This window comes from Acipenser ruthenus, chromosome 1, assembly GCF_902713425.1.
Source record: "Acipenser ruthenus chromosome 1, fAciRut3.2 maternal haplotype, whole genome shotgun sequence".
Taxonomy (NCBI): domain Eukaryota; kingdom Metazoa; phylum Chordata; class Actinopteri; order Acipenseriformes; family Acipenseridae; genus Acipenser; species Acipenser ruthenus.
In genome coordinates, this window is record NC_081189.1 from 71,753,112 (window position 1) to 71,819,352 (window position 66,241).

General features: G+C 41.4%; 2 protein-coding genes across 10 annotated transcripts; both read right to left on the reverse strand.

Annotated features, from left to right (window-relative positions):
* Positions 1–10,147: 10,147 nt before the first annotated feature.
* LOC117420487 (uncharacterized) lies at positions 10,148–23,937 on the reverse strand. The gene is made up of 8 exons (XM_059019220.1): positions 23,814–23,937; positions 23,438–23,687; positions 19,651–19,653; positions 19,007–19,103; positions 15,715–15,890; positions 15,041–15,187; positions 14,130–14,930; positions 10,148–10,403 (listed from the first exon to the last, which is right to left on the reverse strand). The coding sequence occupies exons 1-8, from the start codon at positions 23,935–23,937 to the stop codon at positions 10,148–10,150; spliced, it is 1,854 nt and encodes a 617-aa protein (XP_058875203.1).
* A 3,492-nt stretch (positions 23,938–27,429) lies between these two features.
* Positions 27,430–55,726, reverse strand: LOC131696682 (TBC1 domain family member 2A-like). 9 transcript variants are annotated; one of them, XM_059029048.1, is made up of 15 exons: positions 55,388–55,724; positions 53,503–53,998; positions 49,102–49,246; positions 47,449–47,584; positions 46,837–46,973; positions 45,946–46,211; positions 43,024–43,413; positions 40,519–40,629; positions 38,026–38,198; positions 35,052–35,552; positions 33,778–33,898; positions 33,068–33,253; positions 32,575–32,696; positions 31,958–32,153; positions 27,430–31,086 (listed from the first exon to the last, which is right to left on the reverse strand). In XM_059029048.1, the coding sequence occupies exons 2-15, from the start codon at positions 53,947–53,949 to the stop codon at positions 30,688–30,690; spliced, it is 3,330 nt and encodes a 1,109-aa protein (XP_058885031.1). In that variant the 5' UTR covers positions 53,950–53,998; positions 55,388–55,724; the 3' UTR covers positions 27,430–30,687. The 9 variants fall into 9 exon arrangements, with proteins under 9 accessions (XP_058885031.1, XP_058885026.1, XP_058885038.1 ...); XM_059029043.1 differs by having other exon boundaries at positions 55,375–55,724; XM_059029055.1 differs by having other exon boundaries at positions 27,430–30,462; positions 55,375–55,722.
* Between the last annotated feature and the right edge of the window lie 10,515 nt (positions 55,727–66,241).

The following is a 66,241-nucleotide window of genomic DNA, read 5'->3' on the forward strand; positions in this document are numbered from 1 at the left end:
AATGGTTTTTCCAGCAGGAGTCTCTACACTGGCATGCAACATTTTACTTGACTAAATGAAACCTGACGACATGGACATGTCGCAGCGGTATTAATAGTATGATGGGTAATATGCACCAGAAAAAGTGTATTTTTAATTTAGAATTCAAATAGAAATACAGAAAAAAACAGAACATACCACATAGCATATTGTGTACCATGTATAGGGCAGTAGTGTGGAGGAGTGGTTAGGGCTCTGGACTGTTGACCGGTGGGGGACACATGCTGCTGTACCCTTGAGCAAGGTACTTTACATAGATTGCTCCAGTAGAAACCCACCTGTATAAATGGGTAATTGTATGTAAAAATAATGTGATATCTTGTAACAATTGTAAGTCGCCCTGGATAAGGGCGTCTGCTAAGAAATAAATAAATAATAATAGTGTATATTATGTCACAATATCACTTCCTCTTCAATATTTTATTTTAATTTTGTTTTGATGGATTTTCAACAAAATTATATTTCACAAATATTAAAAGGTACCAATTTCAATTTAAAAAGCATGCTTTATGAACAATGCCAATTATTGCAAAGCAAGATTTTTCACTCAAGGTCATTTTGTTAGCTTACAAAACGTAGGTGCAATGAAGCACCTTACAAAGCACGTGATAGACACACAGTAGATGCCATTGTATACTCGGCAATAGTCCTAATACACATACAGCCATATGCGTTATAATGTGAATCAATGTCCAGGCAGAGCAGAGTTTACAACACCTGTCCTGAAGTTAACATATTGGTCCTGTGCAGGATGATGGCTGCTTAGTTCACATAGTGATAAAGTGACCAGAAAAAATGTAATGAGGGAGGAACCTTGAATGCCTCCTAAGATAATGTTAAAAAATGGTAATCCAACAGTGTTTGATGAACTAGAGTGCACAGCAGGATAAACAATTGAATGATGTAGTAGGAATCATATTTTTGTGCAACACTGAACATGATTGTGGGACACATTTTATTGCACATCATGCACACACTTTGCAATGTTTCAGATGCTTATCAGCTAATACGAAACTGAAACTTACACAATGTATGCTGTAGTTATTTCAGAATACTATCAGGTTACAAGGCCATGCAGGCAAATTCAGTATCATGTTCTGAACAGGTGAATGTCACAAAGACGGCCGGAGTGGGTGGTGTCAGACCAGAAGCAGGAAATCAACAGACAGAGGTGTGGATTGGTGAAGCTGAGCGAATGGTTTCGCTCAGCATTTAATAAACAGTACAGAAAATAAAAGGTTTGAACACAAAACACGGGACACGGCACTATACGCCAAAATAAGAAGACAAACAAAGCATACTACATAGTAAACAGACAGACACACAAACAAACATGGTGAGTTTTAAATAAACAAGTATCGTGCTGGTCCTACCAGCACGTAATAGCAATTGATATTTAAACTAACTTTTAGATTTCTTTCTCCTTCTCTCTCACCCGTTCTCCACTCTCGAACACCCAACCCCGAGTGAAAGAAATGTGCATCTATATATACTATTGTGCTGGGATTCAATTACTAATTAATTATTCACTTGAATCCCAACACGTGAATTAATTCTGTGCAACCCCTTGCTCACATATTACATTTAACCAGCACGTGAAGTAATTTGTGCCCTCCTCGTGCCTAAATATAAATCTACATTTTTAAATACACGTGAAACACAGACCCGTTTATATCCTGTGTACCAATGACTATACACCAACATTAACACACACAACATACAACACATAGCACACAAAATACACACAGGGGCGGGCACTTCGTCACATATACCCCCCCCCCCCTGTGCAAAGCACACATGGCCTCAATGGCCACCTCCCCCCTTAAAAATCCAGAACAAAGTCTCGGGCTGGGAAGGGAGGCTTCAGTGGGCCCATGGCTGGCCATGCTGTCAGCACCCCTGCCGGTAGTGGCACGGATGACAGCCTGCTGGTCCACGCCTGCAGCGAAATTGCTGCGGGGGATGCTGGTCTCCTGACCTCTCCCCCTTTCTTCATAGCCGGTAGCTCCCCTTGGTGGGGCTCCGACCACAGTACTTCCGGCAGCGCAAGTCCTGCAGTGGGAGCAGGTCTCCGGACCTCCCCCACGAGCTCCGGCAGCGAAACTGCTGCAGTGGGAGCAGGTCTCCGGACCTCCCCCACGATCTCCGGCAGCGAAACTGCTGCAGTGGGAGCAGGTCTCCGGACCTCCCCCACGATCTCCGGCAGCGAAACTGCTGCAGTGGGAGCAGGTCTCCGGACCTCCCCCACGATCTCCGGCAGCGAAACTGCTGCAGTGGGAGCAGGTCTCCGGACCTCCCCCACAATCTCCGTGGCCGGCAGCTCCCCTTGGTGGGGTTCCGGCCACAGTATTTCCTGCTGTGATGTGGAGAAACTGGCAGCCCCAGGCGATGCGGAGCGGCTGGCAACCCCAGGTGATGCGGAGCGGCTGGCAACCCCAGGCGATGCAGAGCGACAGGCATCCTTGGGCGAAGCGAGCCCGGCATCCTTGGGCGAAGCGAGGCAGGGAGTCAGGACAAGCTGGGGTGCGGGTGTTGGCCCTCTTCTCGGCCTCTGCGGCCGGGCGGTTCTTCCCCATGCTTCCCTCAGCAGCCTATGCAAGGGCTGCTGAGGGCCGCCAGCTTCACGTCCTGGTCCTTCTGGTGAAGGGAGAGGCAGCTCCTGCTCCTCTCCCCCTGATGGTGGCGGAGGCAGCTCCTGTTGCTCTGCTCCTGCCGGTGGAGGTGGCGGAGGCAGAGGCAGCTCCTGCTGCTCTGCTCCTGCCCGTGGAGTTGACGGAGGTAGAGGCAGCTCCGGCTGCTCTGCTCCTGCCGGTGAAGGTGGGAGCAGCGTGTAGTCTCCTGCCGATGGAAGTGGGAGCAGCGTGTAGTCTCCCCCTTTTTCAGGGGACTGGTGCTGCTCTGCCTCTCTTGCAGGGAACTGGTGCGGCTCCGCCTTTGATGGGGAAACCAGCAGGCATTCTTCCTCTGCTGGTTGTGATGGGGAAACCAGCAGGCATTCTCCCTCTGCTGGTTGTGATGGGGAAACCAGCAGGCATTCTCCCTCTGCTGGTGGAGGTGGAACCAGCAGGCATTCTCCCTTTGCTGGCAGCTTGGGTTCTAGGGCTGTGGAAGCCCCGACTTCCCTCTCTTCGGGCTGTGGACGCACCGACTCCTCCCTTTTGGGCTGTGGACGCACCGACTCCCCCCTCTTGGGCTGTGGACATTCGGGCTCCCCCCACTCGGGCTGTGGATGTTCGGGCTCCCCCCACTCAGGCGTAGGACGTTCGGGCTCCTCCCACTCAGGCGTAGGACGTTCGGGCTCCTCCCACTCAGGCGTAGGACGTTCGGGCTCCTCCCACTCAGGCGTAGGACGTTCGGGCTTCTCCCACTTGGGCTGTGGAGGCAAAACCAGCAGGCCTTCTTCCTCTGCTGGTGGAGACGGGGACAGCAGGTACTCCACTGCTGGTGGACCTGCTACCTGGGCTGTTGTCGTGGTTATGACCGCCTCCAGGTAGCTGAGGACCAACTCCACACCTTCCTCCCAGGTGCTTAGGGTCTGTTCCCTCTCGTAAGCCTCCCATCGCTCCCTGTCCATCAACCGCAGGAACCGGATGGCTACTGGCATAGACTGGGCCTCCAGCCCAGCATTTTCCAGGATCCAGTCCCGCAGTTTGATGGCGTCTTCTGCCATTTTTTCTTTTCTTTTTTTTTTTTTTTAATCCAAAAATGCAGTTCCTGCTCTGGCCTGAGTCCTGGAGGCGCTGTAGATCCCACGCAGGACACCACGGGGCACAGGGGAGAAGTTTGCCCTGAACTTCGACTGGCAGGCAGGTCTGCCTATTAGGCAGATAATAAAACACCTCTCTGCGAAAACCCGCCTCCTCAGTTACATCACAAAGGAAACACGCCTTCTAAGGGCAAAAGCTGCCTGTTTCCACGCCCTCACATTCAAACTGAAAACTGCGCGCCAAGGTTTTGCAGCAGAACAGATTTGGAATGAAAAAGGTAGGATGTTTTATTCAGCTTCTCAAAATACACCGTTTTTAGCAGAACGTATGCACACAAAGGCATTAAAAAATGTTGAGTTACGCCTTAAGTATGAATATGAATATCTTCTTCTGTTAAGTTGTATTATATAACGTTTTTTTTAAGTGTAGCTATCATTTCAAATTTTAGTGATGCTTAATCTCTACCTTTGTCTTGTTTTGTTGTTCAAACGTATATTTTAATTATTCACGTTATGTGCAGCATAGTATTTATGCTGAACTGTGTGTGCAAGTTGTTCACAGTGATCCACAACATTCAGTTACACATCATTTATAATTGATTTGCTGTTAAAAATAATAATACAAAATATAATAAACTTACCAGACATGTCAGCTGAAGTTATGCTAATGTCCTATGTCTTAAGCAAATATTGGTAACAGAATAACAAGGATGGTTACTCTAAACTAAATTATTAATTTACCAGCTGGTAAGACTACTGTAGTTATTATTATTTCTTAGCAGACGCCCTTATCCAGGGAGACTTACAATGATGTCACAAGATATCACATTATTTTTACATACAATTACCCATTTATATAGTTGTTTTTTTTTTTTTTTTTACTGGAGCGATCTAGGTAAAGTACCTTGCTCAACGGTACAACAGCAGTGTCCCCCACTGGGGATTGAACCCACAACCCTCCGGTCAAGAGTCCAGAGCCCTAACCACTACTCCACACTGCTGCCCCTAGTTAAAACACAGAGGCCTGGAAGGCAGGTTTACATTGGGTATTTATAATGGGCACATGCCTGGCAGGCTGGTTTATAATAGGCACATGCCTGGCAGGCTTGTTTATAATGGGCACATGCCTGGCAGGCTGGTTTATATTGGGCACATGCCTGGCAGGCTGGTTTATAATAGGCACATGCCTGGCAGGCTGGTTTATAATGGGCACATGCCTGGCAGGCTGGTTTATATTGGGCACATGCCTGGCAGGCTGGTTTATAATGGGCACATTCCTGGCAGGCTGGTTTATAATGGGCACATGCCTGGCAGGCTGGTTTATAATGGGCACATGCCTGGCAGGCTGGTTTATAATGGGCACATGCCTGGCAGGCTGGTTTATAATGGGCACATGCCTGGCAGGCTGGTTTATATTGGGCACATGCCGGGAAGGATGGTTTATAATGGGCACATGCCTGGAAGGCTGGTTTATATTGGGCACATGCCTGGAAGGCTGGTTTATAATGGGTACGTGCCTGGCAGGCTGGTTTATAATGTGCACGTGCCTGGCAGGCTGGTTTATAATGTGCACGTGCCTGGCAGGCTGGTTTATAATGTGCACGTGCCTGGCAGGCTGGTTTATAATGTGGACATGGCTGGCAGGCTGATTAAAAAAAATTGTGATTGAAAAAAAAAAAAAATGCTGTAGCTTGCCATTATCATAATTTCATTCTGATATTTTTTTCTCAGAGAAATGCCTCCCAGAAAGCGTAGGAAGTGTACTTTGGTCACTGGTAAGTATGAATTATTGTTTGTGTATAAATAATTATATTTTATCAAATTACTCAATAGTTTATGTATAGAGCCACTATCGTAGTTTGTAGAAAATGTTATATGGCCTAATGTGTATGACTATCAGTAAAGTATCTGATTTTTTTTTTTTTTCTAACAACTTATAACACTTTAAAATGTACACTCCACAATAATGTCTTCAGGATTGCTGCTCATGGACAGCACTTTGGCGCATACATTTTAAAGTGTTATAAGTTGTTAGAAAGGATGTTAACAATGAAAGTGAAAATATCAGATACTTTATTGAGAGTCATACCAACACATTAGGATCTGTGTCAGGATGTTAACAATGAAAGAGAAAAAATCAGATACTTTACTGATGCAGTAGGACTAACACATTAGGCCATATACCAACACATTAGACCATATAACAACACATTAGACCATATACCAAAATTTTCTACAACCTACGATAGTTGCTCTTAAAACAAGAAACGTAGTGTTATTTACAAGTAAGGTGTTGTATTTTTTTCCTTCAGTGAAAAATCATGCAGAAAAAGCTCATGCTACATCAGCAACCCCTGCTGCTTGTTCAGAAAGCGACACTGCTTCCCCACTGCCACAGGCATGCCCGCCTTCCTCCAGCACAGTCGCTGTGTCACTTCAGCATCCACCTGTATCACTGGCTGTGCCTCGCCCAGCTGTAATACCCGACAGCATGGCTACACCACAAGTATTTGCTGAAGTCGAGAGCCTTCTCCCTCTTTCTTTCAACAAGAGAAAGAAAAGGTAATATAACATAAATAAACAGATTAATGTGATATTGGAACATTGCATAATTTAAGTATTCTCAAGTTCATTCCAAAGGCTTAATGCTGAATTAAATTAATTCTGAATTAAGTAAATACCTTTTTATGGTTTCATTAAATTTACATTTGTGTATCAATTTTGCAATGTTGGCCATATTTTGTATCTTATTATTCTTATACCTTTCCCCCAAAGATACAGTGTGACAGCAGAGGAGATCAGGATAGGTCCACCTGAGAATGTGTCAGCCAATTCCCTGGTTGCATATCTAAGGGTAGATAAAAATAAAAAGAGTGAGCTTAAAAAGAAGATTGAAGAGACAGTTGGCATTAGTCCTGGCCCAACAACCACTGTAACTTCCGTGTTCCAAACTGACTGAGGGTACATTAGTAAATGTCCAGTGCAATGTCAACACACTAAAACATATCAATTAGTAGTATAACACATGGTACAATATACAGACCACTGCATTCAACAGCTTCAAAATACCTTATCTTAATAGTGTAGTGTGGATAGCCTTGTTTTTAAAACCTAACAATCTAATTATGTTTCCATTCTAAGTTGTCTTGCATTCAGGCATCAGCTTAAGTCAAATGTAACATGCAAACAGTAAACATTATATTTATCATTAAATAAATCCATTATTTGTGAATATAGAAAATGTAATGTCAGTCTTATTGTAAGTTAAAAGTTGATTGTTACAATAATAGTAACACTTTTCTGTCTTCAGGAGAAGCCTGCGATTTAGGTGTGGGCATCGGCAAGTTGGCAGTAAGGATGATTCCTTTTGACAGGATCGCAGTTTTGGAGGGCTCGATCACAACCAAAGATGTTGCCATTGGAAAGCTTCATGAATGTAAGTATGTTTCTTTACTGTTTTACACTAGTGATGAAAAACGCAGGTGTACTGTAACCAAAATGTTAAATTACATCAAATCTGTAACAAAAAATACACTATGAATATGAAATATAGAAAAAGTAAAATCAGACCAAAATATCTCCTATGTACAAAACAATAAAGTAGAAAGAGGGGTCAACCAGAGAAAGATATGATTGCAATCACATGTGCGAAATTGTAAAAATAAAGTCAACAGAAGACTTAATTAAACTATATATTTTACCTCTCCAGTTTTTTATGCATGGCACTCATTTTGTGGAAGCACAATTATATCATATTAAATATAGAAGGCAGGATTTGCACTCTGCCTTTACCCGCTATGCCACTTGTGAGCCACAAATTATTATTTTTAAAGTGTAAAGGTACACATTAAAACTTCTAAATAGACTTGCAGATTTTCTCAGGGTGATTTTTTCCGCTGGGCATCTCAATATTTTTTTGTTTTTATTTACATACCATTACAAGATAAAATGTTAGGAGCTAAAAACAATCCTCATTAAATATTGGGTAAAATCAGTGTCTGAAGCTAAAAGCAGCTTACATAAAACCACATGCCTGGTTTATTGAGTATTGCAGTACTAATTGTATTATTCATTATTTTATTTATTTCTCGATGACATCAAGAATACAACAGACCAAATTAAAGAAAGTGCTACGGACTTTGACATGGCTACTCATGGACTGGGCTTTCAAATGCTTGATGTTTACAGTTCTGTACTTCAAAAATGTGCCGATTCCCAGATAGAAAAACTGCAGAATGTGTAGTTTTAGATGACACTGCAAATAAGGCATCCTTTGCATATATGTTCATTATTTTAAAAAAAGGGCTTGTTCAAAACATTAAGAACATTTCTAAGCAAAGAAAACCTAAAATAGCATTTTATGTAAGGCATTTTCTTTTCTATACAACCTCTTAAATATATATTTAAAAATGTACCATAAACATACATAAATAAAGGTACTGTACAACATCTCATATTTATAGTTTCTTGTTTTATTTGTTTATGATTTAAATATTAGCAGTATTAAAATGTAAAACTGCACATACATGCTTCAACAGACTGATACAGAGCAATACAAAGTACTGGACCCAATTGTGGAAAAAAGTGCTGCACAGAAGAACCCTCCTCCCCACTTCTCAGCTCTAATGACCCCCTGACATGTTCCCCCTTTGAAAGAAATTCAGTTCAGGCTTAGATTTTTATGTTAACAATTTGCTTTTACACTACTCGCTACTTAAAGATTGCACTTTCTATTTACTACAAATCATATTTTTACAACTTCTTTACAAAGTGTTACAATAATGCACATTTAAGTGTTATTTAAGTAATCTGATTAAGAGAGAAAAGGGAGACATACCATATCAAATATCGACCAACTTGGCCAGAATACAATCATCAGCAATTAGAACTATGCAACATATATTTTATTTTTGATAACATGCTGCCACTATACATATAAATAGCTATTTCACTCTTACTTGAAGAGACCTTTGAGGTCCTTAACAGTTGTAATTAACCTCTATACTTTGTCCAGTTTTGTGTGCATTCTGTAATTCAAAAATAAAGGCGTGGGCTCATAACAGCACACGTTCAGCTCGATTTTAGTATCTGATTCTTTGCTCTGCTACCAATTATTCTTTTTCTAAAGGAACAGACTTTGAATTTGGAATCAGGTCTATGGGTATATGTAACAGGGAGAGACCTGGACTGGCCGTCTGACGCATGCGCGATGCTGCAGGAAGGGGGCGGCAGTCCCGTTGGGTCTGCCTGCCAGTCATGGCGGTGACACGGAGAGGTGGGGAAGAGGGGGTGTGTGCTTTTCCCCTCTCTGAGTGGCTGGGAGGCGGACTTTAATGGGATTGCTAACCTATAAAGTAACACTCTGTTGTTTCCTCAGATCTGCCCCTTTAAACTGGAACAGCGAGCAAGGCGGTCTCGCTTTGCCTACCAACAGACGGGAGGATAACAAACGCCCGGAAAGAAAATCAAAGAAAATAATTTTAAAGAAAGAAAGGGGAAAGTGCGGGATCATTGGGCAGCCCCAGTATTTGTTATAGTGAGACAGCAGAGTGTAGGACGGAGTCCCGGGTCGTACGGGTAGCGGCGACTGGGGAGATTCACGCTGCGAAGTGCAGCACATTTATTTTGTAGTTTTTCCTTACTGTGCTTTATTTTCCCTGTTTCTTTTTGCCTTTTTCGTTTGTTATAATTTGTGAGCACCTGCGAGTGCGGGACTGCAGCTGAGTACCCTGCCGTGGTATTCCCCGTTGGTTCTGGATACCATAGCTGGTAGCCAGACCACGGACCACAAGCGCCCTCTACGGGCTCAACGAAATCGGTACACCTCACCAGAGTACCAAAAGAAAATAATAAAACTGAGCACCTGTGTGGTGTTGTCAACTACCATTTCTGTCTCCCGTGTCAGTGAATACCCGCACCCTCCCACACGTGGTGTCAGAAGTGGGATTCACTGGCACTGCCCAAACAAAGCAGTGCACCCACCAAAGGAGAAGGAATGGATGCCGTCCAATTTGCGGCCATGATGGACCTCCTGCGCCAGACCCTAACTGCTGCGGTGCAGGGGGCTGCTCGACCGGCAGGTCCTGACCCCAGGTTACAGAGACCCACAAAGATGACAGCCGAGGATAAACCCGAAGCCTACCTGGAGGTGTTTGAGGCCATGGCGACCTCGGCCGGGTGGGCTCAGGCACAATGGGCCAGCTACCTCTTGCCCCAGCTGACGGGAGAGGCACAGGCAGCAGCGAGAACGCTATCCCCTGAGAGGATGATGGACTACCCCGCGCTGAAAGCGGCCATCCTTAACCGCGTGGGGGCTACCCCAGAGGGGTACCGGCGAAAGTTCCGGGAGGAACGGTTCTCCGCAGAGGAGCATCCCAGAACGATCGCGCATCGTTTAAAGGATTACGCCATGGGCTGGCTGAACCCCGACGCGAGTACCAAAGCCAGGATAGTGGAGGTGATCGTGGTGGAGCGCTTCCTGGAGTGCTTGGCACCGGCACCTCGGCTGTGGGTGCAACGGCAGGCACCTGCCACTCTAGATCGGGCGGTCGAGTTGGCGGAACAGTACCAGGCAGCAGAGCCAACGCCAGCAAGACTGCCTGGAAGGAGTACAATTGCTGTATCACCCCCTCCACTGGCCCCGGAGAAGGCGAAGGGACTGGGGGGAAGGGGTAGACAGGTATTTGGACGGGGGGTGTCGGCGGGAGCTCCCGGCCCGGGAACTGGGGCAGGGTGGGGTTACCCACGGGCTGCCGCGGTGTCGGACCGGGGTCTCACGCGGCCACCTTACCGTCGAGCCCCTTTGATGGCTCCAGTGTTTCCACCCCTTGTTGAAGCTCCGGGACGAGAAACCAGCCCACCAAGGTGTTGGACGTGCAGGGAGGTGGGCCACATCGCGCGGGACTGCCCCGTGATGGAATGTGACCTCAGCCGACCAGGTAAGCATGTTCAATTACCTCAGTCACTCCAGCAGACGGGTTTTGTTATTCCTGTACCGTGTTGACAAATTGCCCCAGACCGGGGAAGTGCGTCACCAGTTGCTGATTCCTCATCCCTTTAAGGAGGATTTACTGCGGCTGGCTCACGCTATTCCTTTGTCTGGTCATCTGGGTAGGGATAAGACTAAAGCAAGGCTTGTGTCACGGTTCTACTGGATGGGGCTGGATGGTGACGTCAGACGTTTTTGCGAACGTTGTGGGGAGTGTCAGAAGGCTAGTCCTAGAGCCGTCCCACGAGCCCCACTGGTGCCGTTGCCCCTAGTGGAAGCTCCGTTTGAGCGTATTGGAATGGATTTGGTTGGGCCGCTGGAGAAGAGTGCGGCGGGATACACACACCTATTGGTCATTCTGGATTACGCCACGCGTTATCCCGAGGCCATTCCCCTTCGCTCTGCCTCAGCCAAATCTGTTGCCAACGAGCTTGTGAAGGTCTTTTCCCGAGTAGGGATTCCCAAAGAAATACTAACCGACCAAGGCACCAACTTTATGTCCCGACTAATCCGCGGAACATGTAAACTTTTGGGGATTAAGACCATTAGGACCTCGGTGTTTCATCCTCAGACCGATGGTCTTGTGGAGCGTTTTAATAAAACCCTTAAGAACATGTTGCGCAGATTTATTAATAGTGATGTGCGTTACTGGGACCAGCTGATTCCTCCCCTTCTCTTTGCGATCAGAGAGGTACCCCAGGCTTCCACGGGTTTTTCGCCATTCGAGCTGCTGTATGGGCGAAGACCCCGGGGTGTGCTCGATCTGGTCCGAGAGATGTGGGAGGAACAGCAGGACAATTCGACTAATACAGTCCGGTATGTGTTGGACCTGCGCAAACGTCTTGAGTCTGTGGGAAAATGGGCGCATGACAATTTGCAGCAGGCTCAGCACAGACAGGAGACGCAATACAACCGAGGAGCCCGGTTGCGCACATTTCAGCCGGGGGATAAAGTACTTCTATTATTACCCAGTTCTGAGTCGAAACTTCTGGCTAAGTGGCAAGGACCCTTTGAGGTTACACGCCGGGTTGGGAAGGTGGACTATGAGATCTGCCAGCCGGAGCGACGGAGAGAGAAACACATTTATCATATAAACCTCTTGAAGCCCTGGCTGCAACCGGAGGCATTGGTAGTGGCGCAGGCAGATGACGTCACAGACCTGGGACCTGATCTTTCTGTGGTGGCGAAAACAGGGTCGGTACAGATTGCAGAAAATCTGACACCAACACAGAAATGTCAGGCTCGGGCCCTTGTGACGGAATTTCCTGATGTGTTTTCTCCCGTCCCGGGCCGGACTCGAGTAGCCCACCATCACATTGAGACTGAGCCGGGGGCGCTAGTTCGCCAGAGGCCGTACCGCATACCTGAGCGCAAGAGACAGGTAATAAAAACGGAAATTGACGAAATGCTCAGACTGGGGGTAATAGAGGAGTCCCAAAGTGACTGGAACAGTCCGATTGTTTTAGTGGATAAGCCAGACGGGTCCACACGATTTTGTATTGACTTTAGGCGAGTTAATGAAAAATCGAGGTTTGACGCTTATCCTATGCCCCGGGTAGATGAATTGCTGGAGCGTCTAGGCACGGCTCATTTTATGACGACACTGGATTTAACGAAGGGGTACTGGCAGATACCCCTGACCCCGGAATCCAGAGAGAGGACGGCGTTTTCGACTCCCTTCGGGTTATACCAATTTAGGACCATGCCCTTTGGGTTGCACGGAGCACCAGCCACTTTTCAGCGGATGATGGATCGCATTTTGCGGCCCCATCAGCAGTACGCCGCTGCTTACATAGATGACGTGGTTATCCACAGTGAGGATTGGCCGAGTCATCTGTGTAAGGTAGCGGCGGTATTGCAATCCTTGCGGGAGGCTGGGCTCACTGCTAACCCAAAGAAATGTGCCATTGGGAAGAGTGAGTCGGAGTATTTGGGGTATCGAGTAGGGGGCGGCCAGATCAGACCGCTGATTGCTAAGGTGAAAGCCTTGGCTGACTGGCCGGTCCCTACGACCAAAACCCAGGTGCGCTCTTTCTTGGGACTAGCGGGCTATTACAGGAAGTTCATTCCGAACTTTGCCACGCTCGCTGCTCCCTTGACAGACCTCACCCGGAAGGCTGCCCCAAATACGGTTCAGTGGACGGAGCCGTGCCAGAGGGCCTTTCTCGCTCTGAAGCGAAGGCTGTGTAGCAAGCCAGTGCTATGCAGTCCTGATTTCAGCAAGAGGTTCACCCTGCAGACGGATGCGTCAGAGACAGGTCTCGGGGCAGTGTTGTCTCAGGAGGTGCGGGGAAGCGAGCACCCGGTCCTGTATATCAGCAGGAAGCTCCTTCCCCGTGAAAAGAACTATAGTACCATCGAGAAGGAGTGTCTCGCGGTAAAATGGGCAGTCGAGTCACTCCGGTACTACCTCCTGGGGCGACACTTCACCCTGGTGACAGATCATGCCCCCTTGGCATGGCTTCACCGGATGAAAAATAACAATGCCAGAATCACGCGGTGGTACTTGGCCCTGCAGCCCTATGCCTTCAGGGTTGTCCACCGAGCAGGTAAGCTCCATCTAAATGCTGATTTTTTCTCTCGGGAAGGCATGGGGGTGTAGGATTTCGAATGGACCGGTGGTGCCATTCTGGGGGGGAGGATATGTAACAGGGAGAGACCTGGACTGGCCGTCTGACGCATGCGCGATGCTGCAGGAAGGGGGCGGCAGTCCCGTTGGGTCTGCCTGCCAGTCATGGCGGTGACACGGAGAGGTGGGGAAGAGGGGGTGTGTGCTTTTCCCCTCTCTGAGTGGCTGGGAGGCGGACTTTAATGGGATTGCTAACCTATAAAGTAACACTCTGTTGTTTCCTCAGATCTGCCCCTTTAAACTGGAACAGCGAGCAAGGCGGTCTCGCTTTGCCTACCAACAGACGGGAGGATAACAAACGCCCGGAAAGAAAATCAAAGAAAATAATTTTAAAGAAAGAAAGGGGAAAGTGCGGGATCATTGGGCAGCCCCAGTATTTGTTATAGTGAGACAGCAGAGTGTAGGACGGAGTCCCGGGTCGTACGGGTAGCGGCGACTGGGGAGATTCACGCTGCGAAGTGCAGCACATTTATTTTGTAGTTTTTCCTTACTGTGCTTTATTTTCCCTGTTTCTTTTTGCCTTTTTCGTTTGTTATAATTTGTGAGCACCTGCGAGTGCGGGACTGCAGCTGAGTACCCTGCCGTGGTATTCCCCGTTGGTTCTGGATACCATAGCTGGTAGCCAGACCACGGACCACAAGCGCCCTCTACGGGCTCAACGAAATCGGTACACCTCACCAGAGTACCAAAAGAAAATAATAAAACTGAGCACCTGTGTGGTGTTGTCAACTACCATTTCTGTCTCCCGTGTCAGTGAATACCCGCACCCTCCCACAGTATATAAAGCTCGATTAAGGGGTTCTTTGAGCTGATATGAATGCATGTCTATAGCATGGCTTCTTGCTCTTTCAATGCGTTTTCTGTAAGCATGCAGCCTTAGAATTTTTATTTTATTGCTGGCCATGCTATACTGTCCAAATGCTAGTTGGTGTGCACGTTTTACTACAGCATTCAACTCTGGAGATTCCTTATAATCACTGCTGTCACACCACTCCTTTAAGTCTGAAATCATCTTCTTTACACACAACTGTTTATTGTGTGATTGACAATTTGCTGTGGTATTCACAAAGCAGTCCGTTACCTCTTGGTTAGGGTTCTGTGTACCAATTAACTCAGAAAGTCTTAGACAGACACATATTTCTCCAAGACTATTGGCAAGACAGGTACACTGTTGGTTTTGCACATGTACTACTCCAAAACTACCAGCACAATGTACAATTAAATGTTTTCCATCCCACTCATAGCAATGCTGTTCAGTTAGTGAACTGGCTAATTCTTTTCGAATTCCATCAATATCAATCCCCTGTTCTTTGCACATCATTTTTGCAAACTCAATATGCTTGCACAAATTACCCCTTTCAGAAACGGCGCATTCACATTTCATGCTAATTAAATCCACAGCATAACATTTTGCTTTATCTGCTTCTGAAGGCACTGTGCAATGGCCACCTGATTTGTAAACAAAATTATTTTGAAGGCCTTTGTTCTTCATACGTAATGCAGATTCTGCAGTATCCTGTGTTTTGGAATCAGAAATCCTCTGAGCACCATGAAGACCTTCCAGATACCTGCACCATATACAAGACAGAATACAATTAGTAGAGCAGTATTCTATTATTCACATGCTAAAAAAAGTTATGGGTTGTGTAAATTATATACATGACAAAAATGCATTTACCTGTGGTACACTATCTCCTTATTTGTACAGATACTGAAATAAATGTACACAACAACTTTATGTTCTAGAAAATTACAAATATAAAGTATAATGTATTTATTTTTTGAAATCCAACACTCATTTGCAACACTAGACCACATAAAAATGCTATTATTGGAAATGTTACACAAACCTCTAGTAAGTGACCACCTTGGTATTAAGTAGTAGAAGTAGTTCATCAACTCGTCTGTTTGCATAGCCATGAAGAAACTGATACTTCATGCTGAAAAAAAATCTATGGGAAAAAAAGAAAAGCAAAAGCAATTTTTTATTTTTTTTATTTAGTATCACCAATTTTTTTCCCTTTATCAGCAATTCAACTTGGCTGACCGCAACAACTCCCCGCCTCCTCAGGAGGGATGAGACAAAACATGCGCCCTCCGATACGAGCACTGTCAAAGCCATATGCTATTTTTCGCACTACAAGCCCAGAGCTCCCACCCCCTAGCGAACACATCGTTTGCAGGAGTCGATGCAGCTAGAAATGCCAACGCCCTGAACCTGCAGGCGCCAGGTCAATTGTGCGCCATCCTCTCAGAACTCCTGGCCAAAGCTGGCAATGGCATAGGCAGGATTCGAGACAAGTCTGTCTCTTGCCTATAGTGCTGCAACTTATGTTTTTACATAATGCATACCTCTCAACAAGGTTGTTCGTTTTACTGTCTTGGTGGTAAACTCTCCGTCCAAAATTGGCCCACATGTCTGCATTTCGAAACCAATGGTCCTGTAGATACTGTGAAATTACTGAACTGCCAGTTTCTCTGTCTGTTTTGACAATCACTTCCTTTGACATCTTTTCAAACTCGGCAGCCTAAAATGGATGAAAATAAATATAAAAAATGTTAACAGAAAGACATGCATACCAAATAATTTTTTTTCAAAAAATACACGTTTGTCAATATACAAATTCTATTAAAAAGATGGGTAGTATAATTATGGTAAATGGATTATCCATGAATGAGCAACAGTATGTCATTATTGTGGTGAGAAGGAAATTAAAAAGCAAACTTTGAACTCATCAATAAAGATCAGCACCTTATGACATTTGCTAACGTGGAAGAAAGAAAGAAAAAGAAACTTACTGTACTGCATTGTTTTAAGGCAATCATAGACCTAATCACTTCATTTTTTGCAGACAGATTCTGACTGCATCCTTCATCACGTCAGACAATCCATCTGTGTACCGCCTTTAAAAAACAAAAAACTAAACGTTGATAATTATCACTGTCTAAGTCTGTGTTAGAAAGTACTATAGCACATGGTCTGTTTTTTGTTTGCTTTCAAAATTGTAACTATTGTACACTGATTTTTTAAAACTTATTGTATATTAGTTTTTTAATTAGTTTTGAATTTGCTATGTATCATGGATTGTGTAAATTACATAATAAAAATGATCATTATAATAAATCAAGTATAATCAAATCTAAGTATGAAGACACATGTAAAATGCAATTGGAATGAACAGTTTTCTGACTCTGCTACTTTGTTTCACTTTTGTTAGATCACATTAAGGAACAATGTTTTCATTTTTTATCAATCAGATTGTCATTCAATTCCCTTCCTGTAACCTTCAGACTTTGGAGATACCAAATTTCTACCTGTGACAGAGATCGAATGAGTCTTAGTGTTAGATCTCCCTCTCGACCTGTGAGAGCACGGTATACGAGGAACAGAGTACCCTTAATGAAATGGCACGACAATTTATTCCGTAGGGTAGATGGAAGTCGGTCAGTTCGGAAGGGGGCGGAGCCATGGCACCCGAGCTCAGTGACCCAGACGGTAAGCGGCGTGGCATCCGAGGACTGGAGGAGCGGATGCGCTCGTTAACCTCTGGGTCATGGGTGAGGGTATAAATAGGGGGCATGGCTTGAGTGATCTGTTCCTTTGCATATGGTTAAGTTAAATAACCGAGAAGGAGCCCGTACCGTGAATAAGCCGTGAGTGTTCTGTGTCTGTGTATTAACACTGTGTGTCTTGTGTGTTATTTGTCACAGAAGATTACTGAGCACGATCCGGAGCTGCAGCCGCAGGCCAGCGAAAAACCCGGACTTCACCACTCACCTTTCACTACCAACTGTCTTTGTATTTGCACCTTTTAGCACTTGAATCACGCACTGTCTTTTGTGTTCGTGTTTAGTGTGGGTGTCGGAACGGGACTTTGGGGTTGCAGGTCAAACCCGCGGGATTATAAATTAGAAGTGATACACGCCACTGTATCACTTCCAGCACTATTATTATTTACAGGTTTTGCCTTGAGGCTCTGGACATTTACTAAAATAAATAAACACCCTTGCGCCTGTACCAACGTCTGTCTGTGTAATTATTCTGCACTGCACTCACCTGAACGTCATTACCACTTTGCCAAACTACCATAAAATCTTTTTTTTATTTTATAATGCACACAAGTTTGCATTCTGTCATTTTGTCAAAAGCTGGTCTGGGAGGAGGCAGATATTTTTCTGAATATATAAGGCAGGGGTAGACACCCCTGGTCCTGGAGTGCCACAGACCAGTGATTCCCAACCCTGGTCCTGGAGGACCCCCTAACCTGCTGGTTTTTGTTCCAACCGAGCTTGCAATTACTTAATCAAACTAATAATTTGCCTAATCAGATTAATTAATTCTTTTAAACAGTTGGGGTTCCAAGTTAGGTGTAAAATTGTATAAGGAACTTGAATTCTCCAACTTTTTATAAGTTACATGATTTAAAAAGTCCAGTTTAAACTATTACTTAAATTAAGGGTTCAATTAAGTAATTGAGAGCTCGTTGGAACAAAAACCAGCAGGGTAGGTGGTCCTCCAGGACCAGGGTTGGGAACCACTGCCACAAACACTTCAGTTTTTTGTTTACCCCAAGACCCTTAATAAATTCATTGACTCATTGATTAGCTTAATTTATCAGAATTACCATTTGTTCCAGGGATTTAATAATTGATGATTAAGAGATACCTACAAACTCTGCAGGATTGTGGCACTCCAGGACCAGGGTCGCCACCCCTGATATAAGGCTTTAAGACCTTGTATGTGAATTCTACATTATGGATATAAATACCCACTCTCAAGTACTTTTATACTAAGTGCAATTGAAATCAGTAGGTTATCTGTAGATATATTTAAGTAATTAGTCATTGAGGGTCGATTGCACTGTACCAGTTAGTCCACTTGATTCAACTAACTAGTGCAGGACTGGCTAACCCTGGTCCTTGAGTGCCACAGGGTCTTCTGGTTTTTGTTTTAACTGAGCCCTTGATAACTTAATTGACATTATTAATTGGTCTTAATTGGTCAAAATTCCCATGGGTGCCAGTTGATTAGTGTTTGATGATTTAGAGAGACCTATAAAACCTGCAGGATTGTGGCTCTCCAGTACCAGGGTTGGCCACCCCTGAACTAGTGGAATGAGGAGGTTTAGTCCATGTGCTTGGACTACAGTTAGTACTGTACACCTCTATCCTGAAAAATTTGTGGCCGTCCCAAAAGGTTAGCATTGAAATTCTGTTCAATATTTTTCCATGCCATTTTACGTAATACAACATTCTCGTCTTCTTTGCTGGTGCTGTAAGCTTTGTTAATGTAGTTTTTAATTAGGTGTACTAAATACATCTTTTCCTCTATGGAAAATCTTGGAACTCTTTTAGATGACATTTATTCTACTGAAGGGTTTTTAAACTGTTAAAAGTTTGATGTGACTTATCTTCTGCATTGCTTCTGATATTGGTCTACATGGGCGGTCTAACGTGTTTTGCATGTTCACATCAGCTGAACCAATTCACATGATTAACTATTTGGTTTTGGTACGGTGCAATCAGGTCTAATTTGCAGCATTTGCTAGACTGCATTTTAGTCCACTTGGTATGGACCAAAGTCATTGCTACACTGCAATCAACCCGGAATGACCCCTAACCGAAAGTGGTTTTGGTTTTTTACCTGAAGTACATGGAACCAGCACAGCAACACCTTTGCATAAGGAAACACTGTGTGTACTGCATTGATTTCTTTCATGTCCCTATCTACCATGTCACATCTGCAAAGGGAAATATAAAAAGGAAGTAATACTTAATCTGTCTATCACTTCGTAAATTAAGAGAGCTGCATACAAAGCTGATTGTACCGCTACAAAGCCCATGTGTAGAATTGTTGCTCACAAATGTAAAAGAAACGTACGCTCCACATCTATTGGCACGAGTTATTGAAGGTGCTCCTGAGGATTTACCTTTTGGTTTATTGGACCTTTCACATTGCCACTGAAAGTGATTTTCCCATCTTTTTTTGATAGCTACAAATGTGCCAGTTCCATTCTCCTTAAGACATGTCAAGTGATTTTGCATAAAATCCTCTCTTGAATCTCGTTTTACAATATGTATCGTTCTCTGCACACGTGCGTCAGACTCCTTGCGCAGAGAGTCTTCAAGTGATGAGATCCAGAAACGTTCCATTATCTCACTAAAAGGAAGAAAAAAAAACATTAAACAATTTCTCAGTGATGTGTGTCATTCCGTAACAAATCACTCAGAAAAGTTGGATTTCGACCCACATTTAAAGGAACCTTCTGACGTACATCATCAATTCACCTCCTAAGAATAAAACATAGAGAACAGCCTTATGCAAACATTAACACAGTGCCCATCAAATGCCACCAGACACATGTGCCCATTATAAACCAGCCTGCCAGGCATGTGCCCAATTTAAACACCCAATATAAACCAGCCTACCAGGCATGTGCCCATTATAAACCAGCCTGCCAGGCATGTGCCCAATATAAACCAGCCAATGTAAACCTGCCTTCCAGGCCTCTGTGTTTTAACAACAGTAGTCTTACCAGCTGGTAAATTAATAATTTAGTTTAGAGTAACCAACCTTGTTATTCTGTTACCAATATTTGCTTAAGACATAGGACATTAGCATAACTTCAGCTGACATGCCTGGTAAGTTTATTATATTTTGTATTATCATTTTTAACAGCAAATCAATTATAAATTATGTGTAACTGAATGTTGTGGATCACTGTGAACAACTTGCACACACAGTACAGCATAAATACTATGCTGCACATAAAGTGAATAATTAAAATATACGTTTGAACAACAAAACGAGGCAAAGTTAGAGATTAAGCATCACTAAAATTTGAAATGATAGCTACACTTAAAAAAAAACGTTATATAATACAACTTAACAGAAGAAGATATTCATATTTAAGGCGTAACTCAACATATTTGAATGCCTTTGTGTGCATACGTTCTGCTAAAAACGGTGTATTTTGAGAAGCTGAATAAAACATCCTACCTTTTTCATTCCAAATCTGTTCTGCTGCAAAACCTTGGCGCGCAGTTTTCAGTTTGAATGTGAGGGCGTGGAAACAGGCAGCTTTTGCCCTTAGAAGGCGTGTTTCCTTTGTGATGTAACTGAGGAGGCGGGTTTTCGCAGAGAGGTGTTTTATTATCTGCCTAATAGGCAGACCTGCTTGCCAGTCGAAGTTCGGGCAAACTTCTCTCCTGTGCGTATAATTACTGAAATCTATGCATGAAAGGCAACGGCAGCAGCAGAGCCGCTCCGATGCCAATCGCCATACCGTCTACACAAACCGTTTGTTCTGACACAAGCCACATAACGTACAATTAGCGGGGCTGAGCAACAAGACTGTGAAAGTGATACCTCAGAACACCAAGGAAACAAAAAGCTGTAGATGAGAACAGGGTATTTTAAAAATACACCGGTGGCTGCAAAAACGTACTGACAGCACCACGAGTTTGACAACACATCACAAACGCATGCTTCACTAGTGTGACAAAAATGTTGGTTACTTGGTCCCCGGTCTTAAACAGAAAGTGACCGGAAAAGTACTTCTCACAACTTTGTTCACATACAACAAACAGTTAAACCATAGCCGCCAGGCACTACTATATCAATACTTTTTAATGAATACGTCGTTAAAATGTAGTCTATGGTAAGCTTCTAATTTATGTTGGAAAACGTCATAACAAAGGTGTTTTAAACCAATAAAACAGCAGGTAGTCTGACTCCAAAAAGTAAACAGAAAATAAACACAAATAAAAAGGACTTAAAAACAGTTTAAACAAGTCATTTTATCTGAGGTATACATAACGTACGGGTTACAAACGCGGAAAACACTAATACTTAGAAAAGGTAGTTTTTGCATTGAACGTCAGGCAAGCGTAATTATTTGTAATAGGAACTTACAGATTTAACTGTAGCTTCCCCAGGAACATGATGCAAAAACAGTTTTAATACGATGCTACCTTAGAAGAGCTCACTTCTGAAACGCACAGCCACTGACATTGACTTTGTTGTTTGTTTTTCCTACCTTTGATGATCATAAAGGATGTGTCCAGGTGAAAATCAGCGTTTCCCGTGAAAAGTACAATCTGCCGCAGAGAGTGAATAGTAACACTCTCAAGTGGAAGACGTGTTAAACGAACGTGATGTTTCCTTGGGTGGCTAAATTATCCAATGGGGGTATTAGGTGTCAGGGGTGTACTATTCATTCATAAGTCATGACAGGGTTTTCTGAGGCAGAGTGGATGAGTAAAAAAAATAGAGCAGCCAGATTCTCTTTGTGTGTCTCTGGGGTTTAGGGGGTGCAATATGTTTGGGCTTTTGATTAATAATTAGCCATACTGATAGCGTTTTGCTTAACTAGAGTCTATTTAGGATTAATATTGCTTTTATATTGCGACTCGATCATTTTATATGAATAAAGGTCATTTTAGATTTTATATCTTATATTTTATTTTATTATCGTATAATAATTGTTGAATGTATTATTCATGTACACGGCCGGGATTTTGTAATATTTATACACAACCAATTCATATGACTAAAAGGCAAATTACAGTTTGTAATGGCGTACGCGACTTTAGTGTTCACTTTATTGAAATATACGATGTGCTTATTAATACATGAATTAATGATGGCTGGAATTCAATAACTGCAATATTTCTTTATTCTGTCATTATAGTTATATGTTATCTATCTATCTAGCTATTTGTCTGTCTGTCTGTCTGTCTATCTGTCTGTCCCCAAAGTGTCCCAAAATATATTGTAGATATGATGTAGGTATATTGTGTATAAATCACACAGGGATGGGACAGAATCCCTGCTATACTTTTATTATTATTATTATTTATTTCTTAGCAGACGCCCTTATCCAGGGCGACTTACAATCGTAAGCAAATACATTTCAAGTATCACAGTACAAGTAATAATACAATTAAGAGCAAGATAAATACAATGACTTTGGTTCAAGCAAGTACAAGTGTGACAAAATACAATTCAATAATACAGCAGATAACAGTGTCAGTGATAGTTACATCAGGATATGATTAAATACAAAATACTACAGATTAAACACTTGGCAGATTACAGTATTCTGAAGTATAGGATTAAATGCAGTAAAATAGGGGGCAGATAAGAGCAAGTAAAGCACATTTAAAGGGGAAAAACAGAGGAGTTCTACAGGTGCTGTCTGAAGAGGTGAGTCTTAAGGAGGCGCCGGAATGTGGTCAGGGACTGGGCAGTCCTGACATCTGTAGGAAGGTCATTCCACCACTGCGGAGCGGTCCCTGCAGTTGTGTTTGTGTTCTGTAATCTCCGCTGTCTATGTTTACGTGTGTTTGTTCCCTCCCGCTGTATTCCGCAGCTGCTTTGTTTACCTTTAGTGTATGTGTTCCTATGTATAATGTAACCTGTCTGTTTGTCTTTTTTTTTTTTTTAACAGACGGCCTTATCCAGGGCGACTTACAATTGTTACAAGATATCACATTATACATTATTTCACATTATACAGATATCACATTATTTTACATACAATTACCCATTTATACAGTTGGGTTTTTACTGGAGCAATCTAGGTAAAGTACCTTGCTCAAGGGTACAACAGCAATGTCCCCCACTGGGGATTGAACCCACAACCCTCCGGTCAAGAGTCCAGAGCCCTAACCACTACTCCACACTACCCCACACTGTCTTCCCTGGTCTGTTAAGATTGGTTGTTATTAGTCTGTCCCCATTGATCCTAGTGTGTGGATGAGGGCCAATGGGATATGTGCCTGAGCCCTGATACCCTATTAGCATAAGGGGGATGGGGCTAATGTTATAAGAAGGCGCTGCGACACCATCTTGTTGTTGTATGGAGTAAAGTGGTTGAATGCAGAGAAGCAGACAGAGCAGTGGACTCTGGTGGGTGCGAGCTAGCGTCCGAAAATAAAAGCATTGAACCAAGAACCAAGCGTGTCTCCTGTTTTCTGCCTCCTGTTGAAACGCTACAGTGGTGTCAGAGCGGGATTTGAGATGGAACCCCCGAGCGTCAAGCAGGAGAGGTTAAGAGATGGAGAGATGTACCATGAGCTGGAGCAGCTGCTCCAGTGCAAGAAGGAGCTCGGCCTGATGGAGGGACAGGCCAGGTTCAGTGAGGAGAGACGAGTCTTGGCCAGCGCTGAAAGACGGTGGTCACCAGCTGTAGAGCACATGGGGCCCAGCTGGGTCCCGCAGAGTGCTGCGCCTGATACCCGGAGCCAGGAGAGATGAGTCTTGACCCGCTCTAGAGAATGGCGTTCACCAGCAGCAGAGAGCATGGGATCATGCCGGATACCTGGAGCCAGGAGAGACCACAGGCTGATCAACCTGAAGGCGGCGACAGTACAGCAGGACGGCAGAGCACAAAGTTGCCCAGCTTTGATGGCACCACGAACTGAGAGGCCTTCCACGCTCAACTAACTGTGCTGGGTAAGCTGTGCAAGAGGAGCGAGGGTGACAAGGCACAGCAACTGACGGCGGCACTGAGAGGGGATGCCCAGATGGTGCTGTTGAACCTGGTCAAGGAAGAGATGCGCAGCTACCATAACCTGGGTGAGACCGCCTTCGACCAGGAGGTCTGGGTCCAGGATCAGTGCATCCTGGGGCTCAACTTCCTTCAACGGGCGACAGGGACAGTGACCGGGGCGGGGCCGTCTCTCCTCCTAGATGACCATTACCATCCCCAGCGCAACAGTCACTGCATGAACCCTGGTAAATGCCAGCCCTTTCAAGGGCTCCTGCAATGGGCGCGATCCGAGAGAAGAACACAGAGGGATGAAAGAAACAAGCCACCCCCCACCTGGAAATGACAGGAAGCCACCTCAATGAAGCCATGGGGAGTGTACCGGTGCAGCAAGGAGGGACTCAAGGAGCAGGAGAGCGACCAACTCCTCGCACTCCTACAGGAGTTTGAGCACCTCATTGCAGTCAGACCGGAGGATGGAGGATGGACTGGGATGGTCCAACACCAGATCGACACTGGCCGATTCCCACCCAGTCGGGAACCACCCCACCGGCTGCCCCTGTTCCGACACAAGGTGGCTGCAGGGATTATCCAGGAGATGCGGGGGGCTGGGGTGATTGAGCAGAATGCAGAGAAGCGGACAGAGCAGTGGACTCTGGTGGGTGTGAGATAGCGTCCGGAAATAAAAGCATCGAACCAAGAACCAAGCGTGCCTCTCCTGTTTTCTGCCTCCTGTTGAAACACTACAATACTGTCAATAGGGTCTACTGTGGTGAAGATAATTAAATTGTTTTCAAGGGAAGGGAAGTTGAGAGTTGGAAATCTGCAGTAAAGTGTGTTCTCCAGAGTCAGCACATTTGAAACTGCTCTCTGTGAAACACCATGCAGAAGCACCTGCCAACTAAGCGCCTATCCGCCTCTAGCAGGCTGTCAGATAAGCCTTGTTCATTGTGACTAAAAATGACTTTTTTTATATCCCAAGAATCCCAAATCAGGGGGAAACCTGGAACAGCCATTATCTACAGTGCATGCTACAGCTTAGTCGCTCCCAGTAGCAGCTGGTGGCTGTAGTGTTCCACAATGTGTGAGTTTGCTTTGTTTGACAAAAGATGTGTCCCCTAGTTGTTCAATAAATTATATTATTACCCAAGTAGTATCTATAAAATAAACAGCAGATACTGCATGGTTCATTATGGAATAATACTATCACTCAAGACTAGCCTAATATCACACAAGTGGCAAAGGCAAAGTTACTATCTAATACTAAACATAGTACAAAATGTGAAAAAGAAGTACAAATATTATTAGAATACACTTTATAACAAGAACAGTTTCATCAAGAAATATTGATTAAGATATCACAATGGTAACCCACTTTTGCAGATAACGTTATTTATGTTTAGACTGTGCATACTGTATAAAAAGAACGTACTGGTGTGTTAGAAACTGAATTATGTCTCCGCCTAGTGGACATTACAATATTTAATCTCATTTTATTGTTGGGGGAAAATAAATATAATTTTCACTTTTAATTGGGCTTAGTGTGTTGAAAGAAAAGGTTTCAGAAATGAATGTACGGTGGTTTAATACTATGGTGGTTTGCTTTCATACATAATACATGTCAGTGACTTTGATAGAGGCCTGAGAACAAGCATTTAACTGGCAGGCAATTATATTCCAAAGACTGCACAAGTTTATGTTTCATAAGGAAGTCTCAGAAATGATGAGTCATTTTGGGGCTCCTGAGTGGCGCATCCGATAAAGGCGCTCCGTGTGGAGTGCAGGATGCGCCCTATAGCCTGGACGTCTCCGATTCGAGTCCAGGCTATTCCACTGCCGACCGTGGACAGGAGCACAATTGACGCATTGTCCTCCGACGCTGTAGTTCTGAGGTGGCTGCATGGTGGGCCTGCAGTGTGTAAAAGAAGCGGTCGGCTGATGGCACACGCTTCGGAGAACAGCTTTTGTTCGTCTTCGCCGCTTCCGAGTCAGCGCGGTGGAGATAGCGGTGGGCTGAGCCTAAAAATAATTGGCTATTCCAAATTGGGGAGAAAATAATAAAAACAATTGGTGACTACTAAACTGAAAAAATAAAAATAAAAATGATGAGTCATTCAGGACCAGCAGATTTTCACCGCCAGCTTTCCTCAAGAACTTCAACTAATCATTGTGGATGGTCCAGTGTCATCCTGGCTGCCCATGGCGGCCCTGTCCCTTATTGATTCTATGATGGCTGTTGTTTCTAAGTATTAATGAAGTATTACAATCTGTAATTCATATTCATATTCTGTAATTCATATTCACGATTGCTCTCCGGGTGCCTGTGAAGAAGATTTGTTGATGCCCTACACTTTCCCAGCTACCCGTCCATTTCAATGGAATACCTACCCATTGATCATGGTATGGCGCTTTGCATAATGAACTTAGAATTATAAATGTAGTATTGTAATATGAGATGCCTCTATTGTGATGTTACTCACTGAAATACTTAAAGAATCTTTTCATAACGGGACAAGTAGACGCCGTTGTAATCTGTAGCTGTAGTCAAAATAAAAAAATAAAAACTTTAGGGAGATCTGCAGTCTATATGGTGTGGCCTTGGCAGAAATGAGTAATACTTTAGACCTACTGCATAATTTTTCAATACTCAATTCACTGGAGACAGAAACCTGGCATGGGTGGAGGCTGCTTACATTTTGGTACTCTGCAATTAGTTGCATCCGGTTTGAAAGCTATGAAAGAAAAGATGTGCCACATTAGCACTGTTTATGAAGTGGAATTGTATGTTGGGAAAATGTATAGTAAAATAAATCTCCTTATTAGAAAGTAAGATTGGTCCACTTCCTTGCTATAATGCAAAATCCTTTAACCCTTGTTTGACCTTTGTTTCTGAAACTATGTAGGTAACCCTTCGGCCATTCTTCTCTTGAAAGAGCTGTTAAATGCCCTCATTAATGAGTGGCCAAGATGTCACATGTGACGAAGAATGTCATTTAGTAAGAGAGGCAAAAGGAATTTGAATTAGGACCAATATACAGTGCCCTTGGCTGTGAGGCATTCATATTTCATTTTGAAGCTTTTCTTTATACCAGATGTTTAAGACTAGGGTAGGGAGTGATTTACTTATTAGATTCTGTGACTGTAATTTGAAGCAATTATCTCCAACGAGATTGTGCTTTGTTCATGTACCAATTAGCTGAACCTTTGATACAATATGTGCCCAGAACTGAATACCGTCTCCCTCACAAGTATCAAAATCGGCACCCAGGTCTCAGATCTTTTTATACATTGTGCACCCTGTTTATACAAACCAAAACTAAGTACAGTGACAGCCTTTTGTTACAATATATATTATTAGTGATTGTATTAGAGGCTCATATATCATCATTTGATCCTCAACTACCTTTTTTCTATACGGTCTCCTTTTCCAAACATAGATGAAAAAATTATGATTTTAAAATGTTGACTGCATCAGGATATACAACATAAAAGCTTGGCTGTTGAATAATTAACTGGAATGTCATTGAGTAAAACAGAAATATATTGGGGAAAAGAAATACAGACGTTTCAGCAGTTTAATATTAGTTAATGTTTTTTATTAACATTTATTATCAGTAAACTAAAGGGAGATATTAACACTGTTGTAGAACAATCTTTTCTGAATTTGCTGTGGGACAAATTAATAAATGAAGTGTTTCTCCACTGCAGTGTCAGCAAATGTTATTACTGTATTTATATAAACCTTTATAGAAACAAAAGAAAAATATTTTCAGTAGAATAAGATTTTGTTTAACAAATCTAAAACAACACAATGATAATACCAGTATTTGATGTTTTTCAGTTCAAATACCTTACACAAAGGATGCAAAAAATGCACACCATTTCATCAAAAAACAAGTTCTGTTATATTATACAGCAGAGAAAATGCCTTGAAAAGGGCTCATCTCAGCCAGTTAAAGTATGTTCTGGGTTTCACAGTTTAACCTTGTGAGGAGAGTGACACTGGTAATATATAAGTGCTTGTGCCGTAATACTTTCCTAAAATAATAATTCACTTTGAGAGACTTTGACTATAGTTCAGATTGCCATCACATTATAAAACAGCAATACAAAAATGAACGCCTAAATATTATAAATGTTCTCGTTAATTCTCCCTATTGTGCAATGATACGTACTTAAAAAATCCAATAAAATATCATAATATACAAATACAGAATACAAATATGTTCTAAATGTTTTACATGTATGTGTTTAGTCTTTGACCAGGTAATCAACCTGGCAACACCTGAGAAAATAAAGGCAGCTTGTATTGGTTGCCAACAGGCCCTTATACATTGATTTGAGTGAAAGACAACCCATTTTTCACAAAAATAATTTAGTTTAACACATTTTTCCATTATTCTTATTTTTTATTTTAGCTTTTCTCTTCACATTTTTTAGTAAACAAAAAAAGCACAAACAAAATCTCAACGTGTTTCGACAGAGTCTTAATCATGAGTAAACTTAATTTGATACAGAGGAACACCCCTTTTTTTTAAACTCAATTCTCCACAGGCGATTAATCACCTTTACGTCACAAACCTTCAATTGACAATCAGAACAATCAAAAACAACTGAAATTAATAAGTAATTAGGTACAGAAATGACAACAGAAGGCAGAAGACCATACTTTTTTATATTATTTTAAACACTCAATCTGTACGTCAACACAAAACTTTTCATACCACTAAATATTCTTTTACTAAGTTACTTTTTTCTTTTTACTCTGCAACTTGAATAATGAACAGAGGTATATACTGTATACATACAAACATACATTCTACAAAAAATACCCATATTTAAAGTCTTCATTAAGGCCATGTGGTGGAACAGAATTAAAAAAAAATATCACAAAAGTTTCCCTTCTCAAGAGTTGTTTGTCAACTGAGCCATCTCTTAAAAGGTGATTAATAACCTGTGGAAAATTGAGTGTATAAAAAAGGGGTGTTCCTCTGTATCAAATTAAGTCTACTCATGAATAAGACGAAACGCACTGAGATTTTGTTTGTGCTTTTTTGTTTTCTAAAAAATATTTGAAGAGAAAAGCTAAAATAAAAAATAAGAATAATGGGAACAATTTGTTAAAATTGGTTAAAATTCAGCGCAATAGACAATGCAGCCATGCTCCAGTAACAAAAGCTATCCCTACTATCAACACATTAATATCCATAATTCTATTTATTTAACAGTTGGCATTTAAAAACTTTAGACATGTAGTTGTTACATGTCTTGCATTTTTAAAATCATTACTGAATTAAACATTTTACCAGCGTTGAAAAATCTATATGTAGCGATCAATTATATATATATATATACACACACACACACACACACACACACACAGTATATATAGCACTGTATTCATCCTATTTTTTCCTTTTCAAGCTCAAGTAAAAAACGTTTGTGTTTTTGCTTTCGTCACTTAGTTTAGGTTTATCAGAGGTACATGAATTAAAACTGTACCTCTAAACCTAAGTGAATTCATGCAAATCATGAAGGATTGCCATACAATTTAACATAATTAAACAAAGCAACGTCTTTCTCTTAACTTAGCAATAACTGAACTATGCAATTTACAGGAATATAAACAAACAAACAATGCATAAAAAATAAGTTTATTTCAGAGATAGTCTCGTTTAGAAAATCTGGAACCTGGTTGCCGGTCTGAAAAGTAACTGGAATCTCTGTACTTGTTCAGATTAGCCTGGCCTAAATTAATCACATTTCAAGACATTAATTTTCAAGATCTCTAATGAGTTTTTGTTTTCTTGGGAAACTACAAAATAATTAATTTACTAAATTGATCTGAGTGGAATGGAACTGCTGATTGAAGAAATTCAGAGACTGACAGATGACAATTATAGTAAAAGGCTGTTTTATGAGATAAGAAACAGGTTTGCCCTTTGTGCCAATTGTGCTGCACTGTGTGTTGGTTTTGTGATGTGGAAGCCGAGGGCTTAGGACCACCATACTCCTTTCATGTGTGACTTAAACTGGATTTGAAGTCAAGCATTCAGAGATGTAGTGTGTGTGTATTACCAACACACCTATTTCCATTAATATTCTGCATTTTGACAGGTTTGGTAAACTTAATTTGTTGACTCTAAAACAAGTATGTCGGTACATCACGCGCCATTAGAAAATAAGAGCCGAACTGTACATGTAAAAATGTAAGTCTGATATACCTATATACTCAACAACAGACAAAGGATAACAGTTAGATGTATGTGTGACATACACAATATGTAAGCCCCACTATATTCCACAGCAGGGAATAATAAGGCAAACAAATTAGTTTAAATAGTATTAGTGATGTGTAATTTTTCAATAACGTCAGGACATGTGATGCAAGCTAACTGCAGTCTGTATTACTTCTTCGTCTTCGCTGACAGCAGTGTCCAGGTCCTTGTCTTTGCGCTCCACTTGTTGTTCTTTCACAAATTCCTTCTGTATCCTCTCCAGCTCCAGCAGCTCGGCTGTCAGCCTCTACATGTGAAACTCTCGTCTGTTCTTCAGCAGCTTCATAGGGAAGGGATTCATATCATTAAATGCTATGTTCATTAGTTTCCTAAAGACAGAAGATACAGAGAAAACAAAATGCCACTGATGAAACAACTGCAAAGTTAAAGGACCTGGGAACTCTGCATTTTTCCCCCTTTCAAAAAATACACAAATAAATAAATAAACAATAAAGTATGGGCCTGCCAAAATTAAATTCATAAAAAGACACAAAAAGACAAACATACACACTTGAGAAACAATGCAGTTTATTTTTTAATTTAGTCGTTGCCAATTATTTTTTATTATTTTCTCCCCAATTTGGAATGGCCGAAGCGTGTGCCGTCAGCCGACCCCTTTTTTTCACACTGCGGACTCGCCATGCAGCCACCCAAGAGCTACAGCGTCGGAGGACAACGCAGCTCTCGGGCAGCTTACAGGCAAGCCTGCAGGCGCCCGGCCAGACTACAGGGGTCGCTGGTGCGCGGTGAGCCGATGACGCCCTGGCCGACCTAACCCTCCCTCCCCCCGGGCGGCGCTCGGCCAATTGAGCGTCGCCCCCTGGAAGCTCCTGTCCTCGGTCGGCAAAGGAATAGTCTGGACTCGAACTCGCAACGTCCAGCCTATAGGGCACATCCTGCACTCCACGTGGAGCGCCTTTACTGGATGCGCCTCTCGGGAGCCCCACACAGTTCTAACAGGAACAAAAAATTTAAGTCTGACATACAAAGTTGTTACTTGCTAATTTTATAACATAATTGTTTAGATATTGAACCCATTAACTTCTACAGTGTATCAATCTTCAGGTGGTCCAAATCAGTCAATGGCCCCCTGTCTCTTCACAGCCGGCACTGCCTGGATTCTTGTCTAATACTGAAGCATGACTGGCTGCATCTAAATGAATGTGTTTGTATTTCAGGTTTAGTGGCTGGGCAGAGGAGAAACATGGTGATTGGATCAATAATTCCAATGAAAAGGCTTTGAAAACTAAATGGAAACATATTTCTGCTGCTTTACAGTCATTGTGAGAAAGCTCTGCCAAATTATTATCATATAATCCCAGTTATTTCACTGAAAAACAAGAGAAAGCAGACTGATTGATCCAGTTCCGTGCTACAGTATAACAGAAAATAAATGTTTTCAGTAAATAAAAGGCAACAGAACCTTGGAATTATTCATCCTTAAGATAACTTATTTTTACTAAGACCTAATGGCAAGAAAATTCTGTTTTTAATAGGATCTTAAACGGCTGGTTTCACAAACTACACTTAGTACTAATCTTGGACTACCTTACATAAGATGACGCCCGCCATTACAAAATAAGAGCCATGACCTACGATAAACAGTATGTACATATAAAAATGTAAGTCTGACATACCTATATACTCAACAACAGACAGAGGATAACAGTTAGATGTATGTGTGACATACACAGTATGTAAGCCGCACTATATTCCACAGCAGGGAATAATAAAGCAAACAAATTAGTTTAAATAGTATCAGTGATGTGTAATTTTTCAATAACGTCAGGACATGTGATACAAGCTAACTGCAGTCTGTATTACTTCTTCGTCTTCGCTGACAGCAGTGTCCAGGTCCTTGTCTTTGCGCTCCACTTGTTGTTCTTTCACAAACTCCTCCTGTATTCTCTCCAGCTCCTGCAGCTCGGCTGTCAGCCTCTCCATGTGAAACTCTCGTCTGTTCTTCAGCAGCTTCATAGGGAAGGGGTTCATATCATTAAACGCTATGGTCATTAGTTTCCTAAAGACAGAAGATACAGAGAAAACAAAAGAAAACAAAAAAACACTTTAATAATCTGCTTGCAAACTGTTCATTAAACAGCTATACATACAGTACATCTGTTTTCTAAGCTGCAAAGAGGACATTATGTGGGTCTGTGAGGTGGGGGCTCCATTACCTGTAGGAAGTGAATGGTAAAGAAGGACTTACAGTTTCATAGTGGATGCATGGTAAAGCTCAGTAAACTGCAAAATCACTGTTCACATTTACCATCATCAAAATGGTACAAGACAGTTTATTGAAATCACTAACTTTACTAGTGGTTAAAAGCATGGCCACTGGAGTGAGTGAGATGAGTGTGAACTGTTTATACAGTCTGTGATTAACAGCAACTGGTCTGATGCGTCTGCTGTACATTATCATCATCCTCATTCTGCCTCACCTGCCATCAGAGATAGTTTTGGTGAAAAAACGGAGGTATTGGTAGATTTCCAGATTGTCGTGAATTTTTAGAATGTCCTCTTCATTGTACTTAAAGAGGGCCAGTGCATAGCGAAATATCACCTGGAAACAGAAAGAAGGAAATACTGTTCAGGTTAAAAAAGAAGGATACTTTCGCTCATCAAGTCGTCACTGGACTGAGCCCTTTTATAATGAATTATATTTTACTTATTTCCATGTTTTTCATTTTTACTCTATATAACTCTCTAAAATGTCATTACTATAATTTTAAATAATTGGATAAGCTGTTACAATGTAAGTGTGACATACTGTGCACATGTTTGCAAGTTAAGACAATTTTTCTCAACAATTTGTGCTGAAAAATGTATTAAGCACGTTTCAACACAGTTGGGTAAGTGTGGGTGGTGTGGGTAGTGTTGGTGGTGGGGGGGTGGGTATTAAAGGATCAATTACTAACACAGCCGGCCCTGTACCTTTGTGCCCTCATAGAGGAAAGCGTCCCACACTCTGAGCAGGATGTCGCTGACCAGGCTTTCCACGAAGACCACCAGGAACCAGTTGAAGGTGATGAGGGAATGATCGATGCTGTGCTCCTTGAAGTGGGCCGTCAGGCGAGGCATCTTCTCAGCAAGAAAGTCACGGAACACCCTCTGATCAGCCTGCAAGGAACAAAGAGCTCTGCTTAGAGTAGCAGGAGTTGCTCAGCTGTTAGAACAAATATGGACTATGACTGCATGAATTAGCACATCCACAGTACTTACTGGTGAAGCAAAGGGGATAGCATTAAAACTCAGCTATAGGCTGACGAGCAATGTCACAAATATTTTAACATTTTCTTAGTAATAACGGAGAGACATGTACAAATTAGCCAATTTCCATAACAGGTGCCTTTGGAAAATAGGCAAAAACTGGTCAAACAAAATCTCAAATAAAGACCTCCACGAGAAGACCAAATCATCACAGATACAAAAAGAAGAAGAGTGAGGTGTATAGGCCACGTACTCAGGATAGAACAAACCCATATCCAGAAGGTAGCTCTACAATGGATACCGCAAGGGAAAAGAAAATGAGGCACAGAAAGTTGCCTAAGATCGAGAGGTGGCAAGGGCTTGTTGCGTCCTTGTGTCCCTGGAGGGAAGAAGAGGGTTCATTGATTTGAAATCAGTTGTTGTACATACTGTACCTGAGAGGCAGTGAGGGTTTTGCTGTAGTAGTCTTGTGGCATTATGATTTCAACAACAGCCACCAGACACCAGAAGGCATCCTCTTCATCCTTCAGAACTAAAAGTGCAATAGCTGCCAACCTGCAAGAGGAAACACACACACCACATGACTCCACTGGAAGTATGCTGCTAATATTCAGAAGAAAAGGGGGACACATAGGTGTGCCAAGCCACATTTTTACACATTTTAGGCCCTATTTTGAAATAAATTTTCAGAGGAATAAATACATTTGATGTATGAAACTAGCAAGAAATTATGTAAATTATACACTTATTTGTATTTATTATTATTTTATTTCTTAGCAGACGCCCTTATCCAGAGTGACTTACAGTCGTAGACAAAAATACATTTCAAGAATCAGTACACGTATTAATACAACTAAGAGCAAGATAAAATACAATCACTTCGGTTCTAGCAAGTACAAGTATATATGACAAAATACGATTCAATAACGGAACAGATAACAGTGTCATTGATAGTTACATCAGGATATAATTAAATACAAAATACTACAGATTAAATGACACTCGACAGATTACAGTACTCTAAAGTACAGGGTTAAATGCAGTAAAATAGGGAGCAGATAAGAGCAAGTAAAGTGCATTTAAGGAAGAGTGATAAGTGTCCAGATGGAAAAGAGGAGTTTCTACAGGTGCTGTCTGAAGAGATTAGTCTTGAGGAGGCGCCGGAAGATGGTCAGGGACTGGCCATCGTATTATTTTTAATCTGCCTGAATATGGCCACTCGTGCTTTCCACCACAGTTGTCTTTACAGTTGTGCAGAATATTAAAGAACATATCTGGGCCAGTATATTTGTGATTCCAGAAAAAGATATATTGTACAGGGGAGGGATGAGTAGCTAAGAATACACAACACAGTTAACAACCACTATGTGTCATAATTTTTCAAATATTTCTTAACTCAATAAATAAACACTGTTTGCATGTGTATTCTTATTGCTATTTATAATACAACAACACATTGCTCTAGTATAGTCTCCTGGCATAGCTACCTCCAACAAAGTGCTCTAAAATGTTAAACACCGGTAATGCTGCCATTACCTGTGGCACTGCTTACCGGTAATAGGCATTATTCTCTGTTTTAGAAAAGGATAAGTTATGCTAGTCCACGTCCAAGAAGTACAAGAAAGTGTTTTGTTTTTTTTGGCAACACCTTTTACTACTTAAAATGAGCGAATGGCATTAAGAACTTTCAATACAAAAGGTACAGTACCGGTTGAGGCCCTGGCAGTAGCCGATGGTGGGGTTTTGCCAGGAGAAGGCTAGCAGAATGCGCTGCAGCTTTTGGACTGCGTCGGAGGTGGGCGAGGAGAAATGCTTATTGCTGGTGAGGGTGCGGTGCAGGTCCAGCCTGATCTGCCGCGAGGCCGGGTGCTCCGACACCTCGCAGTGCTTCCTCAGCTCCTGGTAGCGATTGGGATTCCGCTTCCTATAGACCTGCGTCCGTGTCCTCACGATCCAGCGCCACACCTGCTCCCGGTACTCCACAGGGATCCCACACCGGATCAGGCCCTTCAGCTCCGGGGAGGGAGCCAGCTGGTCCAAGGGACGGCTGGCCAGGTAGTTAGCCCACCTGGTCCGCAAGGGCTTGTCCACCATCTCATTGTTGCGCAGGTTGTTGGAACGGATCTCCAGGGCCTGGATTTTGGCCAGGAGCTTCACGTCCTCTACTTCATAATCAGGAATGGTCTTGAATCCATAGTCGTCGTATTCACTGGGAAGGAACAGAAAGTTAAACAAGGATGTTGGTAACATGCAGTATTCACATATTCCCTAAATTATCATACAACATTGTATAGTAGGTGCATGGCTCCAGGTTTTTGTGATTTAGTTATGTGTAATGAACCTCTATGTTAAGTTGTACTGTTATATTTCTAATCAGTCAGCAGCAGTGTGGAGTAGTGGTTAGGTCTCTGGATTCTTGACCGTAGGGTCGTGGGTTCAATCCCCGGTTGGGGACACTGTTGCTGTACCCTTGAGCAAGGTACTTTACCTAGATTGCTCCAGTAAAAACCCAACTGTATAAATGGGCAATTGTATGTAAAAAATAATGTGTTAAAAAATAATGTAATTGTATGTAAAAATAATGTGATATCTTGTAACAATTGTAAGTCGCCCTGGATAAGGGTGTCTGCTAAGAAATAGATAATAATAATAATAATAATAATAATAATAATCAGTCCCCTCTGCCAGCGTATTCCTCCCCAACGCTGCAGGAGAGCATTGAGTTAGTTAGTTGAGTTGGAACAGTTGGCGGAGAGAGACAAAGGGAGAGAAGGGAGTGGGCTGAAGTTTGACGGTTAGGAGGAGGTAAATGTGTTTGGAAGCCAGTACAAGAACCAGGAAAGGGTTATGTGTAAATGGTATGTGTGCCTGAAACTAACCTGCCTAGGGTTATGTATAAGGCCCTGTGTAAATCGAGATTTCACGAACTGCGCAGAAATTGCAAACTTAGCCCAATACCGTGATTTTTTCAATATTCTTATAATTATTATTTGTATTTCATATGATGGAGGTAAGCTATTCTGTATGTCCTGCAATGTTACTGCAAATCATCTGTTGACAGGTATTTAGATTCAAGTATTCACTGAAAGAGAAAGATGGAAATCCAAGAAACCAAAAACGTGAACTTCCATGTTCCAAAAGTCCACTGAAAACCGTGAAGCACGAAACACATTAAATTTTGACCTGACAGGGGTGTTTGTTTGCGCAAATATCCCTCTTGAAAAACTGGGCAACCAAAAGTTACGTAATTTCTTCATACTGAGTGTAGCAAATGGTGGAGTGATTCCTTCATCAGCCCAGCTGAGAAGTGAATACTTACCTAAAGTTACCGACTATCACAAGCAGGAGATTATGGAATTAGTAAAACAGTCTGGTTGCTTGTCAGTGGTCACTGACAAGTCGACTGATGCCCAATAGCAATATGTGTTTCACATTGTATTTGTTTTGCAGGGCCTAAATGGTGAACATGCATCTGACATAGAACTGAAAGCTGTCCTTGCAGATACACTTTACCTACAGGCTGTTAATGACAACACCGTTTCACAAGCTATTGTAAAGTGCTTGAATAACTTTGACGTTGATTTTGAAGATGTCAGTGCATTTATCAATCTATTTGCTGTATAAAAAAATAATAATAATCTGTACACATAATTTATAAAATAGTTCTGTGCACAATCTGCAAAATACGACACTTTACCTGTGATACTGCCTTGAATTAAAAAAAAAAACACACACACACACTATTTTCACAGGGCCTTATGTATGAACAAAGGATCCTGGAGTTTTCTAAATAAGCTGTAGACTTGCTGCAGCCTCTGACTGCTTTTTGGGCATATATACACCTTCACTGCCTAACATCAACCCTTATATATGGTCCTGGAATTGCAGTGTTTATTGACGCACATTGCTCTTTATGTGGTTGGTTAGGGAGCAGTTCAATGTCAATCCAATCTTTGACCTTTCTTTTTGCCTGCTAAGGTGTGCAGTGGTATTGTGATGTGGATTACTATACAGTTAACAGCAAGCTCATTTCAGCTGCTTGCATCAATCGCTCGAACAGCAGAACAAACATTTTCTGTTCAATTTACAATCAATACTATTCAATCTGAGTTCCTGTGCAGCTGTTAAGACTACAGTAAACTCTACGAAAGGAATTTCTATAATATTGACAACAACAAACTGAGAAAATAATCATGAAAAATAGGAAGTGCATATAATTTGCGCTTCTGTTCTAAACAGACCATGCAACAAAACAAAAAGATTTTTTGTTTTGTTTTGTTTTAAAGAAGTGACATAAACAAAATATATATTTTTTTCAATTATTAAATTATCACATTAAAAGAGCAGGGCACATGACATAGAAAATCATAGACAGCAAAGCCCAGAAACTACTGTAAGTTCCAGCTCTTTTTTGGCTTTTCATTTGCGCACCTATTAGATCACAATTGCAACAAACCAACATTAACATTTTGATCCTTTGCTTGTTTTGGTATTCCAGGTCGGGATATGAGGGTATTATATGAAAATGGAACTGGTGTAGCTTGCAATCACATCATCAGTTTAGCAATAGAATTGCATTTTAAATATTTGAATATACTTAGTAACAAAAAAACAAGAAAGTAACCGGGGGAAAAAAGTTTTCGCTGTGAAACCCCGGTATGGAAATGTCAGTACTGTCTTACCTGACAGGGTTGAGTTTAAAGACATCCTTCTTGTCTCCCTGCAGTGCGTCCTCAATGAGCCTTTTCACCATCTCCTGCTGACTGCTGTCCAGCCCTTTGCTCTCCTGCAGCCTGCGCAGCATGACCAGGTACTTGCTCTCAATCTGGCAGTTTTTGGCCTCCAGGTAGGCACACTGCAACACAAAAGAGAGGTTTAGGGTTAGGATTAAAACAAAACACAGCAGCTGGTGAAAGCAATAACCCTCCCACAACCTCCCACTCATTTCCAAGATAGGGCAGTCCAAAGGCAGAGGGTTTCTACACCCTGTTACTTTTTAACTGGGTTGAACTTGTTTATTAAAATGTAAAAATGAACCTAGTACATTTCCAAATAACTAATTTTACAGTTCTGATGGAGCCATTCCAATTATAATCTTGCTTCTGCTCCTTAAATTAATTTTATTTAAAAATCCTCTTTGCTGCAGTGTTCACTTGTTCCCTTGTGCTGCTTATATTAATTACAAGACTGCTATTTCCTACAGTGCAATATGTGTGTCACCCGAGTGCTTATGGACACTGTGGCTGTGAAGGGTCATTTCTTTGAAAGTTAAACTGTTGTGTACAATACATGGTTTTTTTCAATTACGATTCGGAAATCAAAGCGTTTATGTTTTTGGCAATTTTAGCAGTTTTAGCATAACCTGCAACTGAAATTATATTTATTTATTTATTTTTACAATTTTTGCTTTAAACCAGAGTCACCCTGGTATCAAATGTGATACCTATTAATTCAAGTGCTCCCAGAAATCCTGAAACAACTCTACTGTAGTACAATAGTTTTTCATGTCACAAAAATGGTCTGATTCTAAATATATCTAAAATAATTTAAAACCATTGCCAATCAGACCAGATAGATAAAACATCTAATTTGCTGCAATCATACCAGCCAGTAGCTGTTTCATTGCACAGTGCACTCAGGGGATACCACTATATGGAGCCATGACGCAGGCACTAGGACAGATCAAGCACTGATACAGAAACAGCTACAACTTGACCCACCCCAAAGAACACATTGGGGCCAACAAGATTAAACATTAATTTAATTTGCAAACCAGGCATTTGTGTTTTTGTGAACAGTGCCCTACATTCACAGCACTGTACTTGTATTTAGAATTCACTACATATCTTTCCAATTTGCTTTCTGCATCTAGAGGAGACCTAGATTTGGAGATGAAAGGGAAACATCCCAATCAGTCTGATCTGTTCATTCTGGGAGACTGGAGCTGGCTCAGTTGCTAACTTCTCTGTGGTTTTAATTAGTAATGCATGAACACACCCGAGGTTGCTGACCAGGCTAACAGCCAGCCAGTCAGAACTACTATGACAGTCAACTAAGAAGAAGAAACAAGGAGTGAAACCTAGCAGGAGTACAAAGAAAATTATAAAAATAAGGGAAGTACAGTATAAAATGAAAAAAGAAAAACCACAAATTACTAAAGAGAAACATAACAGAGGAAGTATCTCTGCAAAAAAAGCAAATAATTAACCAAAAATACTGACTGCCTATGTCTTTATTTATGCAGATACTAGACTACAATAACAAGGTAAGAAGGTATGTGGAGGAGTGGTTAGGGCTCTGGACTCTTGACCCGAGGGTCGTGGGTTCAATCCCAGGTGGGGAACACTGCTGCTGTAACCTTGAGCAAGGTACTTTACCTAGATTGCTCCAGTAAAAACCCAACTGTATAAATGGGTAACTGTATATAAAAATAATGTGATATCTTGTAACAATTGTAAGTCACCCTAGATAAGGGTGTCTGCTAAGAAATAAATAATAATAATAATAATAATAATAATAAAAGTATATTAATAAACATGGTAAACCCAGGTAAATTATTATAAATGCATTGTATAACCATGGGAAAAGCATGGGTAAAACTGCAGAAATACTGTGGTTAAACAGGAGGCCAAAGGAATGCTTTAAACTTTTAAAAAGTTACCAGGATGTGAAAATGATACAAAGTGAATCTAAAGTTGTTTTTTTTATTTTGTTTTGTTTTTTGAGTTACAGACTGTGTAAGAATAGTGCCCAGTAGGTCACCAGCTTGCGTCACTACATTAGAACCACTTGCAATCCATGTGTCACTAAGCAGTTTGCTTTATCATAATGTACCAGCATGCTAGTTGTTCTTTAATTTACTTTGGCTTCTTAGTGCAGACAGAGATGTCTCTAGGCGAAATCACAGATCTCATTGTGGTTTTGTGGTTAAAGCTATAAGAAAAAAGAAATAAACGAAACTCATTACTATTACTATTAACCTGGGGCCTAGGCTATAAAAGCTGAAAATAAGATGTTTAGTATTAAATAAAGTCACTTATATATTAGCCTTACACAGTGACGATACTGCATTAAAGACTTGTAGGTAAGGATAATATATTTTTTGAACATATATGTTTTTTCACAATGGTTAAATGGGTACAGATCTGTCACACAGCAAGCTGTAAAGCACATACCTTCATCAGGAGGCCCTTCTCCTCTTCTGAACTGTTCCTCCACAGCTTAGTAAGCTGGTAGACTTCAGAGTTGAGGAACTTGTTTTGGATCTTGTGCGCCTCTATATCGTCCTAGTAAACACAGTAAAAGAATGAAATCAGAACACAATCTGTGGTTGTACTTAAAACATTTCTACTGTGAGCTCTACTTATTAAGAGCACAGGTTTGACCTAGTCCTGACTGATCACTGCTTTTCTTTGCTTTCATAATTGTACTCATTTGTACCCTATAAAACACTGTTTGAAAATCGCTGGGATATGTAAAAAAAAGTGTGGCGAACTAATGTCAATTAATACACTGTACAAAAACAATATACTTGTTTTGTTCTAATAACAAAGAAATAGAAGAAAAAAATAGTTGGCCAACTGATCACGTGTCTGGAATTATTATTTGACTTTATATTAGTGGATTTAAGTTTTGCTAATAAGCAGATAACTGGTCTCCTAACTTTTGTCAGAGAGCAGTGTACCCCCTCATGCCTAGTAGCCTGGGGTTACACAGGGATCTTTTTTTTTTTTATACAGTATGTTTATGTTATTATAATCATTTTTGCTGTTCATTGTAACATCACATCAACACTGTGCAAGCCTGACCTATACAGTACAAAATCACAGTAACGTGATACAAAGTACAGTCGAAACTGTCGTATCTGATCCTGTAAGATATGACACCATCATTACCCAATGGACCTGTGCCATGTGTGACTTACATATGCTGCTACCAACTGAATGGTACTGATGGAAACTGACCAATGCACATTTTATTATGGGTCTAAAACAGTAAATTCAGCTCTTAGCAGGTCAGAATTTGTACACTCTGTCACTTCACATAACTGCCCAGTTTAACCATAGTAAATAAAAGAAAAGTAAAGGATTCATAAAATTACTGTACTGTTAAAAAGCGTGCATCCTTGTTGTTGTTTATGTCTCAGGTTAACACACACACAATGTAAAAAAACCTGTCAGATTACTTTGGCATACACTGAGAAAGCACATTAAGAACTGTTTGGAATGCTGTTTTGTAAACTGAGAAATACTGTACTTCAGTGCTTGTGCAGTCATTTTCACAGATTTTTTTGTATAGTATACATGCTGTTGGAAAACATGGAACAAGTATTGAATAGCAGTTTGCTACGCATGAGGAACGACAGGGCTGTATTCATGTTATTTTTCTGAAAAGTGATTTAACATTGGATAGAAAAAACTGTTAGTTCCAAAAATGCAAGAACTGCTGTAATAGATGAAGGCTGGCTGTATACTCTGGGTATATAGATACTTGCACTGCATTGACTCTGAGCAAGCAAGAAATAATAGCAGCTTCATTGAGCAATGGATGGTAGCAGAGAGCTGAGAAAAACACCAAGTTAACGTATATTTAACTATATTTAAACAACCGCACATTAGAAGTAAATTGAAGGCAATATGGTAGAGAAGTTACCCTGAAGTTATGACAACTGAAAAGGATTCTTTTGTGTCAAAGCAAATGACTGGCCAGCAGCACAAGGTTGTACAAACAAGTCCTTTGACCTCCAGCCCTGACATGAAAGACGTTTGCCCTTCGGGGAGTCCACTGTGGGGTATAAAACTAATTAAACAGGTTTTTGCTTAGAATATACAGCTGGTTTATGAGGGGGTCATAAAGCTAGTCTTCAGGGGGATCTGGAAGGAGCCAGACACTTCAAAGGGGCTGATAAGAGATTTGTAGATTTGTATAAACTAATCAAGAGAAACTTGTTTTTTCCTGATTGGAGTGCACATGGTACATAGTGACCGGAATAATGCATTGTCCCTTTGCCATTGGTTGAGTGTTATAGGAAGAGGAGGAGAGATACACCTATGCAGAAGGGTATTTAATGTCATGTAAAAGATGTAACAACTGGTAATCGGTTCTATACTTGGACTGGTTTCCCTGCATGTATGAAATAAACTTAAAACTGATTAAGAAATGGCGTCTCTGCAGTTTCTTAAGAAACATCGATACTCACGTTTTAAGTTACATCACATGCTGTGTCGTACTTTGGTGTTTTAGGCACACTGATGTACCTGACGTTGTTCATTTATAATGTCTCGACGTTAATAAAGAAACTACAATATACTAAAACGACTTCCTCTGAGATACAATATTAGTATATATTCGCTGGACCCCTGGACCGGTTCTACTATAAATGAATCATTCTTAGACTGGAGTGGCAAACAGTAATTGTGTGTCTGCTCCAATGCTAATAAAAGCTAGTTAAGATGTCATGTTTGTAATGCTTATTGGATGCAGAGAAGGTGCAGAATACCGTATGTGACACCCCAGCAGTGAAAACATGGATCAGTTACTTTACTGCTTTTTCACATCATGCAGGATTACATGGTGGTCAAACAAAACCAAAAAAAAGAGTGTGGTTTTATCTGTGTTTCTTGAAACAAGAGTTGACGTACTTCCCATGGCTGTAATGTAAAAGTAACTTTTAAAATAACCTTGAGGTGCTCAATCTTCTCCTGCAGCCTGCAGAAGGTCTCTGTGCCCATGGAGTTGGCTACGGTACGCTGGGGGTCAGCCATGCAGGCGGCCACCTGCTCGGAGAGCTTGAGGATGACTTCCTGCTTGGCGTTGTTCTTCTCCATCATGAGCTGCACGTGCTGCTGCAGCTCATTCACTTGGCAGTCCTGCATGGCCAGCCGCTGCTCCAGCTCCTCCTTGTCTTTGAGCAGGGCCTCCAGGCGGCCGTCCAGGTCCGCGATACACCTCTCTTTGTGCCGCACCAGCTCCAGCCGCTCCTGCTCCCCTGCTGCTGCCAGGAACTGTTTGCTGGTCCTCTTCTCCTGCTGTGCTGCCTCCAGGGCCTTGTGAAGGAGTCGCACCAGCTCCTGATTTCAAAACAAAAACACTATGGTCATTTACTCTTAAAGGTGAAGCTTCATGAGCTGTGTTGGAGGTTCCTGTAAATAAATTATACTGTAGGTGGTCCCTGAATAATGCACCTGTACTTTCTTTGTAATCTGAACCAGGTGGGATCAGACCTGTTCAGATTAGTGATTTGTTTGGAGTACTCATATTAAACTGTACCATACTAAAAATGCCTGGTATAGTATTTGTTTTAGGTTTTTGATTCTTGCATTTCCTGAAAAATCTGTAATATCCCTTTGAATAAAAAAATACTGTTTTACTTATCATATAAGAACAGCTGTTAACATCATGCATTTAATTACAGTTATGGCTACAGGTAAATTCAAACTATTGGACCTCGGATTAGAATAGTCTACTGTACAATGCAATTTTCCCTAAAAAACAGCCTGTTGCAGTATTTATTAGTAGTGCATATGAGAAAAGGCTCTGAAGCTCTGCCCTATATTATACGTCAATGGCCTTAAAACCAATTATCAGACATTATTATTATTACTATTTTGTTTATTTTGCAGACACCTTTATCCAAGGCGACTTACAGAGACTAGGGTGTGTGAACTATACATCAGCTGCAGAGTCACTTACAACAACGTCCCACCTGAAAGACGGAGCATAAGGAGGTTAAGTGACTTGCTCAGGGTCACACAGTGAGTCAGTGGCTGAACTGGAATCTGAGCCGGGGACCTCCTGATTACAAGCCCTTTTCTTTAACCACTGGACCACACAGCCTACTATTTCAATAACAATGTCCTTTTTTAACCAATTTATAAAAGATTAATTCAGTGAAGTGTTTTTAGAAAAGACCAGCAAAATGACTGAAAATTCTGCACACTGCCTGCTGGTGGTCATTTTTCAAACCATTCAGGAGATCAGCTTAACTTGTGTGTTTTTAACAGGCTCAAAAAAGACCTTGTTTTTGCAGCTCTGTTCTTTGTACTCTGAAAGAAGAAAACAATGATAATGCAATAAAAGTACCAAACACTGGAAATACTGTCCCAGTATTACAATAATAATGAGCAATGGTGTCTTGTAAAGTGGTTTCATAAGGTCCAGGATAACCGTGTCTTTAATCAAGACACAAAAACTAATGATAAAATAAGTCAAAATGCACATGCACAATAAATTCTGTGCACAAATAAAGATTGTGTCTGTTGGTCTAATTTTAGATCAAATATACAGTTAGCTACAAACTCTTGCATGTTGCAGATCAGGTGCATTTGAGCACCGCGTTAAAAGTCGTATGGGTTACTAACAGGAAACAAGAAGGCGGCGATGCAAGATTAAAGTTTATGTTTGGGAAGCAATAAAATATGCTTATTGAAGCTCATAAAAATGTAAAAGGAAGTTTTGTGACCATACAGGCAAAAATGTAAGCTGTCTTTTTATCATCATAAGATACAGAGGAGTCATGAGCGAAAACACAGAATTGCATTCAGGAGCTCTATTGTGACTGTTTAGATCTAGCCCTGCAGAAACAGTCCCTGCACAGGGCACAAAATTACCCTTGACTTCCTGACTCACCCTGCACACCATGCACTCATGCCTTTACCAGCTGAGCCCCTCGAGGGCCCCAGAGATTTTGTATTTTAATACACTTGTACTGTATGTGTCGATGACAAAATAATAAAAAAAATTCTACATTGTAACCTTTATGGATTCATAGGAACAGTAGTACAGCACAAGAGTTTCAGTTACAGACAATGAAGCAACAACAGACTCTCTTCACTGTTTCAAAAGTGCCCTTCAACCATATTTTACATACACAGCTACTATAGAACATCATACCACCATGTTTATAACAATTTGGATTATCAGCAATACAGTTATCACACTTTTAAAAAGCTCTCTACTGTTAGGTAATGCATGAGTTATTCTGCTAAATGTGTTTGCCTTCACACCCAGTGACACCTTAGCCAAAGAGGAAAGAAAATGCACAGTAAAGCAACCAATTTGTGGTCAGCATGCAGGTTTCTGACTTGCATAGAAAAAGAGTTAAGACATCACACAGTCAATACAGTAGATCAGTACTTTAATCAGTTTAGGCAAAATTGTTGCTGGTCTTGGATTTGAGTTTGTATTACTTTGTGTAACTGCTTGACTAAATCCACTGTTTCTGTCTTATGTTCGTTCATACCATGCTTATTATAGATACAACATCATATTTAAATACTATCATACAACTTTATAAAGGTTTACCACTGTGTTTTTGCACAGTATTTTTTACAGTTTTCCCATGCTTTCCCCGTGATTAGACTGTTATTTTCCCACAGTGTACCCTGGCTTTCCATGTTTATTAATATGCTTTACCATACCTAGCTGGTCTTTACAATGCTGACCTATGCTGTACCACTATGCTTTATGATTTTACTATGGGAAACATTTATAAGGTTCAATCATTCATTGTACAAGTGCCTCACAAGACATATTCTTTAATAACTCAGTTATCAGTTGTTATGTGCTTAAATATACTTCAGTCACCCAAACCAAACATATACCTTTTGTGACTTGAGCTCCTCAGTGAGCGTGAACACCTCGTGCTGGAGTCTGGATAGTTTGTCCACGGGGCTCCCCTCCTTTCCTGACACCACCTCCCCAGAAGGCTGAAGAGAACTGGTCATTTTCTTCTCCCTCTTGTTCATGCTGCTTGATGGAGAACTCTTTCCTCCAGTCTTTGCTTCCTGCGCAGACTCGTTTGTAACTGAAGAAACTGAAGGAGCTGAAAGGACTGTAGGTGCTGGGGGTGTCAGAGGTACAGGCGGTGCTGGAGGTGCCAGGAAAGAGAGCAAGCAAAGAAAGCATTTGAAATGCATGAATATTTATTTTATATATATATATATATATATATTTTTTTTTTTTTTTTGTTCTTAAACTTGCTGGTTCTTTATTTTATTCTGGAGCCACCTACCTGACAATATACCCTTCATAATCATTAAACAAAAAAAAGAAAATAATGATTATTTCTGGAATTCAAATTTGTTATACACACAAAAATAATCATAGAACCCATAGTACCGATGTTAATTCTTGGGTGCCTAGCCAAAACTACAATTTGCTGCAAAAGAAAATAGTTGTTAAAAAGAGCTGTTGTTTTCAATGAAAGGTGAAATTGTGAGCTATCAAGTAAGTTTTCTAGAAATTTCTTAAAAAAAGGCTTTATTGACACTCATTCTTTATCTTATTAACAAGCTTTACTCCTGCATGGTTCACCTTTTAGGAACAGGAAACCTCTGCACATTTATAACAGCAGAAAGAGTTCTTACCCTGCATGAGAAGAATGTAATAGTTTCAGAGCCACTGTGGTGGTCCCCGCATTGAACTGATCCAGACATGAACTAAGCAGAGACACAGACTTTGCAGGGCAGTTTCCTGTCAACTGAAGGACGCACCTGTTGTTTCCCCCAGTATCTGTGTCACAGGATCCTCACAGGGACAGTCTTGCGACTGCTGAATCTTGTCAAAGTTGAACACACTCCGCCTCAGCTCCTGAGCTGGCTTGTTTCCACAGATATTGAGGACTGTGTTCCTGTAAGGGCAAGGCAGGGGAAACACAAACTGACTTCTGAAGGCAAAGTACAGAGAAAACGAAACTAAATGCATTGAAACAAACACACACACACAAACTAAAGTAGTACACAACAAATAACAAAATCCAAAGCTCAACTGGTTGCTTCTCTTGCTTACAGGCAGCTGCCTGGATAGGGCTGACTAGTTTACATAACAGGTTTGAATAACTTCTGTAAATTTTCAAATACAAAATGACCTTAGGATAAAAGCACATGTTGCTTCCCACTAGTGAAAACTTTGCTGTTATTAAATAGAAGACAAGGAATATATTTTGGTTACAAAATATTTGGTGCTAGCAAATCATGAGCAACTGACATTGCCCCAGCCATTGCCATGATTTTGGTACTTACACTGTACGTAAGAGAGCCATTTAATTCAGTGTGCTTTCCCATTAAGAGGCACATAAAAAACAAGGTATGCAGGTAGTGTCTTACTGTATCTCTGTGATGGGGTGCTTGAGGGAGAGCTTTTGCAGTGCATTTTGTTGCCAGGGGTCTGGCAGACAGGCTGCGGCTTCTCCGACTAGGCCCTTGGGGGTCTTTACTGCTGGGAGGAAGTCCTCTGTCCTTCCTGAAAAAGAGCACAAGCATCTCAACTGCCCATCCCTTCAAACAAAGTACACATTTCATACATATTCATTTATCATGTGGAAATGCCATTCTAATGTACTGTAATACATTTGTACTTACTTGCTGGACTTCATGGAGTAAATATAATTAAATGATTAGATATACAAATGTATTATTTGGTTCCATTCTCCGTATTTCCAAAAGCTGTAGATATATGTATGTTTTAGTGAAATGAAAATGTCCTTCCCTACACCTTTTGCTTGGGAAAGTTTCTGGCAACATTAGAGAGTCTCACTCACAACAGCTGTCAGAAACGGTGTTTGCGGGCTGTGTTGTTTAAGCTGCTGTCTTAAGAAAGTACAGGTTAAAAGTATACGTCATTCTTATACCAGAAGACAAGAGTCAGCTGTAAATACTGGGTCTATTTTATTATACATACGGAGGTGCATATACATCTTGCCAGCTTTAAACCTGTATACAGTACCTAGTCTAAAACAGCACCAGATCTAAAATACTGTAAGTCTACTGGGTGTTGTTAATAAAGAGTTCAGTGGTATTTAAATCTGGTGTTGTTAAGACATTTTTACAGCTTGTCTTGTGAGTAGTTTGGACAGGCAAAAGGACTGTAAAATATAAAAATTGACAATTTTATTATCACGGCATTATTAAAACAGCATTGGGAGGGAGCAATATTAACCCAATTTGGTTAACCTGAATCCAAGTATGAACCAAGTATTTCATTAACATACATTCCCCACCATGACTGTAAATTCATGACCATGACATAAGCATTATGAAATGGCAATGCAGTTTCCTGAAAAGTCCCAAGACATGAATGGATGCACAATAAATATTGCCACAGAATGTGTACACCTAGTTTAACCAAAATTAGATAGGTGTGACATACAGATGGACTGATGAACAGCCAGAGTCACCTCCACACAACGCCGTTGTGTTCTCAGCAACTAAGCCTGCTTGAAGGCTTCAAGCACAACAGAGCCGGTGAGTCATCGGCAGAAATGAGACAACCACTGTCTCACTGTGAACATTCTCAGCATGGGTATGGGGCAGAATTGAAATCACCCTTTTGTCATTTTGAGTTCTTTCCACCACACAGCACCAACATTCTCCTGTATGATCATCATTTTTGATTGTTTGAATTCATTAAGATATCTGACACCAGACACAATAAACAAAGTCCTGGTACTTTTGTTACCTCACCTAATTAAAGCATTGCATTTCTTGCTTCACATTACACCTCATGAAAATATCTTAGATATAATTACAATAAAGGGCAAAACATGAAAAAATATGTGGTGGTTACAAGAGTATAGCAACACTTTGTAAGCGTTTAGAATAAATAATTTAAATTGGGTTATTCCGGTTCAGCTGTTTTGTTTTGCATGCACACAACACCTACCCTGGAACCCTTTTCCCCATCAGATCACAAACTGAAGAACCCCACCCCACACACAATTTGGTTGACTTGAATTAAAACTGGGCTGTCAGTGAGCTTACCTTCCCAAGGTGCAGAAGGCAGCTGGCAGAGCTGTGTGGAGGTAGTGGAGGCCTCTGCAGGTATTTTCACCAGGCTGGTATTGTGCTGCCACCGTTTTATTTGCAGCTGCTGCAACCAATACAGCATGGCTTGGCTGTTTAATGCCTGTAAAACAAAAACAAAACAAACTAGATGGTAACTTTACAAGTAAAGTTGTGGGGCTTGCTTTATTGGGAAAGTGGTCAAAGTAGCTGATTTGTGTCAAAAGTCACATTGTTTATTAATTGTCTCATGCTTAGAATGTGCTAGAATTTGAAATTTCTCAAAGTTCTATGACAGTTAATTCAACAGTGGGAAGTAGCCTACTGAAAGAAGTTGATGCGGTTACTAAAACAGCTGTACCTCTTGATTGGTAGACGCCATTCCTGTTTTGATTTCATATTTGAATAGCTGAGAAGTAGAGGAAGATTTCATTTGCTCTAAGTAGTTGTCTAACTTGTTGGGAAAGTGGTCAAAATGGCAGTTTATAAAAAGTTAGAGAAAATTTTAGTTGGTGCGGTTACTAAAACAGGTGTACCTCTTGATTGGTCAAAGTTATTTATGTTTTGATTTCAAATTTGAATAGCAGAGAAGTAGAGGAAGATGTCATACCCTCTAACTTTTTGTCTAGCTTGTTGGGAAAGTGGTCAAAATTTCAGTTGTTTATAAAAAGTTAGAGAAAATTTTAGTTGATGCGGTTACTAAAACAGCTGTATCTCTTGATTGGTAAAAGTTATTTCTGTTTTGATTTCAGATTTGAATAGCAGAGAAGTAGAGGAAGATTCCATATGCTCTAACTTTTTGTCTTACTTGTTGGGAAAGTGGTCAAAGTAGCTGATTTGTGTCAAAAGTTACATCGTTTACAGTAAATAGAATGTTGGAAGTCTGGGAGTTTTTAAACAATGGGGAGCTTTAGAATGTTGAAAAAAGTCCCATTAAAGTGAAGGAAGATGGACAAAAAAAGGATAAAAAGCTTAATAGTTTAAAAAGTATAAAAGATATCAAAAAGTTGTATACAAGCACACTATTCCAGACCGGTCTACACGTTTTAAAGTTTGAACGGCGTTTCTAGCTTAAACGGTGTAAGAGGAGTAGCGTGCCAAAGAATAAGAAGAAGAAGTATGTCGAAGATTTAAAGTGGGGACTCTTGCTTCGCAAGCCCCACTAATAAAATTGGTTGGTAATTGTGACAGAGAGTGAATGAATCCTCGTCAACAATCTCCCTCCCAATCTCTGAGGGCGCTGTATAACCAGAACAGAGTGCCCCAGAATGGATGTTTTGGCAGTTCATTCCAGGGTCAGTCGGAAGCCGGACATTCAGGAAGGGGGTGGGGCCACGATACCTGAAGTCAGCGCCTTAATGCGGTAGGTGATGTGTCAGTCACAGATTGGAGGAGACGTGATTAGCCGCGCCACCGAAAGAGGGCATGACGGAGGGTTTTTAGGGGAAGTGGCCCCAGTGATCTGTTCCTTAGTTTTGATGGTTAAACTATAAGGACCGTATGCACAGGAGAATTAAAAGTACTGTGAGTGTTTTGTGTTTTGTTTGTTTGTCAGCTAACTGTCATTGTTTGTTTGGCTAGACGGCTAACACAAACCGGGAGCTGTCGCTGCACGCCAGCACCAAACCCCGGACTACACTGACCTACTGTTACCTCTGTGTTTGTCTTTCACCATTCACTTGCACTAGAGCACCCACTGTCAGGAGACATGTCTGTGTCTGTGTATTGTGTGTTTAAAAAGTGTTTTATTATTTCGGGACTGTAACCCTCCTTTTGCATGGTGCAATACACATTGATGTGTACAGCCCATGCTTATTATTTAAAGTGTTGTTGGCATGCAACCCAGCTGAAAATAAAGAGCTGTTAATTGTGAACTGTCTTGTGTGTGTTTGTTCTGGAGCACTGCATCATCACTACACCTGCACACTGCAAACCATTCCTTCACAGTAATCCATTTTTTTCATTGCCAAAATTTTAGATGTAGGTGTGACAAAGATCGAATGAGTCTTAGTGTTAGATCTCCCTCTCGACCTGTGAGAGCACGGTATACGAGGAACAGAGTACCCTTAATGAAATGGCACGACAATTTATTCCGTAGGGTAGATGGAAGTCGGTCAGTTCGGAAGGGGGCGGAGCCATGGCACCCGAGCTCAGTGACCCAGACGGTAAGCGGCGTGGCATCCGAAGACTGGAGGAGCGGATGCGCTCGTTAACCTCGGGGTCATGGGCGAGGGTATAAATAGGGGGCATGGCTTGAGTGATCTGTTCCTTTGCATATGGTTAAGTTAACTAACCAAGAAGGAGCCCGTACCGTGAGTAAACTGTGAGTGTTCTGTGTCTGTGTATTAACACTGTGTGTCTTGTGTGTTATTTGTCACAGAAGATTACTGAGCACGATCCGGAGCTGCAGCCGCAGGCCAGCGAAAAACCCGGATTCACCACTCACCTTTCACTACCAACTGTCTTTGTGTTTGCACCTTTTAGCACTTGAATCACGCACTGTCTTTGTGTTCGTGTTTAGTGTGGGTGTCGGAACGGGACTTTGGGGTTGTGGGTCAAACCCGCGGGATTATAAATTAGAAGTGATACACGCCGCTGTATCACTTCCAGCACTATTATTATTTACAGGTTTTGCCTTGAGGCTCTGGACATTTACTAAAATAAATAAACACCCTTGCACCTGTACCAACGTCTGTCTGTGTAATTATTCTGCACTGCACGCACCTGCACGTCATTACCACTTTGCCACAGTAGGGAAACCTGCTTGGGGGATGCTATTGTGTATTATCAAAGCAGCATCTGAAAAGGATTCCCTTTGTTATACTGACAACCTTTTTACAGCAAACACTTACAGAGCTGCTATTTTATAGCTTCATAAGAAAAAAAAAGATTAAAATGATAGCCTTGCTCTGTTCGCTTAACTCAAACTATAAAGGAAGGCTGTGGATTTTAAAGTGGTCACAATGCAGTCAAATACCAAATTCAATATACTTTGAAGTTTAATCTTTTACCTTCAACTTACTAAACCCTCAATACACCATACACTAAGTTTTTGTCTTTTCTTTGGATACATTCCTCCCCCACATTATCATACAACAATCAGAGCCTTTTCTTGCACAACTGGCTGGATGATGCTCATGTAAGATTACAAGTGAAAAGTTAGTAAGAATCCCTTCTTTCATAGCCAATGAACAATTTATAACTTGTTAGCTGGACAGTTTATTCTGAGTTCAGGCCATGGGAAGAATGGTGTGGGGTATTGCAACGTAACTTATAAGTGACTATACACTAGGATATTAGAACGGAACATACATTATATATAAAATTGCTACTGCTTCAAATTAATTCAACAATCTCTTTCATAATTGATCAAGCTTATCCGTAGATCATTATTACGCACAGTGTTAAGCATGTTAGCTGCAAGCTGTTAGATTGTTAATATACATTGTAAAGACTGAGAACAACAAAGCTAGAACAGTAATGCTTATTTTTGTGTTCACAAGCAAGAGCATTTGACAAGAGCATTTGATGAAATGTATGCCAGTAGATACAGGGAATACATTTCTATACCAGTTTAGGATGAATGTATTTATTTTAGGTAAAGCATAACATGAGACCATACAATGGCTAATTTAATGGAATTGTATGCGTGTATAAATTACATTTATATACAGTATATATATATAAAACTTTCAGGTTCCCAGTGCTCAAAAGCTAATTTTACACCCTGCACCAAATGACAGACATTCAAACCCCTATTGCATTGCAGTTCCCTCCATTGCAGGTTTTAAAATTAGCCTGATTAGCCACAGTGTATAAGTAACAAGTTCCGATGTGTCATATTAAACTCAAAGTAAAACCAGGAATGGATCAAACTGCTACCATCCCTGGAACACAGAGGTATGGTAAAGAACATTAATAAACCATGGTAAACTACAGTAAATGCATTGTAGAACCATGGGAAAAATGCTAAATTCCTGCGTTAAATTTACTGTGGTTAAATTTATAAGGGAACCCTTGGTATTGCACAAAGGCACTTTCTTAAAATGATACATCGTTTTTTAAGGTTATTTGAAAAAAAATGACAGTAAGTGGAAGTCCAAACTGATTAGTGTATCCTCAACCAAAGCGGTTGTATCTAACAAAATAACTTAATTAAGACATCAGTATAGGCACAAACAGTGTTTTTTTTTTGTTAATGAAAATACATGTTTGCTGTAACTTGTGTTTGTTTCAACTCAGAACTGCACTTGTGTGTTCTACTCAACGAATGGAAGTGCAAGATATATATGATTAAGTTTTATTGGCTGGCTTGTTACTGCTTCACGTACCTTCGCAGATTAGGGGATTTCCTATTACTTTAATTTTATAAAGACATACCTTCAGCACAACAACCCGTCCTGGGATTTGAATTTGAAAGGTCCCTTCCTGAGCTTGATCCGGGTAGCCAAAGGTAGCGTTAGCCAGGTCAATGCTTCCCAAGGGATTGACATCCTGTGATGTTCTGTAGTAGTACAGCTGGCACTTCTTCTCTTCGAAAACAAACCAGCGGGCTTTCCAGGCCTTCAAGGGCCCCCCAAGTTTGTTCAGGTATCCACACAGTTTTGTGGAGGAGGGTTCCATCTTAGTTTTCATGACTGGCTTCTCTTGGGCATTGCTCTGGTCCATGTGTGTGGAATCACCCTCGTTCTCCTTGGTGCTTCCCACTTCCTCTCTTGCACTGGCAGTGAGGTCATGATGATTGTCTGGGCTTGTCAGATTGGGATCAGCTGCAGGCATGGGTTTTCCGACTTGACAGTCCTGCTCCATCTTTACAGTCCTCACCATGTGTCCTCACCAGATTTCAAAGAAAAGATGTTAACTGGTTTGTCTTTGGCTATTGAAAAGAGGTGTAGTATGGTATAATCAATTTTCATTCCCTTTATTAGCTTTTCCCTGCCCCTTGTCAGTTAGTTACTTTCACAAACACCAGCTTCAGCGAGGGACAAATTTGTAAATAAAATGTTACATCCTTATTATTATTATTATTTATTTATTAGCAGACGCCCTTATCCAGGGCGACTTACAATCGTAAGCAAAAACATCCTTACAGTCCCATGTGAGTAACAATTAGTACAAAAAAAGAAGCTATCAGCTATGAAGGTCTGCAGAAGAGGTACTAGTTTCCCTATGCTCTCTGTGGTGATTGCAGTGTCCCTTATTCAGGATTATGTTCTATGAAAAATAAAATCAAAACTTCACACAACTTTAAATTATTGCAACTTTTTTAAAACACATATTTTAATACAGGATTCTATTGTTAATGAGCACATTTGCTGTAAATGCTTTTTTTTTTAATACTGTATAACATACAGGCACTGTAGTAAATACTACTGGCAATTACACCTCCTTGAAAGTATGCTATAGTAAATTCTGAAAATTTCTATAACCACTTTGAAGTATGCATTATTCAAGGAGGTTATAGTAGACTACAGTACTAAGTACGGCCACTATAGTTTACTGCTGTATAATAAAAATGCATTTACAGCAAATTACCACTTTAAAGTATAGTGTTTACAGCAAAATACTGGAGTAAAATGCTGCAGTAGCACAGTTCATTTTATTAAATAAATAAACCAAATCTTAAATCAGCAATAGACAATTGGAGTGTTCTGATGTAGTTAAGACTGAAGGTGGCCTCCATAAGGAAAAAACACCAGAGCCCAATGACAAGGAACAAAGCGTATTAATGTGTAGCAGGCTACTGTCGTGTTTTCAAAAAAAGGGTTTAAAGCTGCCTGACAATGTGAACTGTACGCATTGGATACTTCAGCATAAACGCCCTTGCCCTAATACTTTACTGGAGTAGGCTTTCATCCAGCTATTACTAGACTCTTTCAGAAAATGAATTTGGGATCTAAAACTGAAATATTGTGAAAACAATTGGCATTTCCTAGACTTATTTGGTAAACTGACCGTGGTTAGACGTATCAGAGTGTTGGGAATAATGTTTTAGTTTCACTAATTACAAGACACAGTACAGTTCCACTTGTGCAATTACGATACATACTCCTAACAAGAACACACACCCTTCATGTACAGTAATACAAAACAGCTCACGTCTTAACCACGATCATTCTTCATTGCAAGTACACATTTACTATCAACTGCAGCTTCAATATATTCCACTTTCGTTTTTTCTTGAGTAAACAACCTCTGAATCCCGTAACTTGAGAGAGGACTTAAATGAATAACACTTCTCTTGGTTCTTACCTCATTCACGTACAGAAACGACTTCTTCATTGTCGTAATACTAGAAGCTTTGTGTTGTCGTAATAGCAGAAACTTCGTATGAACTTTGTTCTCCTCAATGTTTCACAACGACCGTTTAAACTTGTTCCCCGTGCTATGGTGACAGTTTAGGTCAATGGACTTGTTTTATCTCCTCTTTGCCGATCGTTTTGTATATGCATTTCCTTTGGGTGGGTTATTTAAAAGGTCTTCCTGATTACAAACCTGTTTCTTCGTTCCTTGCTGATAGTGTTTTGGGAATTTTAGCAATGTCACGTCTTCCGTGCTTGCGTAATCCCACACACCACTGACCTCTGTGCCAAACAATTACAACAGTGAGCAGTTACCTTGGGATTAAACACCAGGTTCAGACGCATTGATTGGACTAATGTATCAGCAGGCGACCTAAGACTCACCGTTTCAACTGTGTCAGTAGTGCTCAACAGAAAAGAATGCATACAGAAAAATATTGTATACTGGCCATGGGTTTTGGTTTTGCCCGGAGCCGTAACGAAGCATTTAGCTACCGGGGCATTCAAATATATATATATATATATATATATATATATATATATATATATATATATATATATATATATATATATATATATATAAAAATTGCATTCACCTCCGGTTGAAGCAACCAGAGGTGAAGCAACCGGAGCTGGATGGAAAGACTCCATATCGTAGCTATCGCGGCATGCTATTATATATATATATATAAAACGTGTTAACAGTGAGCAGTTACCTTGGGATTACACACCAGGTTCAGACGCATTGATTGGACTAATGTATCAGCAGGCGACGAAAGACTCACCGTTTCAACTGTGTCAGTAGTGCTCTCCATGTGACAGGCGCTGCTTTGAGAGAGGCTGTCCTAGGGTCCATGTCCTGTGACAGACAAAGAGCTGGTCAGACTGACGCAGAGCTCTTTTCCTATGCATGTAGCATCTGAATGCCCGCATTGGCAGAGGAAATTCAATCTCTCATCCTCTGTTGAAGCAACCGGAGGTGGATGGAAAGTCTCTAGTTCCACAGACTGATTAATGTGAACGGCTGTGATCACCTTGGGGAAAATAGCAGAGTTGGTACCGAGGCCTGGAGAGGGTCTGTCCCAAAGTTTTCATGATACCTCGAAAGGGAGGAGGTCCCAAGCGGAACTGAAGCGCGTAACCGTTTTGCATGGTGGCGAGCACCCAGGCGCCTGGGGTGCAAGACCGCCAGTACTGTAGCTGTTTTGCCGAAAAGGAGGGTCTGAGGCCGCCAGCCTTTAGGGGCCCTGCTCGGGCTGCTGAGGCTGAGGCGGGGCAGTTTGGGTTGGCTGTTTAGGGCGCTGGCCCTGGAAACGCCTCCTGTGATGCTGGTATGTGGGCTGGCCATGACATGCGTTCCCTCTGCCTGCCAGGTGGGCCCAGTTGTTTGCGGCTGGTGTGCCTTTTAGGCGATGCCTCAGGTCACCCAGCGGAGCTGTGGGTACTGGAACTGTTCTGGTGACAGTCCGCATTTGAGGAGCTCGCCAGCGGTTCTACCTGCCCCACACTGAAGCGCGGGGAGGGAGCAACGCAGCCACCTGCCGGGACGACTCACGTTCCCAGTGGGATCTCTGTAAGATCTCCTTCATGGCTGGCCCAAAGGTATGTCGTGGGGATATAGGTGCATCTAGCAGTGCAGCCTTATCTGCATCCACAGCTGTCTACGAGCCACAATCAAGCTAGCCAGGCTCCAGCCAAGAGCTTGCTGTTGGAGACCGGAGATCTGTAGCAGCTTGCTGGACAGGAGATGTAGCTCCGTGGCCACCGGCTCAGGGAGCAGGGTCTCGCGCAATACCCAGTCCAAATAAGCCGTGAGCACACTTGCGGTGTTTGACAGGCGAGTTGCCTGCACTTCTGCTGCATAAGCCCGCTTGAGATGCGTTTCCGTCACCCTGTATTGAGGGTTCGGGCACGTCGGGTCTCTAGCCAACCCACCCACTGACAGGGGCCTTAACCAGGGCTGCGATGGTGGAGTCTACCAGGGGGAACCTCGCTAGGCCAAGCTTTTCCGCGCCTTCTAGAGAGGCAAGCGGTGCAGCCTGCTTTAGCACGCTAGGACCTGAGGCCGGACGATCCCAGGAGGAGCGTACCTCCTCCATGAAATCTGGGAAGACCGGGAACTTTTAAGGGTGAGGAGCCATCACCTGCGTCTGGAACACGGACCGGCATGGTTCTGCTGCTGGCATCCAGGGGACCTGCAGGAAGGCTGCAGCGCGTCCCATAAGTGCCAAAACTGAGCTAGACAACGGGGGAGCACTGGCTTCCGAGGCTACCTTGAAGCCAGGTTCTTCCTCAGCAGGGGTTTCGCCTACCTGCATGTCAGAGGAGAAGGAGGCCCCCTCCCCAGAGGCCGCTATGGAAAGAGTGTCCTCTTGCACTAGCTGGGACGCCTCTTCCCATCCACCCTGAACTCCCCTGGGGGAGAGGGGGTATGGCAATTGTGGCCGCAGGCGCCTGTTTGGGCAAAAGCTCCAGGACCTGGGCCAACTGGGCTTTGAGGTCCATAATGTCCCTCGCCTGCCTGGAACGCTTCACCCTTGTCGCCTGCGGAGATGGGGAACGACTACGGGAGGCCTGTGCATCGGGGATCCTGGGACAGGTCATGGAGGAGGGGCTCTGGGGCTCCAAGAGCCACCAACGGTGTGGCCAAAGAGGACACAGAGTTCCCTTTCTTGGCTCTCTCCAACCTAGCTTCCTTCACCTGGGGATGATAAGCCTCACAGTTGCTGCAGGCCACGTCCCTCTCGAGGGCCAAGGTGGCATGTTGGACACCCAAACATTGCGCACAGAGGGTATGTTTATCCTCTTGCGGGATATTCGTATTGCAGGCCGTGCAGGGGTGGAACCCCGACTTGCCTGACATGGGCCTTGTGTTGTGCATGGGCTGTGCACTGAACACCACTTGCAATGTGGTCAAGCACTGATTAAAAGTGCGAACGCGGTGTGCTCACCACTAGCGCTGTAGCAGGGGGTTCCGAACACTGTGCGCACCATGCACCTTGGGCACCTCATGCACTGCGTACCGTGCAGCACTGTATATGCCCGTGCATTAGTGTAGCAGTGGCACCAAGCACTGTGCTCTGCGTGCAGTGTGCGTACTGAGCTCTGTGCGCACCGAGTATCGTGGCACTACATGCACTGAGTACAGTACAGCACCATGTGCTTTTGCGCTAGTTCTTTGGCAGTGGCCAAGCACCGTGTGCACCATGTGCACCGTGCTTACTGAGCGCTGTGTGCACTGAGTACCATGCAGCACCTTGTGTTCGTGCACTAGCGCTGTAGAACTCTGTGTACTCTCAGAAAGAAATAGACAACCACTTGCAGGTGACTGCACAGGCAGCCACACACACACGACAGACAGATAACAAAGAGCAGCCTACCACAGAAGCGAGGAGGCCGCTGAAAAACAGAAAGGCAAAAGGCTTGGTCTTTTCAAAGTCGTTGATTCCAGGAAAGCGCACGAGCCAGCTTTCAGCAAGAATGCAAGAGAAATACAATCGACTCCATTCGACTCGAGGCGCTCTCGTCTATCAATACGCTCAGCTCAACACAGAGGTCTTACCGTACAGTACTGACAGTTTTATTCCCTCTGTCGGCGGGACCGAGTGCATCATCCCAGGAAGGAGCCTATCGGCAGCTCTGGTATAGAGAGCTCAGCGATACCTATCCAGTGGGAAGGCATATCCCACACATAATGTCATTGGTGGTCGTCTTCGAATTGAAAGGGAATCAATTGTGATAAAAGAGTTTTGTCCTAACATCAGTGTGAACAATAAAAACAAACAGAAAAAAATAACTGAAAGTATCCCGTTGTACATTACCTGACTGACTAAGAACCTTAAGAACCTCACATTCAAAATCATAACACGTTTATTTGCAAGAGTATTGTACGTATTAGTGTTTACATTTAAGTATTCTACATCATATACAAAGTAGTATATTTTGTTATGGTTTTGCATTTAAATGGTTTAAAAAACAAACAAATTAAAAGTCATTCAGAGGACTCCAGAAGGACGACACTGATTAAAAAAAAATAATAATAAAATACGCACCCCAACATATCAGCAATGTGTATGCAACAGAAGTCGCTGGTAGATTACAAAAACGATTAATTAAACTTAGGCTACGTAGTTGTTATCTTAGTATGTTTTTTTCTCTATTAATTACATTATATTCATTGAAAAAGGCAAGAGAGAACCAGACAGTTATTATTTTTTGTTGTTTTGGTTTAATATAATATAGCAGGCTAATGTTCCTGTTGAAGTAGGCTACAAAATATATATTTTCATTAAAAAGTTGTCGTTGTTGTTTGTTGAAATTAATGTTCAGCTTTCATATTTTTTGTGTACTACTCATTTAATCAAACCAAGTAGTGTAAGACGTTGCTTGTATCGTTCATGACGTTTTTCAAATCAATTAAGCTTATTTGTGTATAAAAAAACGACAATGGAGTTGCAGCCAGTGTCCTCTTACTTAAAAGCACTCAAGTTGAAATCGTAAAGTAATAGCCTAGGCTACAAACGTAGCAGTAGATTGTCTCTCTTGGTCGCGCATGCAAGAACTTGCAGACTTGATACAACTGTGCTGAGAATTTAAAAAGAAAGCATTTTGTGAGATTTTTTATCTACAGGTACCGGGAATATGACTGCACGGGCGGAGGTTCTGGGGCTGTGCCCAGGCAAGCCGGCATAAATTAGGCACTGATAATAGGTAAAGTTACTGTGACTTGTCGTGTATGCAATCTGTTACTTTTACGCTACTGTAAACAGTGATTGCCCGTTCTCATCTAGCAAGATTGCATAACTGAAAAGCTTATGCTAAGTTTATAATATGATGTTCTGTATTATTAGCTTCCTATTTCTATGTGTTTCTGGATGTATTGTTGCCCTAATATCTGGTGTATTTTCTGGACCTCTGCAACTTGGCAGGTAACCTGAGCCCCTCCATCCCCACCCCCGCCTCTTAGGAAAATGCTGATTGCGTCGCTATGTGTAAATAAATATGAACTGCACTGCTCATTTTGTTTAATCTGATTTTCTTTTTTGTCATAGGTTTCTATTTGCATAACATTTGTGATGAAAGGTGCTCTATAAAAGTTTTTTTGTAAAAATGCATTTGCTAAGCTTACAAGAGACTCCGTTCACTTTCTTATTGAATTTTAAAAATGTAATTGCAATAATCAAGCAAATGGCGAGTTAATTTATAAGCAATAATACACCAAACTATTCTGTTTATATACTTTAATCTGGGGAATATAACAGTTCAAACCCTTACTCTTACCAAAATATTGTTTTTTATTTATTTTCTTTGTTCGATCTTTATTTTATAAGGATTCACTGTTGTAAATTGTTAGCCTTTTTTTATAGAACATAACAAAACTATTTTCAATTGAATTATTAACTAAATGTTTATAGTAGTATTAGATTTAATTTTTGTCTCATGTATGCCTTTTGGTGAGATTTTATTTACTTAATGCTTACTGTGTTTTTTTCATTGTGTTGTAAAACACCATTACAATATTATAAATCACTATGAACCATTGCCACTACAGATCATACGAGACCACTACAGATCATATGAGACCACGACAGACCATTAGAGAACACTGCAGACCATTAGAAATGTTCTAATGGTTTTTCCAGCAGGAGTCTCTACACTGGCATGCAACATTTTACTTGACTAAATGAAACCTGACGACATGGACATGTATTATAGTATGATGGGTAATATGCACCTGAAAAAGAGTATTTTTTATTTAGAATTCAAATAGAAATACAGAACATACCATATAGCATATTGTGTACCATGTATAGGGCAGTAGTGTGGAGGAGTGGTTAGGGCTCTGGACTGTTGACCGGTGGGGGACACATGCTGCTGTACCCTTGAGCAAGGTACTTTACATAGATTGCTCCAGTAGAAACCCACCTGTATAAATGGGTAATTGTATGTAAAAATAATGTGATATCTTGTAACAATTGTAAGTCGCCCTGGATAAGGGTGTCTGCTAAGAAATAAATAAATAATAATAGTGTATATTATGTCACAATATCACTTCCTCTTCAATATTTTATTTTAATTTTGTTTTGATGGATTTTCAACAAAATTATATTTCACAAATATTAAAACGTACCAATTTCAATTTAAAAAGCATGCTTTATGAACAAGGCCAATTATTGCAAAGCAAGATTTTTCACTCAAGGTCATTTTGTTAGCTTACAAAATGTAGGTGCAATGAAGCACCTTACAAAGCACGTGATAGACACACAGTAGATGCCATTGTATACTCTGCAATAGTCCTAATACACATACAGCCATATGCGTTATAATGTGAATCAATGTCCAGGCAGAGCAGAGTTTACAACACCTGTCCTGAAGTTAACATATTGGTCCTGTGCAGGATGATGGCTGCTTAGTTCACATAGTGCTAAAGTGACCAGAAAAAATGTAATGAGGGAGGAACCTTGAATGCCTCCTAAGATAATGTTAAAAAATGGTAATCCAACAGTGTTTGATGAACTAGAGTGCACAGCAGGATAAACAATTGAATGATGTAGTAGGAATCATATTTTTGTGCAACACTGAACATGATTGTGGGACACATTTTATTGCACATCATGCACACACTTTGCAATGTTTCAGATGCTTATCAGCTAATACGAAACTGAAACTTACACAATGTATGCTGTAGTTATTTCAGAATACTATCAGGTTACAAGGCCATGCAGGCAAATTCAGTATCATGTTCTGAACAGGTGAATGTCACAAAGACGGCCGGAGTGGGTGGTGTCAGACCAGAAGCAGGAAATCAACAGACAGAGAGGTGTGGTTTGAGGTATGACACAGGCCCGGTTTTTTGGGATGGAACCGCATAACAGTCTCGCGTTTTGATTGGTCCATGTCTGTCACATGAATATGTCGTCACACGAGTGGAAAAGCGTGCAGGCATATTTAAGATTGTGATCAGATAGAGAGAGTGATCTGCTTTCCACAACCTTACCATTAAAATATAATGTGGTATTACACTGTACTGATATTATAAACTATGAGGAATTACTTTATATAAATTATCATGTTATGCATGAATGTAAGAATTGGCTTTCTGTGGTGGTGTACTTTTTTCTTTCAAGTAGCATATATCTATAATCGTTTTTGCGATATATTTTAATATAAAACATATACGCTATTGCAGTTTTGTTACAGGATACATTAGTTTATCTCTAATGTAATCACAGTTTTACATTAGACTGCCCCTGTTTTCATTTACGTCGCAAATTCTGGGCCGCTTTACTTTTCAGATAATGTCCCAAATTCTGGGCCGATTTGGTTTGCAGATAACATCCCAAATTCTGGGCCGCTTTGGTTTTTAGATAACGTCCCAAATTCTGGGCCGCTTTGGTTTTTAGATAACGTCCCAAATTCTGGGCCGCTTTGGTTTTTAGATAACGTCCCAAATTCTGGGCCGCTTTGGTTTTTAGATAACGTCCCAAATTCTTTGCAGCCTTGGTTTTTAGATAACATCCGAAATTCTGGGCCGCTTTGCATTTCCGAATTCAGCCGAGTTTTGGGGAATCACCTGACAGCCGAGTTTCTAAGTCATGCATGCACAGTTTACCATAAACTGGATCGTGAATTCATTTGAGAGTAACCCTTAGTACATAAATCAAAGTTCATGTATTTTTTACTCTCCCCAGAAATCTTTTTTTTTTTAATGAAAAAAACAAAAATGTAAATGTTAAAAAACGTATTTCTTATTACATGAAGAAACTACATTGCACTGAAATAGATACATACAAATTAATTTAAGCAGTCGTTTCCCTTTATTAAAGGCTAATATTAAAACACATTTTTGAGAAGGAACATGGTATTCCGAAAAAAGGACATCTCGTTTTCTTATGTAACGTCCATCAATATATTGTAGTGTTTCAGGTTCTTTTTGGACAGAAATGAGACTGCAACTGTGAGTAGATGAAGGCCGTTTATTTTGACAATAATTAAATAATCACAAAATAAAATCATAAAGTGAGGGAAAGGAGACTGGGAGTCGAAAGTGAAAATAAATGATTGTAGTAATTTTTCTTTTACCCTACCCTTCCCAGTCTTTTCCCCGCCCCTCTTGTGCGCAAAACCTGAACTCCAATTCCACTCCACACACGTGTACCACCATGCAATCCTGGCACGCACACACCACCATGCAACCCCTGCACGCATACACCCACCATGCAACCCCTGCACGCATACACCCACCATGCAACCCCTGCACGCACACACCACCATGCAACCCCTGCACGCATACACCCACCTTAGCAATTCTTTGCAAAATATATTTTCGGGTATTCAGCCCCATTCATGTCTATGGCAGTGTTATAAAACACATTTTCAGGCATATCTCTCGAACCCGAGCACGTAGAACCACCATTCAAAGTGATATAGACTCAGGGGAGCACCCCAAACCACCACCTAAAAAGGTGTGGTGGTTCACCCAAAAACTCATGTCATGACGAAAAAATTCATTTTGCCAAGCCGTCCTGGCATTTGAACCATGAAAATGATGACTCCTTGTGCGGGGCCCCATGGGGCCCCAACGCAAAAAAAAAAATCAAGTTCCTAACCCCCACAGAACCCGAGATACGCCCTGTCAAAAATGTCCAAAAACTACCCTTTTCGGGGTCATATCTCCATGACCCCGGGGCCTAGAAACCGGGTTGAACTTCCTAGGGTCATGTCTGGGGGCCCTGTTTCACAGGGAGCAACCCGTTTTCATATGCTACATTTTTAACAAATTTTCACATTTTCAGCATGATGGCATGTCAAGGTTGCATTTCCAATAGCTTTTGAGCTCCAGGTTGGCACCCGAGATACAGCACCCTGAAAAATGTCTATGGGAAATCCCATTATAAAACCCCTTTGGGGCAACGCCCACCATCTGGCGGTGGGGTGGCGTTTGAACCCGTGGCTGATGTCTTTCTTTAGCTAAGACTCTTGTGCACGCAAAGAATGTCCTTCTGAGTTTGTTGGCCCAGAGGTCGTGGAGATACGGGTACGATAAGAGACCACCCCCTTCCCTATGGCAAATCCCATTATAAAAACACCATCGGGGTAAGGCTCAGCTAATGGCGGTCGTGGGTCTTACGAACTCGAAGGAACCCATTTTCTTTAGCTAAGATTGTTGTGCATCTAAAAAGAGTACAGAAGCACCAATTTAAGTCCATTCAAGTGTTTTGTGATCACAGTATCAGCCTGAGTGTATTGGAGCACAGTTTTGCACCAAAAGCGAGGGGAGGCGAAAAAAAGCACTATATACCCTATTCTTTAAGATATCACTTTGCACTGCAAATTTGAGGAACGCAACCACTTAGCAACTTGCAAATTGGTACTGCAATTTAAAGGCCTGTAGTGCCTAACTGATTCAAGTGTTTTTGGAATGATTCTTGCAAAGACTGATTTATAAGAAAAAAGAGAGATTGACAAACAGCATTTTGCTTTATATGCAGAAACGGGCAACTACAAGAGGGTGTCAAACAAGCTGTGAATGTCCCAGGAGGCTACAGAGTACCTCTGAGTATGAATCCAGATGCTCGCAGTACCTGTTCTTAGATGTCCGAAACCACTGTATCGCTGTATAACTGTATACCCTATAAATATCACTTTTTATTGTGTATTTGAGGAACACAACCAATTACAAACTTCATTTGAATTGCTGTGCTATCAGAATATCAGTGTATAACTTTGCTGGGTATTGCAGTGTATGCTGGGTATCAAAAGGCCTTCAAACTTTTACAAAAGGCCGTCAAAGTTACAAAAAAATAGGTGTGCTCTTAACCCAATACTTGTCTTTTTAATTCTGTGTATCCAAATACTTGTAGTTAAAAGTTTAAAGTTTAAAACCGGGCCTGTGTCATACCTCTGTGGTTTGGTGAAGCTGAGCGAATGGTTTCGCTCAGTATTTAATAAACAGCACAGAAAATAAAAGGTTTGAACACAAAACACGGCACTATACGCCAAAATAAGAAGACAAACAAAACGTACTACACAGTAAACAGACAGTGCACGGACAGACACACAAACAAACACGGTGAGTTTTAAATAAACAAGTATCGTGCTGGTCCTACCAGCACGTAATAGCAATTGATATTTAAACTAACTTTTAGATGTATTTCTCCTTCTCTCTCACCCGTTCTCCACTCTCGAACACCCAACCCCGAGTGAAAGAAATGTGCATCTATATATACTATTGTGCTGGGGTTCAATTACTAATTAATTATTCACTTGAATCCCAGCACGTGAATTAATTCTGTGCAACCCCGTGCTCACATATTACATTTAACCAGCACGTGAAGTGATTTTTGCCCTCCTCGTGCCTAAATATAAATCTACATTTTTAAATCACACGTGAAACACAGACCCGTTTATATCCCGTGTACCAATGACTATACACCAACATTAACACACGCAACATACAACACATAACACATAAAATACACACAGGGGCGGGCACTTTCGTCACAGTGAACTAAAAAAAAAAATTTTGATCTGAAATTGAATGTCCATTTTTCTTTCCTAGACAACCTAGATTGATGTTTGGAATCAGTCATATAGAGCTGTATAAGCATTGTGTCACAATAGAGTTTGTGCTGTTGTTAAGAGTACAAGGTGTTCTTTTGACAGATAAATATAAACTGGTTTTAAATAAGGGCCTAACAATACTGTACCAGAAAAGTGACCATTAACAAACTAACCATTGACAAACAATGAATCACACTTGTTAACATGTATGAACAGTTAATAAAACAGTAGCAATGGAACAACACAATGCGCAA

Excerpts from the sequence above, each read along its gene's own strand:
- LOC117420487 (XM_059019220.1), bottom strand. The coding sequence starts at position 23,937 with ATGGTAGCTGCGCATCTCTTCCTTGACCAGGTTCAACAGCACCATCTG. Across the intron at positions 15,891-19,006 it reads GCTGGTTCCATGTACTTCAG|GCTGCCGAGTTTGAAAAGAT; the intron begins GTAAAAAACCAA and ends CATCCATTTTAG. Across the intron at positions 14,931-15,040 it reads AAGGAGATAGTGTACCACAG|GTATCTGGAAGGTCTTCATG; the intron begins GTAAATGCATTT and ends TATATGGTGCAG.
- LOC131696682 (XM_059029048.1), bottom strand. The coding sequence starts at position 53,949 with ATGGTGAGGACTGTAAAGATGGAGCAGGACTGTCAAGTCGGAAAACCC. Across the intron at positions 33,899-35,051 it reads TACTGCCAGGGCCTCAACCG|GTTGGCAGCTATTGCACTTT; the intron begins GTACTGTACCTT and ends TTCCTCTTGCAG. Across the intron at positions 33,254-33,777 it reads AAACCCTCACTGCCTCTCAG|GCTGATCAGAGGGTGTTCCG; the intron begins GTACAGTATGTA and ends TGTTCCTTGCAG.